The sequence below is a fragment of the Oncorhynchus masou genome, chromosome 8, assembly GCF_036934945.1.
Source record: "Oncorhynchus masou masou isolate Uvic2021 chromosome 8, UVic_Omas_1.1, whole genome shotgun sequence".
Classification (NCBI taxonomy): Eukaryota; Metazoa; Chordata; class Actinopteri; order Salmoniformes; family Salmonidae; genus Oncorhynchus; species Oncorhynchus masou.
Genome location: NC_088219.1, coordinates 13,634,578 through 13,706,666, shown reverse-complemented (window position 1 = coordinate 13,706,666; position 72,089 = coordinate 13,634,578). Strand labels below are relative to the sequence as shown.

At 42.0% G+C, this 72,089-nt stretch overlaps 2 protein-coding genes and 1 pseudogene across 2 annotated transcripts; 1 reads left to right on the top strand and 2 right to left on the bottom strand.

Annotated features, from left to right (window-relative positions):
• Positions 1-17,730: 17,730 nt before the first annotated feature.
• Positions 17,731-19,107, bottom strand: LOC135543865 (liver-expressed antimicrobial peptide 2-like). Its single transcript, XM_064971187.1, has 3 exons — positions 18,893-19,107; positions 18,619-18,785; positions 17,731-18,517 (listed from the first exon to the last, which is right to left on the bottom strand). The coding sequence occupies exons 1-3, from the start codon at positions 18,959-18,961 to the stop codon at positions 18,478-18,480; spliced, it is 276 nt and encodes a 91-aa protein (XP_064827259.1). The 5' UTR covers positions 18,962-19,107; the 3' UTR covers positions 17,731-18,477.
• Positions 19,108-38,684: 19,577 nt separating this feature from the next.
• Positions 38,685-48,393, top strand: LOC135544130 (H(+)/Cl(-) exchange transporter 5-like; annotated as a pseudogene).
• Positions 48,394-50,155: 1,762 nt separating this feature from the next.
• On the bottom strand, positions 50,156-64,070 carry LOC135544129 (tumor necrosis factor ligand superfamily member 10-like). The gene is made up of 5 exons (XM_064971530.1): positions 63,663-64,070; positions 61,079-61,228; positions 57,886-57,922; positions 57,690-57,782; positions 50,156-53,289 (listed from the first exon to the last, which is right to left on the bottom strand). The coding sequence occupies exons 1-5, from the start codon at positions 63,840-63,842 to the stop codon at positions 52,826-52,828; spliced, it is 924 nt and encodes a 307-aa protein (XP_064827602.1). The 5' UTR covers positions 63,843-64,070; the 3' UTR covers positions 50,156-52,825.
• Between the last annotated feature and the right edge of the window lie 8,019 nt (positions 64,071-72,089).

Sequence of the window (72,089 nt, the reverse complement as noted above, 5' to 3'; positions counted from 1 at the left end):
ACTCACAGTCATGTTGACTGAGCCTTGAGCCAGTCATCAGTCACTCTGATCAGATATGGTTATGTAATTGGCTAATACCCTGACTACACTGCTCACATCGCATGCGCGAGCGTTGCAAAATACATTTTGAAATCTATGTTATTCAATTATTGCACCCACACTGCTCACGCCCATCTGCGTTGCCAAGGGATAACAGGCTGACCACACTGCTCGCGCCCATCTGCGTTGCCAAGGGATAACAGGCTGACCACACTGCTCGCGCCCATCTGCGTTGCCAAGGGATAACAGGCTGACCACACTGCTCGCGCCCATCTGCGTTGCCAAGGGATAACAGGCTGACCACACTACTCGCGCCCATCTGCGTTGCCAAGGGATAACAGGCTGACCACACTGCTCGCGCCCATCTGCGTTGCCAAGGGATAACAGGCTGACCACACTGCTCGCGCCCATCTGCGTTGCCAAGGGATAACAGGCTGACCACACTGCTCGCGCCCATCTGCGTTGCCAAGGGATAACAGGCTGACCTCACTGCTCGCGCCCATCTGCGTTGCCAAGGGATAACAGGCTGACCACACTGCTCGCGCCCATCTGCGTTGCCAAGGGATAACAGGCTGACCTCACTGCTCGCGCCCATCTGCGTTGCCAAGGGATAACAGGCTGACCACACTGCTCGCGCCCATCTGCGTTGCCAAGGGATAACAGGCTGACCTCACTGCTCGTGCCCATCTGCCTTGCCCAGGGGTAACAAGCTGACCACACTGCTCGCGCCCATCTGCGTTGCCAAGGGATAACAGGCTGACCACACTGCTCGCGCCCATCTGCGTTGCCAAGGGATAACAGGCTGACCACACTGCTCGCGCCCATCTGCGTTGCCAAGGGATAACAGGCTGACCACACTGCTCGCGCCCATCTGCGTTGCCAAGGGATAACAGGCTGACCACACAGCTCGCGTCCATCTACGTTGCCAAGGGATAACAGGCTGACCACACAGCTCGTGTCCATCTGCGTTGCCAAGGGATAACAGGCTGACCACACAGCTCGCGTCCATCTACGTTGCCAAGGGATAACAGGCTGACCACACTGCTCGCGCCCATCTGCGTTGCCAAGGGATAACAGGCTGACCTCACTGCTCGCGCCCATCTGCGTTGCCAAGGGATAACAGGCTGACCACACAGCTCGCGCCCATCTGCGTTGCCAAGGGATAACAGGCTGACCACACTGCTCGCGCCCATCTGCGTTGCCAAGGGATAACAGGCTGACCACACTACTCGCGCCCATCTGCGTTGCCAAGGGATAACAGGCTGACCACACAGCTCGCGCCCATCTGCGTTGCCAAGGGATAACAGGCTGACCACACTGCTCGCGCCCATCTGCGTTGCCAAGGGATAACAGGCTGACCTCACTGCTCGTGCCCATCTGCGTTGCCAAGGGATAACAGGCTGACCACACTGCTCACGCCCATCTGCGTTTGTCCTCGTCTTGTCGTGTCCCGTATATATATATATATATTTACAACTTTTTTCGTACATTTTTTTATTTAAATTTTCCATAAACTCATCCTCAAAACACTCTCCTACAACCCGCCTCACCAATTTATATTTATAAAAAAGTATAAAAAAGTATTATTTACCTCATGTCTGAAATCATCCAAGAAGCTAGCCAGAAACTCCAAACTCCAAGAAGCTAGCCAGAAACTAGCCAGAAGCTAGCGAGAAACTAGCCAGAAGCTAGCCAGGAGCTAGCCAGGAGCTAATCCAGAAGCTAATCACAAGCTGGGTCAGGAGCTGGCCGGAAACTGGCCAGAAGCTAGCCAGGAGCTAGCCAGAAGCTAATCCAGAAACTAATCGGAAGCTAGTTGGAGTTTTCGTCGATTCCGGAGCGAGCATCGGTTGTTCCGGAGCTAGCCAGCTGAGGAGTTCCATCAATCGCTCCTGGGCTGCGGTCACCTGTACGGACCCGTTTTGCTGCCTGCGCGGAGCCCCGCCGGGCCTTCACGGCTGAACTGCCGACGTTGTCTACCCGAGGGATTTATCCGTCTGGTTCCTCCGTCGCGACGTTGCCTGGGCGCCCATCTGCGGCCTGCTAGCCATTAGCTGTCTTATCGGCTGCTATCTGAATAGATAATCGGACAATTTATTTATTTATTTTTATTGTTATTGTTATTTTTTTCTTCTTCTGGGCCTCTAGCTATATCTATTATTTTTATTTTTGTTGTTGTTGTGTGATTTGGATTGGTCCCCTCTACCACACGGAACCCCACTAATCTACTGACGGAGCGCAAGAGGTGGCTAATAACAGACGTCCATCCTATGCTAGCTTGCTATCGATGGCCTGGCTGGCTGTCTGGATCGCCGTGACCCCCAACCAACCTCTCCACTCTGGACCCTTTTGATCACTCGACTAAGCATGCCTCTCAATGTCAATATACCTTGTCCATTGCTGTTCTGGTTAGTGTTTATTGGCTTATTTCACTGTAGAGCCTCTAGTCCTGCTCACCATACCTTATCCAACCTATTAGTTCCACCACCCACACATGCAATGACATCTCCTGGTTTCAATGATGTTAGAGAGACAATATCTAGAGACAATATCTCTCTCTTCATCACTCAATACCTAGGTTTACCTCCACTGTATTCACATCCTACCATACCTTTGTCTGTACATTATACCTTGATGCTATTTTATCGCCCCCAGAAACCTTCTTTTACTCTCTGTTCCAGACGTTCTAGACGACCAATTCTTATTGCTTTCAGCCGCACCCTTATTCTACTCCTCCTCTGTTCCTCTGGCGATGTAGAGGTGAATCCAGGCCCTACAGTGCCTTGCTCCACTCCTATTCCCCAGGCGCTCTCTTTTGACGACTTCTGTAACCGTAATAGCCTTGGTTTTATGCATGTTAACATTAGAAGCCTCCTCCCTAAGTTTGTTCTATTCACTGCTTTAGCACACTCTGCCAACCCGGATGTTCTAGCTGTGTCTGAATCCTGGCTTAGGAAGACTACCAAAAATTCTGAAATTTTAATTCCAAACTACAACCTTTTCAGACAAGATAGAACTGCCAAAGGGGGCGGTGTTGCAATCTACTGCAAAGATAGCCTGCAGAGTTCTGTCCTACTATCCAGGTCTGTACCCAAACAATTTGAACTTCTACTTTTAAAAATCCACCTCTCTAAAAACAAGTCTCTCACCATTGCAGTCTGCTATAGACCACCCTCTGCCCCCAGTTGTGCTCTGGACACCATATGTGAACTGATTGCCCCCCATCTATCTTCAGAGCTCGTGCTGCTAGGCGACCTAAACTGGAACATGCTTAACACCCCAGCCATCCTACAATCTAAACTTGATGCCCTCAATCTCACACAAATTATCAATGAACCTACCAGGTACCTCCCCAAAGCCTTAAACACGGGCACCCTCATAGATATCATCCTAACCAACTTGCCCTCTAAATACACCTCTGCTGTCTTCAACCAAGATCTCAGCGATCACTGCCTCATTGCCTGCATCCGTAATGGGTCAGCGGTCAAACGACCCCCACTCATCACTGTAAAACGCTCCCTGAAACACTTCAGCGAGCAGGCCTTTCTAATCGACCTGGCCGGGGTATCCTGGAAGGATATTGATCTCATCCCGTCAGTAGAGGATGCCTGGATATTTTTTTTAAATGCCTTCCTAACCATCTTAAATAAACATGCCCCATTCAAGAAATTTAGAACCAGGAACAGATATAGCCCTTGGTTCTCCCCAGACCTGACTGCCCTTAACCAACACAAAAACATCCTATGGCATTCTGCATTAGCATCGAACAGCCCCCATGATATGCAGCTGTTCAGGGAAGCTAGAAACCATTATACACATGCAGTTAGAAAAGCCAAGGCTAGCTTTTTCAAGCAGAAATTTGCTTCCTGCAACACTAACTCAAAAAAGTTCTGGGACATTGTAAAGTCCATGGAGAATAAGAACACCTCCTCCCAGCTGCCCACTGCACTGAAGATAGGAAATACTGTCACCACTGATAAATCCACCATAATTGAGAATTTCAATAAGCATTTTTCTACGGCTGGCCATGCTTTCCACCTGGCTACTCCTAACCCGGTCAACAGCACTGCACCCCCACAGCAACTCGCCCAAGCCTTCCCCATTTCTCCTTCTCCCAAATCCGTTCAGCTGATGTTCAATCACCAAATCTGGACCCCTACAAATCAGCCTTGGTTTCTTTGTTTGCCTTTACCTCCCTTATCTCACTCAACTACATTCTATATAGACTTGTTTATATTGTATTATTGACTGTATGTTTGTTTTGCTCACGGTAACTCTGTGTCGTTGTATGTGTCGAACTGCTTTGCTTTATCTTGGGGTTCAATTGTAAATGGAACTTGTTCTCAACTTCTCTGGTTAAATACATGAAATAAAAATAAATAAATAAATAAATAAAAAGAGACAGGAACAATCACCCACAAATCCAACACCAAACAGGCTACCATTCTGGTTCCCAATCAGAAACAATTCTTTGGACACTGCCTCTGATTGAGAACCATATCCAGGCAAACATAGAAATAGACAAACAGACATCTAACATAGAATGCCTCCAGATCACACCCTGACCAAACAAAACATAAAACTAAATATACAAAGCAAACTATGGTCAACATCACTACTCAATGTGACAATCAGTTTATGCTGAGGTGTCTGGTTAAGAGATGTAAACTGAGATCAGTTCCATGACTGGGGGTGATCAAATAAGAGATGTACAATGTGAGTTAAATTTATGTTGGGGGTTAGACAGGCTTTAAGAGATGTACAAAGAACAGTTTATCATGGTGCCAAACAGGCTTTAAAACTGACAACATGAGATCAAATGACAGATACTGGTGGACGAGAACTCATCAGGAAGCAAAGGGTGGAGAGCGATGTCATTGGAGAGGACCCTCTCATCAGGAAAAAGGGTGGAGAGGACCCTCTCATCAGGAAACACAAGGGTGGAGAGGACCCTCTCATCAGGAAACACAAGGGTGGAGAGGACCCTCTCATCAGGAAACATAAGGGTGCAGAGGACCCTCTCATCAGGAAACATAAGGGTGGAAGGAGCCCCTCATCAGGACCCACAAGGGTGGAGAGGACCTCTCATCAGGAAACACAAGGGTGGAGAGGACCCTCTCATCAGGAAACAAAGGGTGGAGAGAACCAAATCCATCTGGCTCCATGTCATCTACAAGACCCTGCATCAGGAAACAAAGGGTCCCCCTCTCATCAGGAAACACAAGGGTGGAGAGGACCCTCTCATCAGGAAACAAAGGGTGGAGAGAACCCTCTCATCAGGAAGCAAAGGGTAGGACCCTCACCCCCAAAACCAATTCTTTTTTGGAGAGGACCCTCTCCTTCAGGAAACACAAGACTGGAGAGGAACCTCTCATCAGGAAACATAAGGGTGGAAGGACCCGCTCCTCAGGAAACACAAGGGTGGAGAGGACCCTCTCCTCAGGAAGCAAAGGGTGGAGAGGACCCTCTCCTCAGGAAACACAAGGGTGGAGAGGACCCTCTCCTAGCCCACCAAACAAGGACCTCTTTCCTACAGGTATTTAATTTATTTATTTTGCTCCTTTGGACCCTCATCATTTTAAACACAAGGGTTTGGACCCTTCTTCCATTGGAGAACCCTCTCCTCAGGAAACACAAGGGTGGAGAGGACCCTCTCATCAGGAAACCTTTGTTTGGAGAGAACCTCTCATTATCTCAAACCTCATTTGCTCACATCAGTATAAACAAAGGGTGGAGAGGACCCTCTCATCAGGAAACACAAGGGTGGAGAGGACCCTCTCATCAGGAAACAAAGGGTGAACCCTCTCATCAGGAAGCAAAGGGTGGAGAGAACCCTCTCATCAGGAAACAAAGGGTGGAGAGAACCCTCTCATCAGGAAGCAAAGGGTGGAGAGGACCCTCTCATCAGGAAACACAAGGGTGGAGAGGACCCTCTCATCAGGAAACACAAGGGTGGAGAGGACCCTCTCATCAGGAAACAAAGGGTGGAGAGAACCCTCTCATCAGGAAGCAAAGGTGGAGAGAACCCTCTCATCAGGAAACAAAGGGTGGAGAGAACCCTCTCATCAGGAAGCAAAGGGTGGAGAGAACCCTCTCCTCAGGAAACACAAGGGTGGAAGAACCCCTCATCAGGAAACAAAGGGTGGATGAGTTCCTCTCATCAGGAAACAAAGGGTGGAAGGACCCTCTCCTCAGCTGAGGGTGGAGAGGACCCTCTCCTCAGGAAACACAAGGGTGGAAAGGACAAACTAGACAGGAAAACAAGGGTGGAGAGGACCCTCTCCTCAGGAAACACAAGGGTGGAGAGGACCCTCTCCTCAGGAAACACAAGGGTGGAAGGATATCCTCAGGAAACACAAGGGTGGAGAGGACCCTCTCATCAGGAAACACAAGGGTGGAGAGGACCCTCTCATCAGGAAACACAAGGGTGGAGAGGACCCTCTCTTCAGGAAACACAAGGGTGGAGAGGACCCTCTCCTCAGGAAACACAAGGGTGGAGAGGACCCTCTCCTCAGGAAACACAAGGGTGGAGAGGACCCTCTCCTAAGAGATGAAACATGGGTGGAGAGGACCCTCTCCTCAGGAAACATAAGGGTGGAGAGGACCCTCTCCTCAGGAAACACAAGGGTGGAGAGGACCCTCTCCTCAGGAAACACAAGGGTGGAGAGGACCCTCTCCTCAGGAAACACAAGGGTGGAGAGGACCCTCTCCTCAGGAAACATAAGGGTGGAGAGGACCCTCTCCTCAGGAAACACAAGGGTGGAGAGGACCCTCTCCTCAGGAAACACAAGGGTGGAGAGGACCCTCTCCTCAGGAAACACAAGGGTGGAGAGGACCCTCTCCTCAGGAAACACAAGGGTGGAGAGGACCCTCTCATCAGGAAACACAAGGGTGGAGAGGACCCTCTCATCAGGAAACACAAGGGTGGAGAGGACCCTCTCTTCAGGAAACACAAGGGTGGAGAGGACCCTCTCCTCAGGAAACACAAGGGTGGAGAGGACCCTCTCCTCAGGAAACACAAGGGTGGAGAGGACCCTCTCCTCAGGAAACATAAGGGTGGAGAGGACCCTCTCCTCAGGAAACATAAGGGTGGAGAGGACCCTCTCCTCAGGAAACACAAGGGTGGAGAGGACCCTCTCCTCAGGAAACACAAGGGTGGAGAGGACCCTCTCCTCAGGAAACACAAGGGTGGAGAGGACCCTCTCCTCAGGAAACATAAGGGTGGAGAGGACCCTCTCCTCAGGAAACACAAGGGTGGCCTGGCAAGGGATTAAATCCATGGCTAGTGCCTCCCACATAGGCAAGGGAAAAACAGTGCTGATTTTGGGGGATACGAGGGCCAGAACATGGCTAATGAACTGAATGTTTTCTTCTCAAGATTTGAATCAGACAACTTCGTGTCAGAAGTAAAACAAATGGAAACATCATTACAAATGTTTGAGGGAGTTGTTGTTCAACAGTCTGATGTTCTTAAGTTGTTCAGGGGATGTAACACATACAAAAGCCCAGGTCCAGACAAAATAAGTGGACATGTGTTAAAGCACTGTGCAGAACAACTGGCTGGTGTTTTTACAGACATTTTCCAATCCTCACTCAACCAGCAACACGTGCCAGTATTGTGGAAAAACTCAATAATTATACCAATTCCTAAAGCATCTAATCCCTCTGTGCTGAATGACTATCGCCCTGTCGCTTTGACATCCTTAGTTATGAAATGCTTTTGAGAAACTTGTGAAAAGTCATATTCTCAGTGTCACCCAAAAGCTCCTCGGCCCATTTCAGTTTGCCTATCAGCCTAGCAGAGGAGTTGATGATGCCATTCTGACCCTCCTTAACATGGTCTATAGACATCTAGAGGGGGTAGTCTCCTTAACATGGTCTATAGACATCTAGAGGGGGTAGTCTCCTTAACATGGTCTATAGACATCTAGAGGGTGTAGTCTCCTTAACATGGTCTATAGACATCTAGAGGGTGTAGTCTCCTTAACATGGTCTATAGACATCTAGAGGGTGTAGTCTCCTAACATGGTCTATAGACATCTAGAGGGGTAGTCTCCTTAACATGGTCTATAGACATCTAGAGGGTGTAGTCTCCTTAACATGGTCTATAGACATCTAGAGGGTGTAGTCTCCTCAACATGGTCTATAGACATCTAGAGGGTGTAGTCTCCTTAACATGGTCTATAGACATCTAGAGGGTGTAGTCTCCTCAACATGGTCTATAGACATCTAGAGGGTGTAGTCTCCTTAACATGGTCTATAGACATTGAGAGGGCGTAGTCTCCTTAACATGGTCTATAGACATCTAGAGGGTGTAGTCTCCTTAACATGGTCTATAGACATCTAGAGGGGGTAGTCTCCTTAACATGGTCTATAGACATCTAGAGGGTGTAGTCTCCTTAACATGGTCTATAGACATCGAGAGGGTGTAGTCTCCTTAACATGGTCTATAGACATCTAGAGGGTGTAGTCTCCTTAACATGGTCTATAGACATCTAGAGGGTGTAGTCTCCTTAACATGGTCTATAGACATCTAGAGGGTGTAGTCTCCTTAACATGGTCTATAGACATCTAGAGGGTGTAGTCTCCTTAACATGGTCTATAGACATCTAGAGGGGGTATTAACATGGTCTATAGACATCTAGAGGGTGTAGTCTCCTTAACATGGTCTATAGACATCTAGAGGGTGTAGTCTCCTCAACATGGTCTATAGACATCTAGAGGGTGTAGTCTCCTCAACATGGTCTATAGACATCTAGAGGGTGTAGTCTCCTTAACATGGTCTATAGACATCTAGAGGGTGTAGTCTCCTTAACATGGTCTATAGACATCGAGGGTGTAGTCTCCTCAACATGGTCTATAGACATCTAGAGGGTGTAGTCTCCTTAACATGGTCTATAGACATCTAGAGGGTGTAGTCTCCTTAACATGGTCTATAGACATCTAGGGTGTAGTCTCCTTAACATGGTCTATAGACATCTAGAGGGTGTAGTCTCCTTAACATGGTCTATAGACATCTAGAGGGTGTAGTCTCCTTAACATGGTCTATAGACATCTAAGGGTGTAGTCTCCTCAACATGGTCTATAGACATCTAGAGGGTGTAGTCTCCTCAACATGGTCTATAGACATCTAGAGGGTGTAGTCTCCTCAACATGGTCTATAGACATCTAGAGGGTGTAGTCTCCTTAACATGGTCTATAGACATCTAGAGGGTGTAGTCTCCTTAACATGGTCTATAGACATCTAGAGGGTGTAGTCTCCTTAACATGGTCTATAGACATCTAGAGGGTGTAGTCTCCTCAACATGGTCTATAGACATCTAGAGCCAAATCCCATGTCAGGGTTCTGTTTGTTGACTTTTCTTCTGCCTTCAACACAATCCAGCCTTACATTCTGGCACAGAGACTCATTCGGGTCTTAGATGGGGGGCTGGTTTTGTGGCTGTTGGACTTCCTGAGCCAACGCTCACAGCGAGTCAAAATAGGTCCCCATGTGTCTGATATACGCAATACCAACACAGGCTCTCCTCAGGGATGTGTTTTGTCCCCACTTCTGTACATCTTGTACACTAATAGTTGTACTAGTTCCCATACTGACAGACACCTCGTTAAGTTCGCTGATGACACTGCCTTGATCAGCCTGTTGCATGATGACGAGGAACATCATGGCCCGGTCCTAGATGACTTTGTAGAGTGGTGTGAGGAATCACACTTGGTCCTCAATACCAACAAGACCAAAGAGATGTGCATAGACTTCAGGAAGCATACAACACCAACCTCTGCAACATCTATCAGAGGTCAGAATTTAGAAATCCTAGAGGAATATAAATATCTGGGTGTTTTTCGGACAATAAGCTTCAGTGGAGTAAATGTACAGACCTGATCTACAAAAAGAGGCAACAGAGACTGTACTTTCTAAAGTAGTTGGGTTATTTTAATATAGACTGTACTATACTGACTCTGTTTTACAAATCCTTTATTGAGAGTATTTTAACTTTTTGTATTGTTTGTTTGTTTGGCAATGCCACTGTCAGCCAGAGAAACATGCTGAGAAGGATTATTACCACAGCAAGCAAGGTACTTGGAGTCAAACAGACAGGCCTGGATGAGATCTTTAAGGTCAGGGCCCTCCGTAAGGCTCACAAAATAATTTTAGACCCAAGCCACCCCCTGTACCTGGACTTTGAATTACTCCCCTCTGTGTGCAGGTATAGGGCACCCCTCAGCAGGAAAAATAGAATGAGACAATAATTTGTGCCAGGTATGATATCCCTCCTAAATAGCTTGGGCGAATGTTCCCATTGACCCCATAAAGCCAGCAGGCTAGTCATTTCTTCTTCTTTTTAAATTTATTATTATTTTTTTTTTAAATGTTTTTCTTATTTCTTACTATTCTTATTTTAATTGGTGCGTAACTGTTATGAAAGTTGTTTTGTCAATCGTGTTGTGTATTTAAACGCCACTTTGAATGTGTACATGATACTGCAACAGAATTTCCCCATGGGGTCAATAAAGTCAGTAAGTTATTCAATTATTGCGCGCGTCAACGAGCGTCTGCGTTGCCAAGGGCTAAAATAAAATTGCGCTGCAAGTCCTGCCTCTCCCATCTCCTCATTGTTTTATAGAAGCAGGTACCCACGTGCCATCTCCTCATTGGTTATACCCACCTTGGTGATTGAAAGACAAACTGTGTTGTCGGTCATCGTGGTAATACTATGAAAGTTTAAATGCCAGTCATCATATAAGTTCAAAGATGAAAAAGCCTGGAAGGAGGAGAAATGACTAGAAACGATTCGGTTGGCGGTTTTATGTGTGGATTAAATTGTCAGAGTAGAGGACCTTGTGCATTTCAGGTAAAATAACAACTCAATGTTTATATCCCAGGACAAATTAGCTAGCAACAGCAAGGACAAATTAGCTACCAAGTGCAAGCTAACTAGATAAATTGCCATACATTTTTAATGCTTTTCAACCTGTCCCAAATTAATGTCATTGGTTCAGAGTTTGTGTTGATATTTTAACCTGCGTGTCGTGATCGCGTTTTGTGTAGGGTAACAAAATATGTGTGCGTGTGTGTGCGTGTGTGTGTGTGTGTTGACAATGTGCGTGTTTGTGTGCTAATTGTGTGTGTTCGTGAAACACTTTGTGCAGCTAAACTGTGTGTGCATTTTGCACCAAAACAGTTTTCTGAACAGGCTTTTTTAGATAGTTAGGACAATAAGCAGTGTCCATTTTGTCAACCCTTGAATCTTGTCCATTCCCAGTGCACCTCTCCAGGTGTTGTTAGAGAGACACATTGCTGCAGCATTCCATTTTTTTATACCTCTATTTAACTAAGCAAGTCAGTTAGTTAAGAACAAATTCTTATTTTCAATGACAGCCTAGGAACAGTGGGTTATCTGCCTGTTCACATGTTAAAACAACATATCCTAAAAACAATCAGGGCACTCACACAACTGCTGTCCAGGAGTTTCACCCCATAGGCTAAATTGTTATGATCAGCTATTTCATGTTTGTATACATTTTTTACATGCTGTTCATAGCAAAAAAATAAAATACTTCTGCATTGCTCACTGTGTAAACACATTGCAAATAGGTTCAGCATAACTCCTACTGATAAAGTTGGGAAGCTGAAATTCAGAGCTTAAATGGCCAAATTGAATAGTCACAGAAATCAGGACTTGCCAATGCAACAGCATGTTTTACAAATGGTGGGACTACCATACTACCATAAAATTCCATCGCAGGCCTCCATGGTAGGCTACACACCAGTAAGCACAGACCGACACCAACGTCTTTTGGATGTCCTTTTTTGGTGTTTTACGAAACAGTAGTCCTACCACGTGGATGGGCATTCCTAAAATGTCATTTCAGGCGACACTGTAGGCTGTACCCCAGTGAGCACGGACTGAGGCTGACGCCTGTTGGCTGTATTTTTGTTCCTGTTCGGATGTCTTTTTTTGGTTCAGATTTTGTCCGGTCTGGACCAGCCTTGATTTGGTCCAAATATAGACATCTATCAAGGACGTCTTTAAAGTCTTAACTTTAAAGTCTGGAAAACATGTATTTTAGACATCTTTTCAACATCATTTTGCTTACTGGGATGGCAATTGTGGCAGAAAGGCCAGGACCAGCACTGCACTCAGCTGTGATTATCCAATTCACTGTCCCTTTATCCATACAAGATGTGGTGTGGAAATAATAAACATGAATACAATGGCATGCAGACTAAGACAAGGCACATTCATTTAACAATAACATACCATGATATACAGCTCCTCATCTGTTATAATAATCCAATGACTGAAACCAAAATACGGGTAGAAAGCAACATCAGACTAGCCAGTTAAACAATGACAGGCAAAAATGTAGCTATTAATGTTAGATAGCTAGCATAAAAAAATAGATACATAATGCTTTAATAATTACGCAAATATTCTTAAACTATTGACAACTGACAGTGAAATATGGGGAAACAAATACCGTATTTACAGTTCTGATATTTACACACAGTGATGAATAAATTCATTAGAAAGGAAAATGTCCAAAAACCGAGATTTGTGTTCACAGCAGGTGGCAAGCTGCACTTGGTAAAGAATTGATAGCTGTGATGTCATCAGTGAATTATTTTTCTTCTTCTATGATGGGGTTTAAAGGCAGTTGGCATCCAATGTTAATGGTGTGTTGTGGCCACCAGCTGGACAGGGTATTGAACTAGAAAATAAAAATCAACTGCGGAAAAACGGCATATCAAAAGTTAGACGTCAACAAACAAAACCCATCTTAATTAAGCAATTAACTTCCCATCATGCTTAGGGTCATGCATAACAATGCTGCGCAGGCAATTATTTTGTCTACCATGGCTATGCCCCCATAGGAAGACCATGCCCACATCCACAGAATACGAGTGGTCACTGAATGGTTTGATGAGCATGAAAACGATGTAGGCCATATACCATGGCCATATCAGTCACCAGATCTCAACCCAATGGAACAATTATGGGAGATTCTGGAGCACAGCTCTTTCCACCACCATCAACAAAACACCAAATTATGGAATTTCTTGTGGAAGAATGGTGTCGCATCCCTCCAGTAGGGTTCCAGACACTAGTAGAATATATGCCACGGTGCTTTGAAGCTGTTCTGCCTTGTAGTGGCCCCAACGCCCCATTAAGACACGTTATGTTAGTCCTTACTTTATTTTGGCAGTTACCTGTACATGTTTACACACATTATCACCCATGGAAAAGAGCGTCTGCTAAATGACTTCAATGTCAATGTTGACTGATGCAAGAAATGTGACAGAAGGGAGGTGCTGATATTAGCATTGAGTGTTTAAATTTCAACATAAGCAGTGCACTTTAAAAATAAGACAAGAATCAACAATATTTGCCTTTCCAAAAAATGTCATTGTTTTTGGTATTAAGCAGGGCTAGACTAATCATAAATGGACATTAGATATTGGATACACAGCATGTCAAAGGTTGCCAGCCTATTGTCATGAATAGGCCCACAGTGCACTCACCAGTTGACGGAGTATAGTTTCCGTAACCATCTGTGTGTTATTGTGAGTTTCACCCCAGAGCACAGAGGGCAGAGTGAGTGACTGCAGGTTTTTGCTCCTCCCTTGGACTTGATTGATGAAATAAGGCCACTGATTAGTAAGGAACTCCCCACAAATGGTTGTATAGGTCTTAACTGAAAGGAAAAAACAAAAACCCTGCAGACTCTAGGCCAGGGCTGCACAACCCTTTTCCTGGAGATCTACTGTCCTGCAGGTTCAGTCCAACCCTAATTTAGCAGTTCTGATTCAGCTAGTTAATGTCTTGTTGAGCAGCTAATTAGTAGAATCAAGTGTGTTAAATTAGGGTTGGACTGAAAACCCACAGGACAGTAGATCTCCAGGAAGAGGGTTAGACTGAAAACCCACAGGACGGTAGATCTCCAGGAAGAGGGTTGGACTGAAAACCCACAGGACGGTAGATCTCCAGGAAGAGGGTTGAACTGAAAACCCACAGGACGGTAGATCTCCAGGAAGAGGGTTGGACTGAAAACCCACAGGACGGTAGATCTCCAGGAAGAGGGTTGGACTGAAAACCCACAGGACGGTAGATCTCCAGGAAGAGGGTTGAACTGAAAACCCACAGGACGGTAGATCTCCAGGAAGAGGGTTGGGCAGCCCTGCTCTAGGCCCTCAGTGGAATGAGTTTGACACCCCTGCCCCAGAGACTCTACTACTCCTCGTGACGTTGATGGTTTTGTTTGAATTTCAGCCCTCAAACCTCGCTGACATTCTCTCCAATGTTTATTTGAAATTTGAACATTTTCAGGATGAAATCTCTTGAGATGCTGTTCTGACCTTAGTTCTGTTGTTATGTCATTGGTCCTCCTCTTTTTCTCCCAACGACAAACGCTACAGATGCACCATCTCGTTTTCAGAAGTGTCCAATTGAAGAAAAAAAACACTGCTTCGTAACAATAATAATATGGAACCTACTGTCTAATAATAATAATAATGATAATAATACATAAATAAAACCCGATATTAACACCATAGAAAGTTGTGTACAACTACTAATAGACCTACAACTAATAAAAACTACTGTTACAACTACTAATACAACTTCATATAAACTACTTCTACAACTACTAATGCAACTAATAACAACTACTGCTACAACTACTAATACAACTAATATAAACTACTTCTACAACTACTAATGCAACTAATATAAACTACTGCTACAACTACTAATGCAACTAATATAAACTACTGCTACAACTACTAAAGCAACTAATAAAAAATACTGCTACAACTACTAATGCAACTAATATAAAATACTGCTACAACTACTAATACAACTAATATAAACTACTGCTACAACTACTAATGCAACTAATATGAACTACTTCTACAACTACTAATGCAACTAATATAAACTACTTCTACAACTACTAATGCAACTAATAAAAAATACTGCTACAACTACTAATGCAACTAATAAAAAATACTGCTACAACTACTAATGCAACTAATATAAACTACTGCTACAACTACTAATACAACTAATATAAACTACTGCTACAACTACCAATGCTACTAATATAAACTACTTCTACAACTACTAATGCAACTAATATAAACTACTTCTACAACTACTAATGCAACTAATATAAACTACTTCTACAACTACTAATGCAACTAATAAAAAATACTGCTACAACTACTAATGCAACTAATAAAAAATACTGCTACAACTACTAATGCAACTAATATAAACTACTGCTACAACTACTAATACAACTAATATAAGCTACTTCTACAACTACTAATGCAACTAATATAAACTACTTCTACAACTACTAATGCAACTAATATAAACTACTGCTACAACTACTAATGCAACTAATATAAACTTATTCTACAACTACTAATGCAACTAATATAAACTACTGCTACAACTACTAATGCAACTAATATAAACTACTGCTACAACTACTAATACAACTAATATAAACTACTTCTACAATGACTAATGCAACTAATATAAACTACTTCTACAACTACTAATACAACTAATATAAACTACTTCTACAACTACTAATGCAACTAATATAAACTACTGCTACAACTACTAATGCAACTAATAAAAAATACTGCTACAACTACTAATGCAACTAATATAAACTACTTCTACAATGACTAATACAACTAATATGAACTACTTCTACAACTGCTAATGCAACTAATATAAACTACTTCTACAACTACTAATGCAACTAATATAAACTACTTCTACAACTACTAATGCAACTAATATAAACTACTTCTACAACTACTAATGCAACTAATATAAACTACTGCTACAACTACTAATGCAACTAATATAAAATACTGCTACAACTACTAATGCAACTAATATAAACTACTGCTACAACTACTAATACAACTAATATGAACTACTTCTACAACTACTAATGCAACTAATATAAACTACTTCTACAACTACTAATGCAACTAATATAAACTACTTCTACAACTACTAATGCAACTAATATAAACTACTTCTACAACTACTAATGCAACTAATATAAACTACTTCTACAACTACTAATGCAACTAATATAAACTACTGCTACAACTACTAATGCAACTAATATAAACTACTGCTACAACTACTAATACAACTAATATAAACTACTTCTACAATGACTAATGCAACTAATATAAACTACTTCTACAACTACTAATGCAACTAATATAAACTACTTCTACAACTACTAATGCAACTAATATAAACTACTGCTACAACTACTAATGCAACTAATAAAAAATACTGCTACAACTACTAATGCAACTAATATAAACTACTTCTACAACTACTAATGCAACTAATATAAACTACTGCTACAACTACTAATACAACTAATATAAACTACTGCTACAACTACTAATACAACTAATATAAACTACTGCTACAACTACTAATGCAACTAATATAAACTTATTCTACAACTACTAATGCAACTAATATAAACTACTGCTACAACTACTAATGCAACTAATATAAACTACTTCTACAACTACTAATGCAACTAATATAAACTACTGCTACAACTACTAATGCAACTAATAAAAAATACTGCTACAACTACTAATGCAACTAATATAAACTACTTCTACAACTACTAATGCAACTAATATAAACTACTTCTACAACTACTAATGCAACTAATATAAACTACTTCTACAACTACTAATACAACTAATATAAACTACTTCTACAATGACTAATGCAACTAATATAAACTACTTCTACAACTACTAATGCAACTAATATAAACTACTGCTACAACTACTAATGCAACTAATATAAAATACTGCTACAACTACTAATGCAACTAATATAAACTACTGCTACAACTACTAATACAAATAATACAACTTAGTACCATAGGCCTACAGATTTACAAATATCTTCACAAGATGATGTTTCTATTAGTTAAAAACAAAAAAATGTTTGATCTTAACATTTGAAAAAGCCTTTTTTTAAATTCACTGTGTGATTGTAATGCCCTGATTTCTATAGGTAAATGACTAAAGTCAAGGCTTTGTACCTGAAAGATGTTACTCTAACCTCATGATGTACCTTTGGAATGTGTAATGGCTGCTGTTGTTGAAAGGAGTAGCGTGCGTTTCCTTAACCAATGTACTTGTCTGAATCGGCTTGTTAGAAATTACATCTAAATCGCAAAGTGTGATCTTGGTTGTGTTTTGTTTTGATAGATGATGTCACCACAGTCTAGTATAGGAAGCAGCAGTTTGATTACTAAGGTCTCTGAAAATGGATACAGTAAAACAATTCTTACTACAACTTGTTGTTGTTGCATCATCGGATGAGAACGTGAAAGGGAAGCAAACGTCAGGCTTTAGGAAGGTGCGTTCTGGTCACTGTGTGCTTCTCTCAGACGAGTCAGTTTGTATTTTCTGTGTGCATTAGGCCTAGCCGCAGTGTATAACTGACTACAGCATCTTCAACCGAATAGTTGTCATAAACAATCAAATAAAGTTCAATATAAAGTTATGAAGTTATTCATAAAAATTAACAAAAAGGCTACAAAACGTTGAAATATCTGTGCTGTGTCATCAGTAAGATATGAGCAGTCAATGAATAAACAAGAACATCAAAATTATCAGAAATGTACTTTTATTTTTGCAACTTTAAGTGTGTCTTCTCTTGTTAAACAATGTAAGTGTAGACAGGCACAGTACATTGATTCCTTTACAGTACGCTCTTATGCAAATATTTCACCCTTGCATTAATTTGTGCGCAAATCTTTGGTGCATTACCTTTTTCAAATACATCTGACATTTTGCCTCTTCGTTATACTATTTCTATAAAAATCACTACAAATACATTAGACATGAGTAAGCAAGAATAGTTACAGTACAGCACATGGATGAATGGTTCATATTTACTTTAGTACACACTTAACAGTGCATACTAAACATTTAAACTAACCTAAACACCGTTGTATAGGATGTCAGTCTTCATGTAGGACATTTACAGCAATGTTTAATGGTGATCATTGTGTGGACCCCAAGAAGAATAGCTGCTGCTTTCACAACAGCTAATGGGGATAAAATACAAAATAAAACGCCCTTGAGTTGTAGTATTATACAGTACATACTCATAAATGGTAAGTTAAAGTGCTTTCAAGTACATGTGAGATCAATATACACCAAGTTGATAAAACCATTCCTCTAATTTCAAAATGTTTAATCTCTGGCCTACATTAAAAAAAAACAGTTTGCAATCTGATAAATTTCACCATGTTTGGGAAGATTCTTGCCATGCTTGTTACGTAAATCAACTCCATTAAAATATTAGTCAATGTTCTCTGATTGGTGAGAAGAAACCTCTGGCTCCTCCACTTCTAGGAATGAACTGCCCCATTGAGGGCACAGTGGCCCCTTCTACACCAGGAGAGAAGTGACAGTCGATCAACATAAATGGGAAAACAAAACAATCAAATAATAGCTTGTGTATAAAGCCAAGGCAGTTAACTATATCTTACCTGCAGATTTGGGTGGAGCACTCAAAATGGTCTCGGCAGTAGGCCCCAGTGGGCTTGGTACCCATGAACCTCCACAGAGGGGTCATGCGGGTTCTCCGTTCCAGTAGCTTGGTTCCCTGCTGCAGACTCAGCCTTGAATCATGGCTTCCAATTGGACTAGCACACACCTGCCATACAAAGTGTATATGTCAACAACATTTAGCATTACAGTTTCACTACTGGTTAAAGATGGTTAACAACACTATTCCAAAGAAAATGATAAAAAGTGCTTTACCTGATGCATAAGAATCAGAGCCACCAGACACACACCTTGCGTTGCTTTGCTGTGGTTTTGACCGTGCATGGTGAGATATACTCTGGAAAATTCGGTGAAAGGTGCTGGATGGCAGGCAGCTAGGTGTCTGTTTCTAACGTTATTTTGGAGAACTCCGCTTATATACCATCCCTCTCTCTCGCTCTCGCTCTCTCACTCTCTCACTCTCTCACTCTCTCACTCTCTCTCTATCGCTCCCTCTCACACACACGCACACACGCTCACACACAGACATATATACACTCACACACACATACACACATGCCATGTCAAATATTTGACAATGGTAAAGATAAGATCTCCACTGTGGACCAGTAACTCTCTGATTGTAAACTGTCCTAGCACTGGGAGCTATGGCCAGAATGACATCAACTCTGCTGATATCTTGGGCACCTCTAGGAAACTCCTTCTGTTGATAATGACAAGTCCATAACCTCATTAGAGCGCACATAGAAAAAAATGCATGAACGTTACACGTGTGACAGCACTCGGTACCGAAGTAAACAAAAGATTACATTTGGCGTCTACGTGTTACCTTTGTACAGACAAATGATTTATGTTATGCATACTTCTTCCAATTCTTACCTTTTGACATTTATGCCAACATGTGTTGTGAGGGTAATGATGATGAAACCAAGTCGCTTTGAATAATCATTCAATCAGTCAAATGTTTTTATTCAAAGAAACATGTCTTACAAAGAGTCAACAGTCAAGCCCGGTCTGGAGGCATGCATGGTTTATTTTCAAATATGATTATTTTATTGTACCTTTATTATTACAAGGAACACAGACTGAGACCAATGTCTCTTTTACAGCTGGGCCCTGCGTATACATGTTTACACATACAGTTTAGGTACAATGATTAAGAAACTACACAAGACAAACAGATAACACAAAAAAATACAGCAACAGATTACATTTACACTACAGGTTATTCCCCTAACAGCACAAGAACTTGCATTACCCAAAGCAGTTACAAGCAATACAAAAATAAAATGCTATTCCATATAATTGTCAACATACAGTTATAGCACCATATTAAGGTGTGGGATGTTCACTGTATTACAAGGAACAACTAGAAGGTCAATTTCGCTCCAGCAGCTAGCATAATCTGTCCATTCACAATTCACCTGTGGGAATGAAACTGGGGGGCGAAGGTTCACCTTCCAACAGGACAACGACCCTAAGCACACAGCCAAGACAATGCAGCGGTGGCTTCAGGACAAGCCTCTGAATGTCCTTGAGTGGCCCAGCCAGAGCCCGGACTTGAAACCGATCAAACAAAGGTGCTTCAGCAAAGTACTGAGTAAAGGGTCTGAATATTTATGTGAATGTGATATTTACGTTTTTTTTCTTCTAAAAACTTGATTTTGCTCTGCCATTATGGCGTATTGTGTGTAGATTGATGGGGACAAAAAACTATTGAATCCATTTTAGAATAATGCTGTAACGTAACAAAATGTGGAAAAAGTGAAGGAGTCTGAATAATTTCCTGAATGCACTGTAAATGTTTGGGCAGGAGAAGCTGGGTCACATGCCGCTGATTAACATTGCGCACCGCACAGGTCCTCTCTGCAACGGATCCCGGTGTATGATTGTACAAATCTAAAGTTTTGAAGTTAAAGAGCAAATTCTTCTCCTTGCAGCAGAATTGGAGGCTCTGACCTGTGTTGAGAAAACTATCAGCATCTACCCAGATCTGAGCGCCGAGCTGCTGAAACAGAGGGCGACCTACAACGAGGTGAGATCCCAGCAACGCAAGCTAACCCTGAGATGCGGCTTCATACACCCGGCAAAGCTCATCTTGAACTTCCAGAATACAACACAGGTTTTCCACTGCCAATGAGGCTTCTTTGAGAAACACATCAAGCCCAACACACAAGGGGAGGAGCCGACAGATCTAGGCTAACCCCAATTTGACTGGCTCAATATTCAGGTATGCTATCCATGAAAAATCACGAAGCCTATGGCTGTGATGCTGCTCTCAGCACAAGACAATGATGAGGACAACCCTTCAATGGGGTAAAAGGAACACAGTTATTACTATTATTGAACACTGGACTTTGTTATTATTATACTGCCTATGGTCCATGAAATTTAGACAATGATGACACCACGAATTCATGAACAATGGACACTTATGTTGAAGTGTCATACAGACTGGGGCTGCTTCCTCGTGAGGATACAATGCATTGCACCTCTATATGGCCGAAATATGGCAATATAAATTGGAAGCTATTCCCCTACAATTTTCTATTATACTACTGTTTAGGATAGATGGGCAGTCTCATATGGGCTATCACATAATCAAATGTTCTTTTTTAATAATGTATGGCGGTCCCCCTCTGTTATAGGACATGGCCTACAGGTCATTGTGAATTATTGTGAAGATTATAGACTGCATTTGTTGCACATACCCTCTTCTTATTTATTGTATTTAGTAATAGAGCACCTAAAAGCTTAATACAAATGTATGGTACATTTATGTTTAAGGAATTGAAACTATATTGCTGATAACAATGAAAGGTTTAAAAAGGACACACATAGAATAGAGAACCATTTGTACAAACTGTCTGCTATTTCATCAGCCCCAAACAAAACTAAAGGTGTAAAGGCAAAGACCAAGAAGGCAGAATCACTTTCCTTAAATGTACAGTGCTTTCAAAAATGTATTCTACAGTGTTTGTGTTACAGCCTGAATTCAGAATTGATTAAAAACAATGTCTCACCATCTACACACAATACTCCCATAATGACAGAGTGAAAACGTGTTTTTAGACATTTTTGCTAATGTATTGGAAGTTAAATACAAAAATATCTCAATACATGTTAGAATCATATCTTTGGCAGTGATTACAGCTGTGAGTCTTTCTGGGTAAGTCTCTAAGAGCTTTGCACACCTGGATTGTACAATATTTGCACATTATTATTTTTTTATTCTTCAAGCTGTCAAATTGGTTGTTGATCATTGCTAGACAGCCATTTTCAAGTCTTGCCATGGATTTTCAAGGCAAAAGTCAAAACTAACTAGGCTACTCAGGAACATTCAATGGGATCTTGGTAAGCCACTCCAGTGTATATTTGGCCTTGTGTTTTTGGTTATTGTGCTGCTGAAAAGTGAATTTCTCTCCCGGTGTCTGTTGGAAAGCAGACTGTACTAATTTTGCATCTATGATCTTGCCTGTGATTAGTTCTATTCTGTTGATTTTTATTATAAAAAAAACATAGTCCTTGCTAATGACAAGCATACCCATAACATGATGCAGCCACCACCATGCTTGAAAATATGAAGAGTGGTACTCAGTGATGTGTTGTGTTGAATTTGCCCCAAACATAATGCTTTGTAATTCTTTGTCACATTTTTGCAGTTTTACTTTAGTGCCTCATTGCAAACAGGATGCATGTTTTGGAATATTTGTATTATGTCTAGGCTTCCTTAGTTTTCTCTGTAATTTAGACTAGTATTGTGGAGTAACTACAATGTTGTTGATCCATCTTCAGTTTTCTCCTATCACAGCCATTAAACTCTGTAACTGTTTTAATGTCACCATTGGCCTCATGGTGAATTCCCTGAGTTGTTTCCTTTCTCTCCGGCAACTGAGTTAGGAAGGACACCTGTATCTTTGTAGTGACTGGGTGTATTGATACACCATCCAAAGTGTAATTACTAACTTCACCATGCTCAAAGGGTTATTCAATGTCTGCTTTATTTAAAAAAAATGTATCCATCTACAAATTGGTGCCCTTCTTTGCGAGGCATGGGAAAACTTCCTTGGTCTTTGTGGTTGAATCTGTGTTTGAAATTCACTGCAGAACTGAGTGACCTTACAGATAATGGTATGTGTGGGGAGATGAGATGAGGTAGTCATTCAAAAATCATGTTAAACACTATTTTGTCCATGCAACTTGATACCATGATACTAACTGACACAGGACACTTCAGCTTGTCATTTCTTATTCATTTGTTAAAAATTCCCCAAAACATAATTTCACTTTGACATTATATGGGTGTAGGCCAGTTACACAATATCCAGATTCAATACATTTTACATTCAGGCTTTAACACAACAAAATGTGGAAAGATTCAAGGGATGTGAATACTTTATGAAGGTATTGTGTGTATATACAGGGCCTTTGGAAAGTATTCAGACTGTTGACGTTTTCCACATTTTGTTACGTTACAGCCTTGTTCTAAAATGGATTCAATTGTTTTTTGTCCTAATCAATGACAAAGCGAAAACAGGTTTTTAGAAATTGTTGCAAATTTCTTAAAAAAAATAAAAATGGAAATACCTTATTTACTTAAGTATTCAGATGCTTTTCTATGAGTCCCAAAATTGAGTCAGGTGCATCCTGTTTCTTTGATCATCCTTGAGATGTTGCTACAACTGGATTGGAGTCCACCTGTGGTAATTTAAATTGATTGGACATGATTTGGAAAGGCACACACCTGTCCCACAGTTGACAGTGCATGTCAGAGCAAAAACCAAGCTATGAGGTTTAAGAAATTGTCCGTAGAGCGCCGAGACAGGTTTGTGTCAAGGCACAGACTAGGAATCACTGGCCACTTTAAGGAATGGAACACTAGTCACTTTAATAATATTTACATATCTGGCGTTACTCATCTCATATGTATATACTGTATTCTATACTATTCTACAGTATCTTGGTCACTTAATGTTTACATATCTGGCATTACTCATCTCATATATATACTGTATTCTATACTATACTACCGTATCTTAGTCCGTTTTGTTCTGACATCGCTCGTCCATGTGTATATAGTCTTCATACATTCCTACTTAGATTTGTGTGTATTGGGTATGTGTTGTGTAATTTGTTAGATATTACTGCACTGCCGGCGCTAGAAGCACAAGCATTTCACTATACCCGCAATAACATCTGCTAATCACGTGTATGTGACCAATACAATTTGATGGGGAGGGTTTTTTGTTTGGTTGCCGGGAAGGGGTTTGGGGGAATGAGATTGGAGGTTGGGTGGAGGCCCACTTTTTTATTTATTTTTTACTTCAACTCCGTATGTTATTTTCCTTTTCAGTGGCAGCCCACAGGTATATGTTTTATGAACTTATACATTGAAATTAATATTGTACTTGTAACCCCCCCCCCAAAAAATGACTAAACAAATAAAACATTATGATGTTCTCAGTGTCTGGACAAAATGTTCCTCTCTTTCATACATTTTAACCAGACACTAGTCATTAAAACAAGCTCCCACAAGGGGACTAACACACATTATTTTACATGATATATTACAGAGTTTTAGAGCTTCCATACTCTGTGGATATTGAACCTTCAAAATTCTGTTTGTTATTCATAAAAAAATATTATTATCCTGGTCTTTGTTCTGCATTGGTGGGATAGTTTTGAAATGCATAGCTTCCTGTTACATTGAGTGAGATAGTTGGAGATCACTTAACTGTCACGTGTCCATTATATGACAGCATGATCAAAAATTAGGTGTGGATTACACATAAACACTGAGCTTGAAGTTTGCCCTCTGTGGATGATCTTTGGTGAGTTCTTTGCTCTGTATGCAACATCACACCCAAGTCATCTCACGGTCAGTATTTCGAAATAGTTCTCTCCCCAATTCTTATCTAACTAACCTGGAGAGTTTGCTATCTTCTATTCCAATATTGATTGGGTAAACTTTCACTGTAAATGTCTTAATTTTCACTGTAAATTACTCAATTTTCAGATGATGCAAGCCAGAGCAACAATCTTTTGGATCCTTTCAGTTTCATGTGGATAGCAGGGCAGAGTGACCATTCAGATGCTAAAGAAGTAGTCTAGTTGTCTGTTGAGCTCAGGTGTGTCAAACTCATTTCACGGAGGGCCGAGTTTGTGCAGGTTTTTTTTTTTTCTTTCAATTAAAACCTAGATAACCAGGTGAGGGAAGTTCCTTACTAATTAGTGACCTTAATTCATCCATCAAGTATAAGGGTGGAGCAAAAACCTGCAGACACTCTGCCCTCCGTGGAATGAGTTTGACACGTGGTATAGTTGCATGCTAGCTGCTCCTGTAGACTTCCAGTCATTACATTAACACTAGTTAGCGATGGCTCCAGAAAAGACCTTCAACTTCCTTCATATTGCACACAGTTAATCCGCCTCTGGTGAGTAGAAGAAAAAAGGGCTTCATTGGCAAAATCTTGAACTATCCCTTTAAAGGTTGATCCAACCGACAGCATAGCAGTCGGGGCCTCTGTCGTCTCTATGGGACCATGGGTGGTGACCTTTGCTAGCACTTCACTGTTTGTTTGCAAGTCTTGGCTGTCTGACATCAAATTGCAAGATAAAGACAGAAACCATTGAGTCTGACAAAGTGCACTGAAAAGTACATGCACATTGAGCCCTCACTTAAGCCAGGCCACGTGCCATGAGGGTATTTAGCACACCAGAATGGCCCAAAGATATTTACAGTGTGATTTATTTTTGGGATCTTCCTGAAATAAAGGGTAATTTTGGGGAAGGATGTTTGGCATACCTTACAAATCTGTATCCAAAACGATTATTTCAAAATAACTAATAACATTTGGGAAATTTGTGACATTTTGACCCATGCCTTCTTTAAAACCCATAAGAGTCTAAGCCAGGGGTTACTACTAAGATATATGAAATTGTTTTAATGTCATACCAAGGATAATTTTAAGATGCCTTGAAGTAACAAAAAAATATATAGTCAGTAGCTATCAGTAAAGTCTGTGCTTGAAGGGGGGGTCAAGTGTTGATCCGATTATAATTCTAATTATTTTTTTGTTGGGGGGGTTAAGGTGAGGGATTATTTAAGACACTCTTTGAAGAGGTAGGGATTCCTTGGTGTCCACATCACTACAGAGCCTTTCAAAAGTATTCATCCCCCTTGGCGTTGTTTCCTATTTTGTTGCATTACAACCTGCAATTTAAATGGATTTTTATTTGGATTTCATGTAATGGACATACACAAAATAGTCAAATTTGGTGAAGTGAAATGAAAAAAATAACATGTTTCAAAATAAATAAATAAATGTTAAACGGAAAAGTGGTGCGTGCATATGTATTTACCCCCTTTGCTATAAAGCCCCTAAAGAAGATCTGGTGCAACCAATTACCTTCAGAAGTCACGTAATTTGTTAAATACAGTCCACCTGAGTGTCACATGATCTCAGTATATATACTGTTCTGAAAGACCCCAGAGTCTGCAACACCACCAAGCAAGCGGCACCATGAAGACCAAGGAGCTCTCCAAACAGGTCAGGGACAAAGTTGTGGAGAAGTACAGATCAGGCTTGGGTTATAAAAAAATATCTGAAACTTTGAACATCCCACAGAGCACCATTAAATCCATTATTAAAAAATAGAAAGAATTAGGACCTCCCTGTGGCGCAGTGGTCTAAGGCTGTGCCACCAGAGATCCTGGGTTCAAGCCCAGGCTCTGTCGCAGCTGGCCGCGACCGGGAAGCCCATGGGGCGGTGCACAATTGGCCCAGCGTTGTCCGGGTTAGGGAGGGTTTGGCCGGCAGGGATATCCTTGTCTCATCGCGCACTAGTGACTTCTGTGGCGGGCCGGGCGCAGTGCACACTGACCAGGTTGCCAGATTTACGGTGTTTCCTCCAACACATTGGTGCGGTTGGCTTCCGGGTTGGATGTGTATTGCGGCCTGGTTGGGTTTTGTTTCGGAGGATGCGTGGCTCTCGACCTTCGCCTCTCCCGAGTCTGTGCGGGAGTTGCAGCAATGGGACAAGACTGTAACTACAACCAAATTGGATACCACGAAATTGGGGAGAAAAAAAGGGGTAAAAAAATGGAAAGAATACAGCACCACAACAAACCTGCCAAGAGATGACCGTCCACCAAAACTCACAGACCAGGAAAGGAGGGCATTAATCGGAGAGGCAACAAAGAGACCAAAGATAACCCCGAAGGAGCTGCAAAGCTCCACAGCGGAGATTGAAGTATCTGTCCATAGGACCACTTTATGCTGTACACTCCGAGGAGCTTGGCTTTTCTTTTTTTTTAACCTTTATTTAACTAGGCAAGTCAGTTAAGAAAAAAATCTTATTTTCAATGATGGCCTACGAACAGTGGGTTAACTGCGTTGTTCAGGGGCAGAACAACAGATCTTTACCTTGTCAGCTTGGGGATTTGATCTTGCAACCTTTCAGTTATTAGTCCAACACTCTAACCACTAGGCTACCTGCTGCCCAGCTGGGCTCAATGGAAGAGTGGCCAGAAAAAAGCCATTGCTTAAAGAAAAAATTTGCAAACACGTTTGGTGTTCGACAAAAGGCCTGTGGGAGAAGCTACTCTGGACAGAGGAGACTAAAATTGAGTTTTTATGCCATCAAAGAAAACGCTATGTCTGGCGCATACCCAACACCTCATCCCCCGAAAAAACTAAAGCATGGTGGTGGCAGCATCATACTGTGGGGATGCTTTTCATCGTCAGGGACTGGGAAACTGGTCAGAATTGAAGGAATGATGGATGGTGCTAAATACAGGGAAATTCTTGAGGGAAACCTGTTTCAGTCTTCCAGAGATTTGAGACTGGGACGGATGTTCACCTTCCAGCAGGACAATGACCCTAAGTATACTGCTAAAGCAACATCCGAGTGGTTTAAGGGGAAACATTTAAATGTCTTGGAATGGCCTAGTCAAAGCCCAGACCTCAATCCAATTGAGAATCTGTGGTGTGACTTAAAGATTGCTGTACACCAGTGGAACCCATCCAACTTGAAGGCGCTGGAGCAGTTTTGCCTTGAAGAATGGGCAAAAATCCCAGTGGCTAGATGTGCCAAGCTTATTGAGACATACCCCAAGAGACTTGCAGCTTTAATTACTGCAAAATGTGGCTCTACAAAGTATTGACTTTGGGGGGTGAATAGTTATGCATGCTCAAGCTCTGTTTTTTGTCTCATTTCTTGTTTGTTTCACAAAACATATTTTGCATCTTCAAAGTGGTAGGCATGTTGTGTAAATCAAATGATACAACCACCCCAAAAATCTATTCTAATTCCAGGTTGTAAGGCAACAGAATAGGAGAAATGCCAAGGGGTGTGAATACTTTTGTAAGCCAGTCTAAAGACATAACATGAAGTCATGAAGAGATAACGAAAGCGCCTCTTCCCCTTTAAGAGTCTGAAAAGAGTTGGCATGGGTGGGCCCTCAGATCCTCAAAGTTATTCAGCTGCACTATCCAGAGCATCTTGGTTTGCATCTTGGTTTTCCATAACAAGCTGCATCACCGCTTGTTATGGAAAATGCACAGCCCTCGAACACAGTGCTACAGAGTGTGGTGAGGATGACTCAGTACATCACTGGTGCCAAGCTCCCTGTCATCCAGGACCTCTATATCAGAGGAAGGCCCAATAAATTACCAAGGCCCAACAAATTACCATCAGCCACCCAGGTGGCGAAGCATCGGCTCTTGGACTAACAGGCTCCTTGACAGCTTCTACCTCCAAGCAACAAGCCTGGTAATTAGCAATAAGACTACTAAATAGTATATTAAATGGTTTCCTGGACTATCTGCATTGACCTTATCTTGCACTGACTCTATGCACACTCACAAGACAAGATTCAGTATATAAACACTATATAGGCCTGCACACTCATCCACACACACTATAATCACACTACAGTACGTACATACATACATACACACATACATACAGTACATACATAACAGATTCACTACATGAAACAATAGAAAGCCCCCCAAACATTTTTTTTAAAGGAAGTTTGTTCTGAAGTGTCTATCCTATCTGAGAGATACAAGAAATATCAGTAAATATATATATATATTTTTTTTACAACTATTTAACCCCTTATTTTTCGTCAGTAAACAGCCTCCATATACTTCTATATTAAACTGTTGGGACGCTACAGACAGAATATCAAATAAAATGTTACTCGTCACATGCGCCGAATACAACCGTGAAATGCTTTCTTACAAACCCTTAATCAAAAATGCAGTTCAATAAATAGAAACCTTTTGGGCTAGGTGTGCCACTAGCCTCCCACCATGACAACTTCCGGTGAAATTGCTGAGCGCAAAATTCAAAATACAAAAATCGTAAAATTAAATGTTCATGAAAATACAAGTGTCTTACATCGTTTAAAGCTTAACTTCTTGTAAATCCAACCGTGTTGTCAGATTTCAAAAATACTTTACGGTGAAAGCATACGATGTGATTATGTGAGGACAGCGCCCCACACCAAAATACTTTTCCAAACCAGCACATGCGTCACAAATCACAAATAGCGATTTAAATAAATGACATACCTTTGAAGATCTTCCTCTGTTTGCAATCCCAATGGTCCCAGCTACACAACAAATTATTGTTTGTTCGATACAGTCCTTCTTTATATCCCAAAAATGTCAGTTTAGTTGGTGCGCTTGATTCAGTACTCCACTCGTTCAACATGCATAAAAACGAATCCAAATAGTTACCGGTAAAGGTCGTCCAAACAAGTCAAACGAAGTTTCTAATTAATCCTCAGGTACGCTAAAATCTAAATAAATTATCAAATTTAAGACTGAGAATAGTATTTTTAATAGGGAAGATAAATGAAGAGCGCGCAACTCAATCACGCGCGCAACAAGAATACTTTTCTAATGGAGACACCTTGGAAAAACTACAACTATTTATTTGTTTTTCAAAAATCAAGCCTGAAACCCTTTCCAAAGGCTGACGTCTAGTGGAAGCCATAGGAACTGCAATCTGAGAGGAATTATTTTGAATATCCCATAGGCTTGCATTGAAATGGCCTGTGACCTTAAAAAAGAAAGAATTATGGATGGATTCTCCTCTGGTTTTCACCTGCCTTATCAGATCTGTTATACTCACATACATTATTTGAACAGGTTTAGAAACAGAGTGTTTTCTATCCAATGCTACCAATTATATGCATATCCTAGCTTCTGGGCCTCAGTAACAGACAGGTGACTTTGGGCACGTCAGTAATCTGGAATTCAGGATACTGCCCCCTAGCCTTAAAAAGTTAAGAAAATATTCACTAAATAAACTAAAGTGCAAATATAATAAAATCAAAAAGTAATAACGAGGTTGTATACAGGAGTTACCTTTACCGAGTCACAGGTTAGTTGGGGGGGGGGTCAATGTAAATTGTCCAGGTGGCCATTTGATTAATTGTTCAGCAGTCTTATGGCTTGGGGTTAGAAGCTGTTAAGGAGCCTTTTGGTTCTAGACTTGGTGTCGTGCAGTAGCAGAGAGAACAGTTTATGACTTGGGTGACTGGAGTCTTTGACAACTTTTTGGGCCTTCCCCTGACACCGCTTAGTATATAGGTCCTGGATGTCAGGAAGCTTGGCCCGAGTGATGTACTGGGCCATACGCACTACCCTCTTCAGTGCCTTACGGTCAAATGCCGAACAGTTGCCATACCAGGCTGTGATGCAAACGGTCAGGATGCTCTCAATGGTGCAGCTGTAGAACTTTTTGAGGATCTGTTGGCAGATCGGCTGTACCAACTTCAGACGATGCTTGTTGGGGTTGTAGAGCAAAATACAATTGTGTTCGTGAGAGTCTCATCTTTCCATAGAGTGGCCATAATACTTTGTCGGCCAAACTGTTCGGACACTACAGAACATTTTGTGAGAAGACCGATTATCGGGATGTCTCATGGTCTGACAAACACTGCTCTAGCTCTGTCACCTTTCACTGCAGATGCGGAAGTAGGCGGATGTGGTGGATCGTGACTCATCCAATGCAAAAAAACATATCTCTAGCTTAAACTGACTGATTTTTCCCTTCTGTAATAAGCAGCCAATGAGGTAATAAGCAGCCAATTCCTTTATTCATGTGTTTAATCTGATACTGTTATCTCCGGCTAAACTGTTTGTATGTACTGTATCTAAGCACTTCAGAGTTATATCAAGCTAATAAGTCACTCATAAGACAAAGTTGTAAGAGTGTGCTTAACTGTATTTTCATTTACTTTATAGTTCTCACGGAAGGTGATAATTCTGACTAAAACACTTACTGTGTGCTCTGAAATATGAGTAGTGTTTAGAATAAGAACACAAATTCTTTACATCAATCTATGGATAATTACAAAAATAAACATAAATATTTAAAAAGTACACCTTTTGCTTTTGTAATTTTAGCTTTTTTTAAAATATTTTTTTAACATATTCTTTTAAACAATATACGCTACATGTACATCACATTTCCAGAGAACATTTCTAGGGTTTTTCTTTCTAGAAGATCCAAAACATCATAAATATCTTTGGGCTATCCTGGCATGGTTTTGCCCACGAGTCCAAATCACTTGACTGTTCCTTTTTCTACTTGCCCCTGATAGGAAAAGCTCAATCAAAGGAGATCTTGTCTCAGCAGAATCAGGCATTCAACACAAAAATGAAAGATATAAACAGCAAACACATATTGTGTTCCTGCATTTTGCTGTAAATCTTCACATAATCTTTTGGTGGAGCACTGGCAGGGGAGGGATTTACTTGAAGAAAAAAATCAAATCAAATTTGATTTGTCACATGCTTCGTAAACAACAGGTGTAGACTAACAGTGAAATGATTACTTACGGGTCCTTTTCCAACAATGCAGAGTTAAATACACTGCTCAAAAAAATAAAGGGAACACTAAAATAACACATCTTAGATCTGAATGAATGAAATATTCCTACTAAATACTTTTTTCTTTACATAGTTGAATGTGCTGACAACAAAATCACACAAAAATTATCAATGGAAATCAAATGTATCAACCCATGGAGGTCTGGATTTGGAGTCACACTACAAAATTAAAGTGGAAAACCACACTACAGGCTGATCCAACTTTGATGTTATGTCCTTAAAACAAGTCAAAATGAGGCTCAGTAGTGTGTGTGGCCTCCACGTGCCTGTATGACCTCCCTACAATGCCTGGGCATGCTCCTGATGAGGTGGTGGATGGTCTCCTGAGGGATCTCCTCCCAGACCTGGACTAAAGCATCCGCCAACTCCTGGACAGCCTGTGGTGCAACGTGGTGTTGGTGGATGGAGTGAGACATGATGTTCCAGATGTGCTCAATTGGATTCAGGTCTGGGGAACGGGCGCGCCAGTCCATAGCATCAATGCCTCCTCTTGCAGGAACTGCTGACACACTCCAGCCACATGAGGTCTAGCATTGTCTTGCATTTGGAGGAACCCAGGGCCCACAGCACCAGCATATGGTCTCACAAGGGGTCTGAGGATCTCATCTTGGTACCTAATGGCTGTCAGGCTACCTCTGGCGAGCACATGGAGAGGTTTGCGGCCACTCAAAGAAATGCCACCCCACACCATGACTGACCCACCGCCAAACCGGTCATGCTGGAGGATGTTGCAGGCAGCAGAATGTTCTCCACGGCGTCTCCAGACTGTCACGTCTGTCACATGCTCAGTGTGAACCTGCTTTCATCTGTGAAGAGCACAAGGTGCCAGTGGCGAATTTGCCAATCTTGGTGTTTTCGGGCAAATGCCAAACGTCCTGCACAGTGTTGGGCTGTAAGCACAACCCCCACCTGTGGACGTCGGGCCCTCATACCACCCTCATGGAGTCTGTTTCTGACCGTTTGAGCTGACACATGCACATTTGTGGCCTTCTGGAGGTCATTTTGCAGGGCTCTGGCAGTGCTCCTCCTGCTCCTCCTTGCACAAAGGTGGAGGTAGCAGTCCTGCAGCTGGGTTGTTGCCCTCCTACGGCCTCCTCCACGTCTCCTGATGTACTGGCCTGTCTCCTGGTAGCGCCTCCATGCTCTGGACACTACGCTGACAGACACAGCAATCCTTCTTGCCACAGCTTGCATTGATGTGCCATTCTGGATGAGCTGCACTACCTGAGCCACTTGTGTGGGTTGTAGACTTCGTCTCATGCTACCACTAGAGTGAAAGCACCGCCAGCATTCAAAAGTGACCAAAACATCAGCCAGGAAGCATAGGAACTGAGAAGTGGTCTGTGGTTATCACCTGCAGACCCACTCCTTTATTGGGGGTGTCTTGCTAATTGCCTATAAGTTCCACCTGTTGTCTATCCCATTTGCACAACAGCATGTGAAATGTATTGTCAATCAGTGTTGCTTCCTAAGTGGACAGTTTGATTTCACAGAAGTGTGATTGACTTGGAGTTACATTGTGTTGTTTAAGTGTTCTCTTTATTTTTTTGAGCAGTGTATAAAGATAAGCAGCTTACAGATCATTGCACCTGTACATAGCCCATCTGTAAATAGCCCACCCAACTACCTCATCCCCATATTGTTATTCATTTTTTTTGCTCCTTTGCACCCCAGTATCTCTACTTGTACATTCATCTTCTGCACATATATCACTCCAATGCTTAATTGCTTACATTGTAATTATTTAGCCACTATAGCCTATTTAATGCCTTACTCAATCTTACTTAATTTGCACACATTGTATATAGACTTTTCTATTGCGTTATTGACTGTACATTTGTTTATTCCATCTGTAACTATGTTGTTTGTGTTGCACTGCTTTGCTTTATCTTGGCCAGGTTGCAGTTGTAAATGAGAACTTGTTCTCAACTAGCCTACCTGATTAAATAAAGGTGAAATAAATACCCCCCAAAAATGTATTTAGATATATTAGTGACACAAGGAATAAATACACATTGAATAACGAATAACAATAAAGAGTAAAAATAACATGGCTATATACATTACTGGGAGTACCAGTACCGAGTCAATGTGAACCTAGAATATGGGTTGTGTCATGCAGCTTCCACGCATTAAATAGTCATACATATTCATAATAGCCTCAGGAACCAAAACAATGTAACCAAAGGGATTGAAAACTATCCACATTGGGACTTATAAAGAGGATGTAATTCATGAACCGTGTTTTGTTTCACAAACTGGGTCCATTACATTTTGGGATGTTTTTAGGTTTATAATGCTAACAATAGGCTTTCATGTCAGGCTTGATCATACACAGTACCCCAGACCAATTCTGTAGACCAGTCTATGTCAATTGACACAGGTGGCTATCTCTCCATGTAGCTGTGAAAGTATTGAACTGGTAAAGATGAATTCACTTATCATATTGTTTTCACTTCATCCTTTGACCTCATTGGTTCAGATGAAACAGAGGTGCCAATGAGAGGTCACTAGAATACAGATGCACTGTGGACAAAGTCTGACTTGTTCTGCTAAGAAATAGGGTACACTAGGATTGTAACTCTCACCATTGTCTGTTCAGTGTTTCTCTTTGAGCAAACAAGGACTCTAAAAATAGGCTGTTGGTATTGGGGAGTCATTGAACCCTCTATGCTTTCCGGGAGTACATGTTCAAAGAAATAATGCTTGATTTCAATAGTGATACCCAAAAACCTACTGCCATTGCTGAGCTTTTTTGAGAGTGTTTTTTGATACACTGTCATCTGCATACGTGGACCCATTCCATTTATAACCCAGTTTTCAAACAGACAGTTGAAGTAGGAAGTTTACACACACCGCAGCCAAATACATTCAAACTCAGTTTCTCACAATACCTGACATATAATCAGAGTAACATGTCCCTGTCTTAGGTCAGTTAGGATCACCACTTTATTTAAAGAATGTGAAATGTCAGAATAATATAGAGAATTATTTATTTCAGCTTTTATTTCTTTCATCACATCCCCAGTGGGTCAGAAGTTCACATACACTCAATTAGTATTTGGTAGTATTGCCGTTAAATGTTTAACTTGGGTCAAATGTTTCAGGTAGCCTTCCACAGGCTTCCCACAATAAGTTGGGTGGATTTTGGCCCATTCCTCCTGACAGAGCTGGTGTAACTGAGTCAGGTTTGTAGGCCTCCTTGCTCGCACACACTTTTTCAGTTCTGCACACAAATTTTCTATAGGATTGAGGTCAGGGCTTTGTGATGGCCACTCCAATACCTTGACTTTGTTGTCCTTATGCCATTTTGTCACAACTTTGGAAGTATGCTTGGGGTCATTGTCCATTTGGAAGACCCATTTGCGGCCAAGCTTTAACTTCCTGACTGATGTCTTGAGATGTTGCTTCAATACATGCACATAATTTTCCCTGCCTCATGATGCCATCTATTTTGTGAAGTGCACCAGCCCCTTCTGCAGCAAAGCACCCCACAACATGATGCTGCCACCCCCATGCTTCATGGTTGGGATGGTGTTCTTCGGCTTGCAAGCCTCCACCTTTTCCCTCCAAACATAACGATGGTCATTATTGCCAAACTGTTCTAGTTTTGTTTCACCAAACCAGAGGACATTTCTCCAAAAAGTATGATCTTTGTCCCCATGTGCAGTTGCAAACCGTAGTCTGGCTTTTTTATGGCGGTTTTGGAGCAGTAGCTTCTTCCTTGCTGAGCAGCCTTTCAGGTTGTGTCGATATAGGACTTGTTTTACTCTGGATATACTGTAGATACTTTATCTGTTTCCTCCAGCATCTTCACAAGGTCCTTTGCTGCTGTTCTGGGATTGATTTGCACTTTTCACACCAAAGTACGTTCATCTCTAGGAGGCAGAACACGTCTCCTTCCTGAGCGGTATGACGGCTGCATGGTCCCATGGTGTTTATACTTGGGTACTATTGTCTGTACAGACGAACGTGGTACCTTCTGGTGTTTGGAAATTGCTCCCAAGGATGAACCAGCCTTGGTGGTCTAAAAAAAATTCTGAGGTCTTGGCTGATTCATTTGGTTTTTCCCATGATGTCAAGCAGAGAGACACAGAGTTTGAAGGTCGGCCTTAACATACATCCACAGGTGCACCTCCAATTGACTCAGATGATGTCAATTAGTCTACCAGAAGCTTCTAAAGCCATGACATGATTTTCTGGAATTTTCCAAGCTGTTTAAAGGCACTGTCAACTTAGTTTATGTTAACTTCTGACCCACTGGAATTGTGATACAGTGAATTATAAGTGAAATAATCTGTCTGTAAACAATTGTTGGAAACATTACTTGTATCATGCACAAAGTAGATGTCCTAACTGATTTGCCAAAACTATAGTTTGTTAACAAGAAATTTGTGGAGTAGTTGAAAAACGAGTTTTAATGACTCCAACTTAAGTGTATGTAAACTTCCGACTTAAACGGTACCTGTTTGGGGACGAGCAGTAGCATGTCATAGCCACCAGAGGGTAACCTTGTCTAATTTCGCTACACCTCTACATCTGCTGGAAACACAGATCAAATATCAATATTTTAACATCCTTTTTTTAAACATCCTCGTTTGCTACACTGATGGGTTAAACAATTACTTTAAAACTATTATCTCCATTTTGACGGGTTACCAAAGTATTAACCAGAGTCTTTGGGAAATAAAGGAATAATAATAATAATCCATCACCAATTAACTGATCAGCATTACGCAGACCAGCTGGCAAGTGTCTTCACTGACATGTTCAATCTCTTCTTGTCCCAGTCTGTAATCCCAACATGTTTCCAGCTGACCCCCATTGTCCCTGTTCCAAAGAACTCCAAGGTAACCTGCCTAAAGGACTACCACCCTGTAGTACTCACATCTGTAATTATGAAGTGCTTTAAAAAGCTAGTCTTGACACACATCAACACCATCATCCCAGACATCCTGGACCCACTCCAATTCATATACTGAGCCAACAGATCTACAGGAGACACAATCTCAGTTCCACTTCACACTGCCCTCTCCCACCTGGACAAAAGCAGAAATAACTATGTGAGAATGATGTGCATAGACTACAGCTCAGCGTTCGACATCATGGTCCCTTCCAAGATCATCCCCAAGCTCGGGAGCCTTGGACTGAACACCTCCCTCTGAATCCAAGACTTGCTGACCGGCCGGCCTCTGGTGTTGAGTGTTTAGTCCCTCGGGTGCATGCTTATTCCCCTTCTGTACACCCTGTTCAACCACGACTATGTGGCCACGCACGACTCCAACACCATCGTCAAGTTTGCTGATGACGGTGGTAGGCCTGATCACCGAAGATGATGAGATCGCCTACACGGAGGAGATCAGAGACCTGGCAGTGTGATGCCATTACAAAAACCTCTCCCTCAATGTCAGTAAGACAAAGAAGCTGATCGTGGACTATAGGAGAAAGAGAGCACAGCACGTCCCCATCCACATCGACAGGGCTGTAGACGAGTGGGGGAGGGGTTCAAGTTTGTTACATTTTAGTCATTTAGCAGACCCTCTTATCCAGAGCAACTTACAGTTAGTGCATTCATCTTAAGATGGCTAGGTGGGACAGTCACATTTCACAGGCACAGTAAGTACACTTTTCCTCAATAAAGTAGCTATCAGCAAAGTCAGAGCTAGAAGGGGGAGGGCAAGTGTTGGATGATCAGGATTTAATGTTTGTATTTTGGGTGAGGGGGATTATAAAATTAAGACACTCTTTGAAGAGGTAGGGTTTCCTTGGCGTCCACATCACTAAGGACTTAACAAGAAGTTATGAAGAGGGAACGACAGCGCCTCTTCCCCTCAAGAGGCTGAAAAGATTTGGCATGGGTAGGCCCTCGGATCCTCAAAGTTCTTCAGCTGCACCATCAAGAGCATCTTGACTAGCTGCATCACCGCTTGGTGTTGCACATGCACAGCCCTCAACCTCAAAGCGCTACAGAGGGCGGTGCGGACGACCCAGTACATCACTGGGGCTGAGCTCCCTGTCATCCAGGACCTCTATCAGGCGGTTTCAGTGGAAGGTCTGGAAAAATTACCAAAGACTTCAGCCACCCAAGCCATGGACTGTTCATTCTGATACCTTCCAGCAAACGGTACTGGATATTCGGCTTTCGCACCATCATGGTTCGAGACAGCTTCTACCTCCAAGCAACTAGCCTTCTAATTAGCCATAAGACTACTAAATTGTAAATTAAATGGTTGCCTGGGCTATTTGCATTGACCTTATCTTGCACTAACTCTATGCAGTTACGAGACTATATATAAACACTGTATAGGCCTTCACACACACTACACTGACACACAAAATCACACATAATCACACATTCATCATTGCTGCTGCTGCTACTCTGTTCTGTTCTCTTACTCTTATTAGTATCTATCTGATGCCTTGACACTTCTTCTACCTTAATTACCTCATGCCCCTGCAAATTGGTACTGGTACTCCCGCTATGTAGATTAATTGTGTATTTATTCCTCTTTCTATTACTATTTTTGCTATCAATCATAGATTCTGTCATGTCTTGTTATGTCTGTTCCTGTCCTTTCTCTTCACTCTGTCTCTCTCTGCTGGTCTTTTTAGGTTACCTTCTCTGTCTCTCATTCTTCAGCTGTTCTACATCTCCCCTAACTAGCTCATTCACTCTTTCCCACCTGTTCTCTCTTCCCCCTCTGATTAGGTCTCTATTTCTCTCTCTGTTCCTGCTACTTTCAGTGTCTGATTCTTGTTTGTGTTTTTGATGCCAGAAGCAAGCTTCGTCCCGTTTGCTTCCACCTTGTCCTATCCTGTCGGAGTCTGCCTGGCAGGTGCATCCTGCATTATGCTTTTTGTTCCATTGACTACGTTGGAAGAGGATTTATGCCATTCCTGTTTTTCATTAAAGAACTCTGTTTTCTGTTAAAACCGCTTTTGGGTCTTCACTCAAGTACATAACAGATTCTGCATTGTTGAGAGAGGCTGTATAAGCAAGCATTTGATAGTAAAAGTCGGCACTTGTTGTATTCTGCGCATGTGACAAATGAAACATTATTTGATTTGATTAGCATCTGGTTGGGGGGGGGGGGGGTCGTTACAAGGTAGTAGTGCTCTTTAATTTATTTCTTTTCCTGAAGGGGAAGATGATCATCTGGGATCAGCTCTCAATGTATGTCGCAACAGGAAGTTGTTGGCATTCGAGTCAGACAATAACAACAACATTAGCAGGACAGCAGAGTTCTCAGTCGAAGTCCATCCGACAAAGTAATAACGACTTTTATATTAATATGATGTCAGTAATATGTGCTTGCATATAAACCTCTCGGGTTTCTCTGGCTAATGTTAATCTTGCTTGCAAGTGTTATGTGAGTGTGGCTGCGCTTTGTGCTAACTTGTTAGTTAGCAAGTTAGCTAACGCGTTAGCTGCCTTGGTTGGAGTCACTATTGTCGATGTCAGTCCGTAGCTAACGTTAGCTAACCACAAAAGCCATTCAAATATAACACACATTTAAAACAGAGCTAGCTAACTTGACAATGTTTGTCCGATTTATTAGCTAACTAACGTTAGCTCACATAGCTAGGGAACATTAGTGTAGCTATCCAGTTAACGTTAGGTGGATGATTCCTTTGCTTTGAACTCTTTGCTTTTGGACCATGACCTCATTATGTGTGTGTGTTCCTTCAGTATTATCGATGGATAACACCGGATATTGCAACGATAGCTTCAATAGCTTACGAAGTAGCACAAGTGACGAAGACATGGTGGAGATAGCAGGGTCGACATTAGACTTCTCTAACACGGAGGATGTACCACCCTTGGACCGAGACTATGGTTCTGGTAAGACCAAGGCCCATGTCTTTGTTGAAGTGTATACGCGCGCGCACACACAAATCATGAATTTGTTAATGTGTGTCTTGTTTTGATAGGTGTGTTGTTTGATCAAATGTCTATTAGTTATGAGTAAACGGTAACACATTAATCTAGGCCAGCCTACATTGCTGGGATTTAATATAAGTGAGAGCAATGTCCGCTTTGCATTCCTTCCTTTGATTTGGTTTAATTTGACACCAATTGAATTTGGAATATGCAGTTATTAGGTCTAAACTATTCTGATCACATCCCAAACCTCACACTCAGTGAGGTGCTACGGTTTTTCATCAATATTTTCCAGCTATTTTATCTGTAACACATTGTTCCCTTTAGGTATGTGTTATTGATATGCAAGTAAAACCTTTGTTATTAGATAAACACTAAGGGGTAGTTTCCCAGACACTGATTAAGCCTCGTCCTAGACCAATGGATAATCTCCATTAAAAATATATATATTATTAGTCGAAGACTATGTTTAGCCTAATCTGTGTCTGGGGAAACTGCCCTTCAAGCAATGCCAGCTCTAGAATGTGTTTTCCCTCTGTCCATTGAATCTCTTCAATTCCTCACATCGCTTCTTCATCCCTTCTCCTCCAGGGGATAACCCAGGTATGGAGGAGGTAAACGGGGTTCCTAAACTGATGGACCTGCTTGATGAGCCTGTGCCTGGGGTGGGCACCTATGAGGACTTTAACACCATAGACTGGGTGCGGGAGAAGTCCAAAGACCGTGACCGGCACAGAGAGGTGACCCACATCCTATTTATCTCCTTGTCCTTTTAATTCTTAGACTTAACCCACTTCCCAACCCATAACAAAACGTGTGTCTCAAACAGGCTTCAGATCAGTATCTATGTATACTTGTCATCATTATTAGGTGTAGTAGCAACACCTGTATAAGTTACATGGCATTACTGTCTGAATCAAAAGCATCATAGTATTATAACAACAATATTTATTTCACCTGTCTGATGTGTAGATTACCAGTAAAAGCAAAGAGTCTACATGGGCGCTGGTGAACAGTGTCTGTGATGCTTTCTCTGGATGGCTGCTCATGCTGCTGATTGGACTCATGTCAGGTCAGCCTAATTGTATACAGATTGATGATGCATAAATGCTTTTTCATTTGATTCCCTCTACTAAGACCCACACAGCAATGCACCTGGGAGCCATTGGTAGTGTTAGTAAATTACCGTGTGGTCTATTCCAGGCGCGTTGGCAGGTGGGATTGACATATCAGCCCACTGGATGACAGACCTGAAGGAAGGGGTTTGTCTGAACGGGTTCTGGTTCAACCATGAACACTGCTGTTGGACCTCCAACGAGACCACCTTCCAAGAGAGGGACAAGTGTCCACAGTGGAAAAGCTGGGCTGAGCTCATCATCGGCACAACAGAGGTGTGCTAAAATATTACTACTTGACCCATTGTGTTTATTGTATGTGATTTATTCTTGTCACAGTCTGATTGTGAAATTTGTGTCTGCAGGGTCCCTTTGCGTACATTATGAACTACCTAATGTATGTGTGCTGGGCTCTGCTATTCTCCTTCCTGGCCGTGACACTGGTCAGGGCCTTCGCCCCCTATGCCTGTGGTTCTGGAATCCCAGAGGTAAGATTATTTAATTTCTTTACCCTTATTTGATATGTCTTCTTTTGAATGAGGACAAAGGACGTTGTTTATTTTCCCATGCTATTTATTTTCTCTCCCAGATCAAAACCATATTGAGTGGTTTCATCATCCGAGGGTACCTGGGGAAGTGGACCCTGGTGATTAAGACCATCACCCTGGTCCTGGCTGTGTCGTCGGGGCTCAGCCTGGGGAAGGAGGGGCCCCTGGTCCACGTGGCCTGCTGCTGTGGCAACATCCTCTGCCACCTCTTCACCAAGTACCGCAAGAATGAGGCCAAGCGCAGAGAGGTGAGAAATGGGGCCTAAAATTCACTTTTTGGTCCACCAGCCACTGGCAGGTAGATGGAAAAATATACCAGCCACTCAGATTTTTTAGATTTTATTGCATAATTACCTAAAAAACACAAGATGACCATGCTTACTGTTTCTAAAACAAGTAATGTATTCGTAAGAAGCATTGTGATATATATTGTGATCTATTGCTCAATTTCATTTCATTTTTTGTGACCTGAGTCTTTTAACCAAAATATCAGATGAGACAAAATGTTAAGCTGCCCTTTTAAAGGTGAGAGGTTACCGTGGTAACGGGGCCACTGAGTCGTGTGTCTGTGTGAGAGATTTTGGCATCTGACTTGTAGTAGACATCATATCTTCGCTAACAGTTGAAGCAGCAGACTCAAAGTAACATTGAAAACCAACTGTCCTTGTGAACTAAACAATGCTCATTTTGTAGACTTTTGCGTAAATTAGACAGACTTTTATGCCTGTGCACTTGGCATCTAAGAATGAATGTATTAGCACATTGCACAAAGCTCCCCAGACAGCAGGCAGCGTTGCTGTGCGAGGTGGGATAGAGATTGATATTTATTTGTGCTATAAGCAGCTATAAAACAAAATAGAAGAAAATAGCTACTGCAGCATTTTTTCCTACTTGACTTTTCACTATTTCTATTTGCGAATGTAATGCTCGCATTGTAGAGCCTTGCAAATTGACCTCCCGCCAGCATGGCTGGGGAAATCAACATTCTTACCCACTAATACCTAAATCTACCTGCATTTGGCGGGTGTTCATTTCATGCTGCACTGGGCTATTCACAAACATCTGAACCCTTTTTTAAATGGATCGATACAATACTGGTTAACCTTTTAACCATTATTTTAAGGAACTGGCACAAATTGCAAAAGCTAGGACCACTGATGTTGTTTTGACTCAAATCAAGCTGTATCAAGAGTGAGAACCTCAAGTCAAATTCAGCAGGAAAACCCCATTCAACTATAAATAGCCTGTGGCTGGTTTGATGATTTCAACAAACACATACCACAAGGTGATGTTTTTGCTTCTCGGCTACAGTGGGATGGTATTAATGGAAGTACAATGCCACAAACATGCGGTGACTCTGTCTCCCTTCTGTAAACATTGTGCCTGAGATTTATTTTCCAACACAGAGATATTTTGCATTGAGTCATGAATCATCGTGTTATATTAATTGTTATTTAGCCGTGTTGCTGAGCTGTGTTGTAAAGCATTAATGTACTGACACATTGATTTTAGCTGTGTTGTAAAGCATTAATGTACTGACACCGATCACCTTCTTCCTTCCTTTGCTTGGTGATTTGTGTTGCAGGTTCTGTCTGCCGCTGCAGCAGTTGGTGTGTCTGTGGCTTTTGGGGCCCCCATAGGAGGAGTGCTCTTCAGTCTGGAGGAGGTAACAAGTGCCTTAGCTTCCTCCTTCTTGTGTAAATCTATGGGCTCTATGACTGTCAAATTGAAACACTCCTAAAGGTAACTTTTGAATGTTTATAAAGTTGACTATGATCACTGTGTAACTGTCCGTCTCCTCATGGCCCTGTCAGGTGAGCTACTACTTCCCTCTGAAGACCCTGTGGCGGTCGTTCTTCGCAGCGCTGGTGGCAGCCTTCACCCTGCGCTCCATCAACCCGTTTGGCAACAGCCGCCTGGTGCTGTTCTACGTGGAGTTCCACACCCCTGGCACCTCCTGGAGCTTGTACCCTTCATCCTCCTGGGCATCTTCGGGGGCATTTGGGGCGCCTTCTTCATCCGTGCCAACATCGCGTGGTGCCGGAGGCGTAAGACCACGTGGCTGGGCCACTACCCGGTCCTGGAGGTGCTGGTTGTCACCGCGGTGACAGCGGTGGTGGCTTTCCCTAACAGCTACACCCGCACTAGCACCAGTGAGCTCATCTCTGAGCTCTTCAACGACTGTGGCCTGCTGGACTCCTCCAAGCTATGTAACTATGACAACGCCAATGTCACCAAGAGCAGCAACGAGCTGCCGGACCGCCCAGCTGGAAATGACGTTTACACGGCCATGTGGCAGCTGTCCCTGGCCCTGGTCTTTAAGATGCTCATCACCGTGGTTACCTTCGGCATGAAGGTACTGGAGAACCTCCGTCACATCTGTATGGCACATCTGTGCTTTGAGCGTTAATATAAGGATGTCATTCCTCCAGGTTCCCTCTGGTCTGTTCATACCCAGCATGGCGGTAGGGGCGATCGCAGGCAGGCTGCTAGGAATAGGCATGGAGCAGCTGGCCTACTACCACCATGACTGGGCGATCTTCAGGGGCTGGTGTTCTCCTGGTGCTGACTGCATCACCCCAGGCCTCTACGCCATGGTGGGGGCTGCTGCCTGCTTAGGTAAGGCCTCCGTAGCTACTGTATGTTGGCACCTTGCATGTTTAACAGCTTTTCCTTTTGTCTTTACTCTAGGTTCCTTTTCCTGGTTAAATGTTGTCTTGTGGTTAGAGGTCGACCGATTATGATTTTTCACCGCCGATACAGATTTATTGGAGGACCAAAAAAAGCTGATACCGATTAATAGGCTGTTTAAAAAAAAAGTTTTTTTTTTTATAGTTTTTTATATATATATTTGTAATAATGACAATTACAACAAATATTGAATGAACAATGAACACTTATTTTAACTTAATATAATAAATGAAGAAAATATATTTAGTTTAAAAAAAATAATGAAACATGCTCAGTTTAGTTTAAATAATGCAAAAACACAGTGTTGGAGAAGAAAGTAAAAGTGCCATATGTGCCATGTAAAAAAAGCTCATGTTTAAGTACCTTGCTCAGAACATATGAAAGCTGGTGGTTCAATATTCCCCGTTCTTCAATATTTCCAGTTAAGAAGTTTTAGGTTGTAGTTATTATAGGAATTATGACGCATCAACGATTTCTCTCTATACCATTTGTATTTCATATACCTTTGACTATTGGATGTTCTAACAGGCACTTTAGTATTACCAGCCTATTCTCGGGAGTTGATAGGCTTGAAGTCATAAACAGCGCTGTGAATAAAGCATTGCTAAGAGCTGCTGGCAAACACAGTAAAGTTTGAATGAGTGCTTATGAGCCTGCTGCCTACCACCACTCAGTCAGACTGCTGTATCAAATAACAAACCATAGACTTAATTATAATATAATAAACACAGAAACACAAGCCTTTGGTCATTAATATGGTCAAGTCCGGAAACTATCATTTCGAAAACAAAACGTTTATTCTTTCAGTGAAATATAGAACAGTTCCTTATTTCATCAAACAGGTGGCAACCTAAGTCTAAATATTGCTGTTACATTGCACAACCTTTAATGTTATGTCATAATTATATAAAATACTGTCAAATTAGTTCGTAACGTGCCAGACGCCTCAAACTGTTGCATATACCCTGACTCTGTGTGCAATGAACGCAAGAGAAGTGACACCATTTCCCTAATTAATATTGCCTGCAAACCTGGATTTTAAGAAAGGCGTTGATGTTTATGGTTAGGTACATTCGTGCAATGATTGTTTTTTTTTCACAATTGCGCTTTTGTTAAATCATCCCCTGTTTGGCGAAGTTGGAGGCTGTGATTCGATGATAAATTAACAGGCACCGTATTGATTATATGCAACGCAGGACACGCTAGTTAACCTAGTAATATCATCAATCATGTGTAGTTAACTTAAATTAACATATTCACTAGTTAGGTTTAATGCTAGCTAGCAACTTACCTTGGCTCCTTGTTGCACTCGCGTAACAGGTGGTCAGCCTGCCACACAGTTTCCTCGTGGAATGCAATGTAATCGGCCTCCAAAAATGCCGATTACCGATTTGTTATGAAAACTTGAAATCGGCCCCAATTAATCGGCCATGCCGATTAATCGGTCAACCTCTACTTGTGGGTATGCCTAATGTTTTCTGCCTCCACCCCTCTCTCTGTGCCACCCACTCCCTCCCCACTGGCTTTGTGCCCACAGGTGGGGTGACCCGTATGACTGTGTCCCTGGTGGTCATCATGTTCGAGCTGACCGGAGGGCTGGAGTACATCGTGCCCCTGATGGCTGCGGCCATGACCAGTAAGTGGGTGGCGGACGCCATCGGGCGCGAGGGGATCTACGAGGCTCACATCCGCCTCAACGGTTACCCCTTCCTGGAGGCCAAGGAGGAGTTCAGTCATAAGACCCTGGCCATGGACGTGATGCGGCCGCGTCGCAGTGACCCGCCGCTCTCCGTACTGACCCAGGACGGCATGACGGTAGAGGACGTGGAGACCATGATCACTGACACCACCTACAGCGGCTTCCCCGTGGTGGTCTCCCATGAGTCCCAACGCCTAGTGGGATTCGTGCTGCGAAGGGACCTCACCATCTCCATAGGTAGGGATGACAGATCATCATCATGCTGAGGTGCTGGCTTTTGACCCACATGCTCTGTCACCTTTGTCAAAACAATGTCATGTATTCTTAATAATAATACATTATATTTAAAGTGGGGCAAAAAAAAGTATTTAGTCAGCCACCAATTGTGCAAGTTCTCCCACTTAAGAAGATAAGAGAGGCCTGTAATTTTCATCATAGGTACACTTCAACTATGACAGACAAAATGAGGAAAAAAAATCCAGAAAATCACATTGTAGGATTTTTTATTTGCAAATTATGGTGGAAAATAAGTATTTGGTCACCTACAAACAAGCAAGATTTCTGGCTCTCACAAACCTGTAACTTCTTCTTTAAGAAGCTCCTCTGTCCTCCACTCGTTACCTGTATTAATGGCACCTGTTTGAACTTGTTATCAGTATAAAAGACACCTGTCCACAACCTCAAACAGTCACACTCCCAAGACCAAAGAGCTGTCAAAGGACACCAGAAACAAAATTGTAGACCTGCACCAGGCTGGGAAGACTGAATCTGCAATAGGTAAGCATCTTGGTTTGAAGAAATCAACTGTGGGAGCAATTATTAGGAAATGGAAGACATACAAGACCACTGATAATCTCCCTCGATCTGGGGCTCCACGCAAGATCTCACCCCGTGGGGTCAAAATGATCACAAGAACGGTGAGCAAAAATCCCAGAACCACACGGGGGCCCTAGTGAATAACCTGTAGAGAGCTGGGACCTAAGTAACAAAGCCTACCATCAGTAACACACTACGCCGCCAGGGACTCAAATCCTGCAGTACCAGACGTGTCCCCCTGCTTAAGCCAGTACATGTCCAGGCCCGTCTGAAGTTTGCTGGAGAGCATTTGGATGATCCAGAAGAAGATTGGGAGAATGTCATATGGTCAGATGAAACCAAAATATAACTTTTTGGCAAAAACTCAACTCGTCGTGTTTGGAGGACAAAGAACACCATACCTACTGTGAAGCATGGGGGTGGAAACATCATGCTTTGGGGCTATTTTTCTGCAAAGGGACCAGGACGACTGATCCGTGTAAAGGAAAGAATGAATGGGGCCATGTATCGTGAGATTTTGAGTGAAAACCTCCTTCCATCAGCAAGGGCATTGAAGATGAAACGTGGCTGGGTCTTTCAGCATGACAATGATCCCAAACACACCGCCCGGGCAACGAAGGAGTGGCTTCGTAAGAAGCATTTCAAGGTCCTGGAGTGGCCTAGCTAGTCTCCAGATCTCAACCTCATAGAAAATCTTTGGAGGGAGTTGAAAGTTCCCAGCAACAGCCCCAAAACATCACTGCTCTAGAGGAGATCTGCATGGAGGAATGGGTCAAAATACCAGCAACAGTGTGTGAAAACCTTGTGAAGACTTACAGAAAACGTTTGACCTCTGTCATTGCCAACAAAGGGTATATAACAAAGTATTGAGAAACTTTTGTTATTGACCAAATACTTATTTTCCACCATCGTTTGCAAATAAATTCATTAAAAATCCTAGAATGTGATTTTCTGGATTTTTTTTCTCATTTTGTCTGTCATAGTTGAAGTGTACCTATGATCAAAATTACAGGCCTCTCTTATCTTTTTAAGTGGGAGAACTTGCACAATTGGTGGCTGACTAAATACTTTTTGCCCCACTGTATATAGCTCTTTTGAAGGACCCAAAGTTGCTTCTTATTTGGTCTTATCCCACTGACAGCCCTCAGTAACCCCTCCCTCTCCTCTCAGATAATGCCAGACAGCGTCAGGATGGGATAGTGAGCACATCGAGGGTCTTCTTTACAGAGTACACGCCCCCTCAGCCCCCCAACAGCCCCCCTCCTCTGAAGCTCAGAGGCATCATGGACCTTAGTCCCTTCACCGTCACAGACCACACCGCCATGGACATTGTGGTGGACATCTTCAGGAAGCTGGGCCTGCGCCAGTGCCTTATCACACACAATGGGTAACACACCTGCTACTGAGAACTAGCTATGTAATTAGTGACCTCTACTTACATCTATAGTGGACTGATTTCATAAGTAGAAATAGAGCAGCCCCCCCCCCAAGACAGACACAAAAAATTACTTGAAATTGATAACATGTTTTATTAAAAAATGCCACTGAATTGTACATTTTTCTTTTTTATATCCTTTTTGTTTTGTTGTATTATGGTAAGAAGTCCAGACCTCTTTGACATTTTGTCCCTCTTTTTTTTACAGCCGCTTGCTGGGTATTATCACAAAGAAGGACATTCTGAAGCACGTGGCTCAGATAGCCAACCGGGACCCAGACTCGATCCTCTTCAACTGATGGTATAGTACCAGCTGCAGCACCGTGGGCCAGACATCACTGTGGAGCCACTGCTTTCGCCCAGGCCTCTCTACACTGCACTATGTTCATGTCTAGTGGACTCCTCCCTGCTATGACAACTGGCCACTCCATTAGAACTCTAGTGGATTCCTCCCTGCTATGACAACTGGCCACTCCATTAGAACTCTAGTGGATTCCTCCCTGCTATGACAACTGGCCACTCCATTAGAACTCTAGTGGATTCCTCCCTGCTATGACAACTGGCCACTCCATTAGAACTCTAGTGGATTCCTCCCTGCTATGACAACTGGCTACTCTATTAGAACTCTAGTGGATTCCTCCCTGCTATGACAACTGGCCACATTAGAACCATTAGAACTAGAACTCCAGTGGATCTATGACAACTGGCCCCTCCATTAGAACTCTGGATGACAACTGGCCACTCCATTAGAACTCTAGTGGATTCCTTCCTGCTATGACAACTGGCCACTCCATTACAACTGGAGAGGTAGAGGATTCGTTGTTCTTCAATCCTGGCTTTCCAGGATTGGCCCAAAAGATGAGTTGGATTTAGAAAAGATGTATGACTTCTTAAATGAGCGTCAGTAACTGGGAGAATATTTTTTCTTGGCTCTGTTGGCAGGAGTGGTCTTCCTTTTCAGTTGACAGATGAGAGCAGGCATGCTGGGTAGGGCATGTGTCTCTGGAGAGACCAAGGATTGTAAATGAGCAGAGACCAAGTCTGGAGTCTGAGATATAAACCACACCACTGCCAAGACATACTCTACCCTCCCTCCTCTACATAGACATCTTAACCCATACAATCACTAAGCTAGGAGTGAAAATGATCAGCTTCTACCTATCAAAGTATCATGAAGATATGCACCGTTTAAATTGATGTCTGCCTGAAATATTTGTCATTAATGAGCACTTGCATATGGCTGTCAAGACTAAATGTATTTTCTCTGGTGTTTCTTTCCTTGGAAATGTCATATTCCTCATTGTTTTTTCATGTAATTGGTTGTGGTTTAACACCGACCTGGAGATGATGTCCTCTTCGTACAGGGACACTGTAAGGCAGCATGGATTTCTTATTCACCAGGATAAAATAAGCTCCGTAAATAACCCTCCTCTGAAACCTGCATGCTCTGGTTCTCTTTGACCACAGGGAGGCGCTACTGTGCACCACCCAGCTGTGGTTACAGTCACATTACTATACTTTTTTTACCAGGTCATCAGTAACAAACACTCAAAAGATGAATTGTATTACTCATTTAGAATATGCATCTCTATATATTTCTGGTTTGTAATGACCTTTTCTGTGAATATTACATATTGTATAGGTTTATGGATCACTTTATCCAGCACACTCTAGAATCCTCAGTGATGAACAGCCTAACAGGCAGTCTGAGTATGAGGTCAAAGAGAAGAGTAGTGTTGGATGGGATGATTAAGGGAGAGGACTCCAGTGTGTCACATCTCTTTTCATCCTCCAGCTATTATCTCTCCTCTCGCAATGTCTATGGATCTGCATGGCCAGGGCAGGGGATCTAGAGACAGGACTGGCCTGTCAACAGTCTAGTAAAGAACTCTGGATCTCTTCTCCCTTTTACCTCATGCTCTTGCTGTCTCACGACACCCTCATGCTCTTACCCTCCCTACAACATCAAAGTCCACACTAAGAATTAGCAATTGAAATGTAGCATATACTGTCTCTTATACATGAACAAAGCCAAGGAACCTCAAATCTCACTTTTATCTAGAGCAGATACCCTTGGAGGTTGATGGTGGACATTCTTAAACTAGATGCATGTATTCCTGTCAATCATGTCTTATCCTTTAAGGACAAGTGTGACTTCAACCAAGTTCAACCATTTTTGTGTTGTATACCGTAGTTCATTACATCAGTAAAAGGTTTGACTTTGGGGTCTCAAAGGTAAACACATTATCACTTAAAAAGCACTCCATTTCAAAATAACATGCTTATCAGTTGTTTTTGGAGATGTAGCTACAGTAATCGTATTTAACATCATCAAACCATGTCTATTTTTATTTCTGCAAACTGCAATGGGTTTGTATCACTACCGTCTTAAGTAAACATGCAACTGAGATTCAAAAATATTGAAATATCAATTTATTCCCTGTCATTTCATATTTGCCTTGAATTAAAACAACATTGACTTTCACATGAGTAAATTTGTGCTCATTGTGCCCAGTTACTCACCAATAAGTACGTTTGGAGTCATTCTCACTCCAACATCATGAACCCATTGAATCCCTCCCTGAGGATCTAACCATTATGACTCAATGCTGTGGGCTGAGGGCTGTGTGTGGGTGGCCTGTCATGCCTTTCAGTAGAAAGTGACAGGAAGATGTCTAGACAGTAAATGTTTATAGTTTCAAACAATAGTCAAATACACAGTCAAAGAGTCACTCTTTTTAGACATTGCAAACAGTTTTACATCAAACCCAAACAAACCAATAACACATTGTCCATTAGGATGTGGCCCTGAAGAGTGCTTAACAGGAAGTTCAAAATTGGCTCTGACAATACTTAATATTTTTTGCATTTTTTTTCCACAGGAATGTTGCCTGTAAAAATAAAACGGGCAATGTTTTTTAAAACCCAATTCATACAATCTCATTTTTACCACATTCTTGCCGAGATAGGCCTTTTTTTAAATCGCCTGTCCACATGCTGGCAAATTCAGGGGTGGGAGTAGATGTGGGTGGGCATCCTATAGTATTTTAATAAATCCATTGAATATAGACTACACCGTCACAAAGAAATCCATTATTAATTCGTTTTTAGGCAAATCCTAAAAAACACAAGACTAATAAAATGTATTTTCAAAAGAATAGAATGGCATATATTGGGTTTAATTATGTGACTGGTCTGTGCAGTCTATGGGCTAGATGGCTACGCCATGCACATGAAATCCATAGTTATTTTGTTCGTTACACAGACAAGACACATGTAGGCTACCCTGATCACAATCAACATACATATTTTATAGTAGGCTAAGAATTTAATGAAATACAACAGAATAAAATACAAATAATATTTTTGCCACACAACGTATGGAACCGCTGTAATGACACAAATGATATTTTGAAAACAGACCAAGGCAATTTCATGCTTTAAAAAAAAATCCATGTTTCAGCTCTTACCATCACTCAGCTTTGTTAGGGAGCAGATTTAAGGTCTTACATTGAGAGAAACTTGGCGAACATTACAACAGTCTTAATTGTAGAGGCTTTGTCACCAACATGGTCTCGGAGTATTTTGTATTATTCTGTATTTAGCATGATATGTTATGTTTCATATGGTGTGTTAATTAGTGGAATGTCCATCATCCATTTCATTTCGTATGACATTATGGCAATTTTTTGTTGCGGTTAACGTTAGCTAGGTGGCTAGTTGGCTACCGCTAATTTTAGGTAGTTGGCTAACATTCGCTCGAGGGGTTAAAGTTAGTTAGTTAGGTTAGGGTTAGGGGAAGGTTAGCTCAACGGGTTAGGGTTAGAGTTCGCCAACATGCTAAGTAGTTGCAACAACAACAAAAAGTAAGTAGTTGCTAATTAGCTAAAATGCTAAAGTTGTCAGTGATGAGATTCAAACAAGCAACCTTTGGGTTGCTAGATGTTTGCGTTATACTTATTATTATAGTATTATTAGCTAGTCGTCTACAGTAGTACTAAGTTACTGTCCAGTGCTGAATCTCTGTCCCACTGGGAACACACTGGTTGAATCAAACAGACGTAAAGTTGATGCATATGTCCAGTGGAGTATGACTGAGTACTAGTACTGATATCTGGTTAACTGCAGTAATCAGTAATACCTCCACCCACAGAAAACAATCAAAAGTTGTTGCTGAAAAAAAGCAGTTCATTGCTATTTTATTTACCTAGGCACGTCAGTTAAGAACAAATTCTTATTTACAATGATGGACTACTTGTAAAGCCTCCCCAGCCAAACCCTCCCCTAACTCGGACGACGCTGGGCCAATTGTGCACCGCCCTATGCTAAACGGAATAAATAGTAGAATTCTCAGTATGATGAAGGAATCCCAAGAGGGCCATTACCAAAATCCCTTCGAGCCTTACCGACGCCCATTAAATAAGGTTTTGTACAAATTGGAAGATTATGCCAGGATCAAGAAGAACTTTCACCATTCCTTGTTTTTACCCCTTGAGCCCATTGTTTGTTAATTATCCATAATTAGCTATAGTTAGAGTTTGTATTCTCAATAGGTACATTCAACACTAAAATAACACCCTGGTGCTAGAGTGCTTGTTTAAATCAAAAACAAATGTTCAAATTTAAATCAAATTTTGTGTAAGTTACAGGTCAGATCAGTCTTGGAAATCCCAGACTTAGGGCAACATGTACATTGTGGGAAGCAACCGGTATGTCTAGAGAGATCAGGGCTGAAGAGTGGTTTCATATGGACACCAGAGCTATAGTTATCGTTGGTAGTTGGTAGTGCCGCATGCCATACTGTATATCGAAGAATTCACACATTCCTTAGTCTTATGCATTTCCACTATCCCTCTTAGTTCTGAAGATTCTTATTCGTGATTGTGCTACAGTACCAAAGCGGGATGCCAATTAGTCCGCACCACTCTTATTCAAATATATAGTTCTAATGTAGCCATCTGTGAGCCAGTTTTATTAATGGCCTGTGCACCAGCAAGCTATGTCAGAACCATGGGGATTTGTAGTCTATGTACAGTACATGTTTAGTATCCTCTTGTGTGAGAGCTTTTCCCTCCTTAACCTCCACGCTCATGGGTCAAATCGAAATGCCCCAAAATAGCTGGATGAGTCCTCTGCGTGCACGGCTGTAGGCGACGACACAGAAACAAAGATCTCATCCCCGGCCCTCAGCTCAAACAGGCCTCCCTGGTAGACAGAGTGGAGGGCATACTCAGTGTCAGGCGCCCAGCACTTGGTGCCCACCCCCTTCAGCAACTGAAGGGGCTTGGTGTATGACGTCTTCTTGTAGACACACTGGACCAGCTGGTAGCTGGAGGAGCCCCCATGGTGGTTACCCCCCTCGTGGGTGAGGGAGGGATAGCGGAAGTACACCTGGGCATACAAGTAATAACGTCCGGACCGGGGTATACGTAGGCGTCCATGAGACAGGGTCATGTTGTGGAGATGGGAGCCGAAACTCTGGTTGCCCCAGGACCGAACCGGGTGGCGGCAGGACTGATGCAGGTCTTTCTGAGGGGCCAGGGATATAGGGCCTATAAGGAGGACAAAGGAAGATATTTCAATACATTTACATTTAAGTCATTTACAGACAGACAATTCAAAGCATTACTACTGTAGACTCAAAGGTGAGTCGGCCTATACAGTGGCTTGCGAAAGTATTCACACCCCTTGGCATTTCTCCTATTTTGTTGCCTTACAACCTGGAATTAAAATAGATTTTTTTTTTGGGGGGGGGGTTGTATCATTTTATTTACACAACATGCCTACCACTTTGAAGATGCAAAAACAATAAGACAAAGAAACTGAAAACTTGAGCGTACATACAGTGCCTTGCGAAAGTATTCGGCCCCCTTGAACTTTGCGAACTTTTGCCACATTTCAGGCTTTAAACATAAAGATATATAAAACTGTATTTTTTGGTGAAGAATCAACAACAAGTGGGACACAATCATGAAGTGGAACGACATTTATTGGATATTTCAAACTTTTTTAACAAATCAAAAACTGAAAAATTGGGCGTGCAAAATTATTCCGCCCCCTTAAGTTAATACTTTGTAGCGCCACCTTTTGCTGCGATTACAGCTGTAAGTCGCTTGGGGTATGTCTCTATCAGTTTTGCACATCGAGAGACTGACATTTTTTCCCATTCCTCGCAAAACAGCTCGAGCTCAGTGAGGTTGGATGGAGAGCATTTGTGAACAGCAGTTTTCAGTTCTTTCCACAGATTCTCGATTGGATTCAGGTCTGGACTTTGACTTGGCCATTCTAACACCTGGATATGTTTATTTTTGAACCATTCCATTGTAGATTTTGCTTTATGTTTTGGATCATTGTCTTGTTGGAAGACAAATCTCCGTCCCAGTCTCAGGTCTTTTGCAGACTCCATCAGGTTTTCTTCCAGAATGGTCCTGTATTTGGCTCCATCCATCTTCCCATCAATTTTAACCATCTTCCCTGTCCCTGCTGAAGAAAAGCAGGCCCAAACCATGATGCTGCCACCACCATGTTTGACAGTGGGGATGGTGTGTTCAGGGTGATGAGCTGTGTTGCTTTTATGCCAAACATAACGTTTTGCATTGTTGCCAAAAAGTTCAATTTTGGTTTCATCTGACCAGAGCACCTTCTTCCACATGTTTGGTGTGTCTCCCAGGTGGCTTGTGGCAAACTTTAAAGGACACTTTTTATGGATATCTTTAAGAAATGGCTTTCTTCTTGCCACTCTTCCATAAAGGCCAGATTTGTGCAATATACGACTGATTGTTGTCCTATGGACAGAGTCTCCCACCTCAGCTGTAGATCTCTGCAGTTCATCCAGAGTGATCATGGGCCTCTTGGCTGCATCTCTGATCAGTCTTCTCCTTGTATGAGCTGAAAGTTTAGAGGGACGGCCAGGTCTTGGTAGATTTGCAGTCTGATACTCCTTCCATTTCAATATTATCGCTTGCACAGTGCTCCTTGGGATGTTTAAAGCTTGGGAAATCTTTTTGTACCCAAATCCGGCTTTAAACTTCTTCACAACAGTATCTCGGACCTGCCTGGTGTGTTCCTTGATCTTCATGATGCTCTCTGCGCTTTTAACGGACCTCTGAGACTATCACAGTGCAGGTGCATTTATACGGAGACTTGATTACACACAGGTGGATTGTATTTATCATCATTAGTCATTTAGGTCAACATTGGATCATTCAGAGATCCTCACTGAACTTCTGGAGAGAGTTTGCTGCACTGAAAGTAAAGGGGCTGAATAATTTTGCACGCCCAATTTTTCAGTTTTTGATTTGTTAAAAAAGTTTGAAATATCCAATAAATGTCGTTCCACTTCATGATTGTGTCCCACTTGTTGTTGATTCTTCACAAAAAATACAGTTTTATATCTTTATGTTTGAAGCCTGAAATGTGCCAAAGGTCGCAAAGTTCAAGGGGGCCGAATACTTTCGCAAGGCACTGTAACTACTATGTAGAGCCACCCTTTGCAGCAATTACAGCTGCAAGTCTCTTGGGGTATGTCTCTATAAGCTTGACACATCTAGCCACTGGGATTTTTGCCCATTCATCAAGGCAAAACTACTCCAGCTCCTTCAAGTTGGATGGGTTTTGCTGGTGTACTGCAATCTTTAAGTCATACCACAGATTCTCAATTGGATTGATGTCTGGGCTTTGACTAGGCCATTCCAAGACATTTAAATGTTTCCCCTTAAACCACTCAAATGTTGCTTTAGCAGTATTCTTAGGGTCATTGTCCTGCTGGAAGGTTAACCTCTATCCCAGTCTCAAATCTTTGGAAGACTGAAACAGGTTTCCCTCAACAATTGTTCTGTATTTAACGCCATTCCTTCAATTTTGACCAGTTTCCCAGTCCCTGCCGATGAAAAACATCCCCACAGTATGATGCTGCCACCACCATGCTTCACTGTGGGGATTGTGTTCTCAGAGTGATGAGGGATGTTGGGTTTGCGACAGACATAGCGTTTTCCTTGATGGCTAAAAAGCTCAATTTTAGTCTCATCTGACCAGAGTACCTTCTTCCATATGCTTGGGGATTTTTTTCTTTAACAATGGCTTTTTTTCTGGCCACTCTTCCGTAAAGCCCAGCTCTGTGGAGTGTACGGCTTAAAGTGGTCGTATGGACAGATACTCCAATCTTCGCTGTGGAGCTTTACAGCTCCTTCAGGGTTATCTTTGGTATCTTTGTTGTCTCTCTGATTAATGCCCTCTTTGCTTGGTCCATGAGTTTTGGTGGGCGGCCCTCTCTTGGCAGGTTTGTTGTGGTACCATATTCTTTCCATTTTTTAATAATGGATTTAATGGTGCTCCATGGGATATTCAAAGTTTCTGATATTTTTTATAACCTAATTCTGATCTGTACTTCTCCACAACTTTGTCCCTGACCTGTTTGGAGAGCTCCTTGGTCTTTGTGGTGCTGCTTGCTTGGTGGTGCCCTTTGCTTAGTGGTGTCGCAGACTCTGGAGCCTTACAGAACAGGTGTATATACACTGGGATCATGTGACAGATCACTTAGATTGCACACCGGTGGAATTTAACTCATTATGTGACTTCTGAAGGTAATTGGTTGCACCAGATCTTATTTAGGGACTTGATAGCAAAGGGGTGAATAGATATGCACGCACCACTTTTCTGTTTTATTTTTATTTGTTTGTTTTTTAAACAAGTAATTTTTTTCACTTCACCAATTTGGACTATTGTGTGTATGTCCAGTACATGAAATTCACATAAAAATCCATTTAAATTACAGGTTGTAAAGCAAAAAAATAGGAAAAACGCCAAGGGGGATGAATACTTTTGCAAGGCACTGTAGGTAATTGGATTCCTTTAACAAGGGTTTCTTTAACTTTGGCGAAATTTGTGCAGTAGGGAAACAGCATTAAGGTGGATTCGATAGGAGAATGAGAAAGCGGCAAGCGAAAATTCAGTCAAGAAACAAATAAATATCGCTGTTCTGACGTATTTGTTTATGAGGACGACATTACTGAGTTCATGTGGATACATGATTTCTGGTGATCTGAATATGAAAACAGTGCCCTGTATGTGAAGTCTGAGGTTTATGTGAAATCATGACATAGTTAGAGATGAGCGATGCCACGCCATTATTTGCTCAGATGGTCTTTGAAGATGTTCAGGTTCGGTTCCAGGCATAAGCGGTCGCTTCGGACCCCCGGATGTTAAAAAAAATATATTTTAAAGAAATTAGTCAGGGTCTCAACTTACAATTGAGAGTAAGAATAGTAGAATACACAATGTGTAATTTTTTACAATTTGGATGTGCATCAGCAGTTTTTCTCTTGTTATGTCAGTCACTGACAGTCCTCAATTGGCCATGTCAGCTAACAATGTTAGACTGGTAGTTACTCTAGCCAGCTATCAAAACCTGTAGTAATCGGACAGATACCGACCGGGCCCACATTGATTTTCGAAGTCATTCTCACACATTAATCATATTAACATGGCATAAGTCATTAAAGAATGTGTAGAATTGCAGGAAATGTACTATAAAATTGTAAGGTTTTCTTTCCGATCCATGGCAAAATGTGTAGAATTGCAGAAAACGTACTTAAAACTTCAATATTTTCTCTACGTTCCATGGAAAAATGTGTAGATTTGCATGAAATTAAATAAAACTTAAATATTTTACTATACCGTCGAGAGGGGTACCACCAAAATATTTGCCGTGAGTTGGGGTGCGACCCAATCAAATTGCTTAGGGCCCCCAAAAGGATAGAGCTGGCCCTGCAGATGTTTGATATTAGTACAGTGTTATTAAAGCTATACTGTTGAAATTGACTGACATTCTGCAATTTTATCCCAGCATAAAAACATTGGATTACATTAGATAAAACCAAATCAAAACAACTCTGACAAAAGTGAATGTCCCACCAAAAGAACAAGAAAGCACAAACATACTAGTCTCCCATACCCTGTAAGCTACTGTCTCGGAGTGTGAGGTGAGCAGAGGGCTTCTGATGCCCTGCAGAACTGACGGGCTTGGTTCTGGGCTGGGCACTGGGCTCTGAAAAGGAGCATAGCAGTGAGAGAACAGTAGCACCAGGAGTGGATATTAGATAGATAAGATATGCTATAGTGATGATGATGACTGATGGATGGATGATTACCTGGAACGGCGTGTTTTGAAATAATGTTTTCTGTCACCTGAAAGACAAAGCCCCTTTTAAAGATGTGGCATAGAGCTCAATAGAGAACACACAGCATAGGATTGAGTATAATACAGCCTATGACATGCAGTGCAGCATTCCTCTTGAGCAATCCAATTCTTTGTAATTCCAATTTCATGCTGAACACAATTTTTTTTTTTTTACAAGCTCGTTCGACAAAGTCGAGAGGGTACACATTTTATTGGGACCTGGACACATCCCAGTAAATTATCTCACTCCCTCGATTTCATGGAAAAACACAAGGAGGCGACAGACCAGATGTGCGACTGCCTCAATTGGTTTTTCAACTGAAATAATGAAAAACAGCTGTGCTCTTTGAAGATGAATCATCATGCACTCTCAAATGCTACTCCCACCCACCCCTTGATCAGGATCTACACTACCGTTCAAAAGTTTGGGGTGACTTAGTAATGTCCTTGTTTTCCATGAAAACATACATGAAATGAGTCGCAAAATGAATAAGAAATATAGTCAAGACGTTGACAAGGTTATAAATAATGATTTTCAATTGAAATAATAATTGTGTCCTTCAAACTTTGCTTCGTCAAAGAAACCTCGATTTGCAGAAATTACAGCCCTGCAGACCTTTGGCATTCTAGTTGTCAATTTGTTGAGGTAATCTGAAGAGATTTCACCCCATACTTCCTGAAGCACCTCCCACAAGTTGGATTGGCTTGATGGGCACCTCTTACGTACCATACGGTGAAGCTGCTCCCACAACAGCTCAATAGGGTTGAGATCCGGTGACTGTGCTGGCCACTCCATTATAGACAGAATACCAGCTGACTGCTTCTTCCCTAAATAGTTATTGCATAGTTTGGAGCTGTGCTCTGGGTCATTGTCCTGTTGTTGGAGGAAATTGGCTCCTATTAAGGGCCGTCCACAGGGTATAGCATGGCATTGCAAAACAGAGTGTACAAACCGTGTACAAATCTCCCACTTTACCACCATCAAAGCACCCCCAGACCATCACATTGCCTCCACCATGCTTGACAGATGACGTCAAGCACTCCTCCAGCATCTTTACATTTTTTCTGCGTCTAACGAATGTTCTTCTTTCTGATCCGAACACCTCAAACTTACATTAGTCTGTCCATAACACTTTTTTCCAATCTCACTCTGTCCAGTGTCTGTGTTCTTTTGCCCATCTTAATCTTTTATTTTTATTGGCCAGTCTGAGATATGGAGTTTTCTTTGCAACTCCGCCTAGAAGGCCAGCATCCCGGAATCGACCATTCACTGTTGACGTTGAGACCGGTGTTTTGCGGGTACTATTTAATAAAGCTGCTAGTTGAAGACTTGTGAGGCATCTGTTTCTCAAACTAGGCAATCAAATGTACTTGTCCTATTGCTCAGTTGTGCACCGGGGCCTCCCACTCCTCTTTCTATTCTGGTTAGAGCCAGTTTGCTCTGTTCTGTGAAGGGAGTAGTACACAGCATTGTACGAGATCTTCAGTTTCTTGGCAATTTCTCACATGGAATAGCCTTCATTTCTCAGAACAAGAATAGACTGACGAGTTTCAGAAGAAAGTTCTTTGTTTCTGGCCATTTTGAGCCTGTAATCGGACCCAGTGCTGATGCTCCAGATACTCAGCTAGTCCTAAAGAAGGCCAGTTTTATTGCTTCTTTAATCAGAACATCAGTTTTCAGCTGTGCTAACATAATTGCAAAAGTATTTTCTAAATGATCAATTAGCCTTTTAAAATTATGAAGTTGGATTAGCTAACACAACGTGCCATCGGAACACAGGAGTGATGGTTGCTGATAATGGACCTCTGTACACCTATGTAGATATTCCATAAAATAATCTGCCGTTTCCAGCTACAATAGTCATTTACAACATTACCAATGTCTACACTGTATTTCTGATCAATTTGATGTTATTTTAATGGACAATTTTTAAAATTTTCTTTCAAAAACACGGACATTTCTAAGTGACCCCAAACTTTTGAACGGTAGCTTCCTGCCATCCAGGACCTATATAATAGGCAGTGTCAGAGGAAAGCCCATAAAATTGTCAGAGACTCCAGTCACCTAAGTTATAGACTGTTTTCTCTGCTACCGCACGGCAAGCGGTACCGGAGCGCCAAGTCTAGGTCTAAAAGGCTCCTCAACAGCTTCTACCCCCAAGCCATAAGACTGCTGAACAATTAATACAATTGTTCAGTAATAAGCCTCATTATTGTTATTCTTATTGTGTTACTTTTTATTTTACTCTACTTGGTAAATATTTTCTTAACTCTTCTTGAACTGCACTGTTGGTGAAGGGCTTGTAAGTAAGCATTTCTTGGTAAAGTCTACAATTGGTGTATTCGGCACGTGTGACAAATAAAGTTTGATTTGATTCGATGTATTTGACGTGTGACAGAAAGAGACCATGACGGATGATTCTTACAGCTTTATCTAATTAGTGAAGAATTTGTTCTTAACTTACTTGCCTAGAAAGGTTAAATAAATAAAACATTTTTTTGTGTGTTTTTTTTTTCCATAAGAGTAAACTAGAGAATTGAGTATGATGCAATGTGGACCATTGGAAGAGGAAAGCTGGAGAGGAGCTTTGTCTGATATTTGGGTTTAAGCTGGGGTTAGACCTCCATTAACAACCATGCATCAGAGAGGAAGCTGATGTACGTAAGGTTCTGAAGTATTCCATCACTGGACTAAGCTCTGAGATCAGAAATGTCAACACAGCATGTTACGAGTATGGCAAAAGTGAATGCTATTATAACTCTCTCCCTTGTTAGGAATTCCATCACCATGTGTATGTAGTACTTCTACAAACATTGTCGGTATTTCAATAGTTTGTAATGAACAAATGTTCATGTAAAAAACTATGACTGTGTAACTGAGACATTGACAGTTAAGCTCCTGCAGCCCTCCCACTCAAACACATTATGGATGACGGAGTGGGTGTTCCCCTCCTCATCCAAGAATTGGATTACCCACTGGGCACACTGGTTGAATCAATGTTTCCTCGTCATTTCAATGGAATTACGCTGAACCAATGTGGAACAGACGTTGAATTGATGTCTGTGCCCAGTGGGCGGGCTTTAACGGCAACTCAGATCAATTCAAACCTGTCGTAGAACAAAGACATACATCATGGCAGCATCAAACAGCAGGTGGTACCCACCTTGGTGACATAGGCCCTTATTCCCTGGGCCAGTTTGATGCAGGGCTCCCCAAACAGTTGAACCAGAGACTCCGGTATCTCCTGGTCTTTCTCCAGGGCATTAAGGAGCCCCAGGCAACGTAACTCCTCAGCCACCCCTTGACTCCTCACCTGCACAGAACAACCCACACAGGACAGGGATAAGTAGGTATCTTTGTCTGTATCTATATTAGAGGACAAGGATGCAACTACTTTGTTTTGGGTTTACCCTATAAAAAATATAGACCAAGTATCGCCATAACATCTGCGATGTAATTCTTTTAAATATTATTGTTCTATTTTCAAAGGATTAACTAACAGGCTTGATGGCACAGACCAGAAATAGTGTGCTGCTTTTCATAAATACTATATATATATATATAAAAAAATACTATATATTATATATACTATATAAATACTATATATACTATATATAAATACTTCCTGACTGATGTCTTGTTGCTTCAATACATCCACATAATGTTCCTTCTCATGATGCCATCTATTTTGTGAAGTGCACCAGTTCCTCCTGCAGCAAAACACCCCGACATCATGATGCTGCCACCCCCACAACATGATGCTGCCACCCCCACAACATGATGCTGCCACCCTCACATCATGATGCTGCCACCGCTGTGCTTCACGGTTGGGATGGTGTTCTTTCACTTACAAGCCTCCCTCTTTTTCCTCCAAACATTATGATGATCATTATGGCCAAACAGTTCCATTTTTGTTTCATCAGACCAGAGGACATTTCTCCAAAAAGTACGATCGTTGTCCCCATGTGCAGTTGCAAACCGTAGTCTGTTTTTTTTAATGACAGGTTTGGAGCAGTGGCTTCTTCCTTGCTGAGTGGGCCTTTCAGGTTATGTCAATATAGGACTCGTTTTACTGTGTTTAAAAAAAAAATGTACCAGTTTCCTCCGGCATCTTCACGGGGTCCTTTGCTGTTGTTCTGGGATTGATTTGCACTTTTCACACCAAAGTACGTTCATCTCTAGGAGACAGAACGCGTCTCCTTCCTGAGCGGTATGACGGCTGCGTGGTCCCATGGTGTTTATACTTGCGTACTATTGTTTGTACAGATGAACGTGGTGCCTTCAGGCATTCGGAAATTGCTCCCAAGGATGAACCAGACATCCACAGGTACAGCTCCAATTGACTCAAATGATGTCAATTAGCCTATCAGAAGCTTCTAAAGCCATGACATCATTTTCTGGAATTTTACAAGCTGTTTGAAGGCACAGTCACCTTAGTGTATGTTGTGTATGTAAACTTCTGACCCACTGGAATTGTGATACAGTGTTGAAATAAGTGAAAGTGATAAGTGAAATAATCTTTCTGTAAACAATTGTTGGGAAAATGATCCGTGTCATGCACAAAGTAATGTCCTAAACGACTTGCCAAAACGATAGTTTGTTAACAAGAAATTTGTGGAGTGGTTGAAAAACGAGTTTTAATGACTCCAACCTAAGTGTATGTAAACTTCCGACTTCCACTGTATTGACGTGTGCTGTGCTGTTAGTCACACTGCTGCAGTTGTACGTTTTCCAACACGATAACAACAAATGGCAAACATTCCCAGAAACCTGTTTTTGTTTTGATAAGTAATGCAGTACAAGACCAGTCATGTACATGATTTGATTGCTCTGCTTGGGTGAAAGAGATACAACACCTTTCCATGCCCCCATTGCCAACTCCTCAGAACTTAGCTGACTCTAAACTTGGCAGCTTTTGTAACTTTGTACAATACTTAATGCATTGTTAGTCAGGCCTTATGATAAAGTTTGACATAGCATTGAGTTGCAGTGAACTACAAATTCCTTTCCTCTCAACTAGTATTTGCCTGGTAACTACCAGTTTCATAAACTTTAATTGTTACTTCCAATGTAGGTGTTTTTTTCCCTGGGGGATGTGGTTCATTTGGGTTTGTTTCTTCCACCCCAGACTCATAATAGTGACTCACTGGCTCTTTGTCTGTGCTGCTAACAGGCTCTGCCATCATTGTAACAATCCAATGCCAGAATTACAGAAAGAGGAGAATTTGACCCATGTAATTAGTACACTGATTAGACCTGACAGCTCCAGACTACATTGATTATTACAGTCATATTAAACAACATCCAATTACAACGTCTTCAGTTTCCACTTTTAATCAGCAGGTATCATACAGTCTAAATGGGAAAGTGGACTGTCTTTATAAGTACGCATTATAGTTCTGATTAGGAGGTGAAGATGAATGTAGCCTACTGTATGTGTATTTATTATCTGTAGCTAGAATACTGCTTTTTAGAGTATTTGTAACATGTTTATATAGGGTAGTTAGTTCATATACTCTTAATGATTAGATACGTGTTATTTTATTGGCAGACTGATTTGCATCACCTCAAGAAGACTCTATAGGCAACTACATACTTAATAAATGTGTTTATGCATGTTCTCTGAATGTGTTGGCATAACTTTCCTGACTGGAGAAGCAACTGTGAGCTGAAAAAAAGAGAGCCTAAACAGAAGTTTTCTGGTTGTCGTGCGAACATCAGCTGTTTTGTCAAAGAAAACGCCTTACCTGAGCAACTGACATGTTCAAGAAGACGAGGAGTCCAGTTGTCGAAGCTACTTGCAGTACAACCACGACAATAACGATCATTGGGATCCATAACTTTGACTTGACGTCTCGTCGGCTGTTTGATGCGGCCATGATATTTCTTTGTTCAACGACAGGTCTCAATTGATCTCGAATTGCCATAAAATACAATTGGTGGATGAGGGGGGCCACCAACTCCGTCACCCATAACACTGTCAATATTTTCTCTGTTGAGTGGGAGGGCTGCAAGGGCTAAACTGTCCAAATTCAACATCGCCCACGTGTCATTGTTGCCGAACACAAAGGCTTTTTTTCCCCTGAGCGTTTTTATACTAATCTCCCGTGGGAAGATTCTGTAGCCTATAGCCTGCTACAAGTACTCGGTTTTCTAATTTGAACAGTCAACCCCACTATTTTAATTGGCTCTAATGCTATATGTTTGGATCTGCTTTTTGCAAACAGGTAGGCTAAGTTTGACATGGTTGGTTTATTGATGCTTGATTTATGTTCATCTAAAATGTAGCCTGTTTTTGTGGTCCTACGTGTTCAGTAGGATATTGATATTGAGCTTTATTTGTAACACTCAATGGCTCACATTCCCTCAGATAGAGTGAGAAGAAGACATTTTGTCTGTCCACAAGTCAAACTGGCAGTCCCCAATTTCCTCACTGGTCCAGTAGACTCTAGCTGCAGACCTCATCATTCAGGACCCTCATCTCTCAGGCTCCTCTCTATACTGCCACCTACTGGAGACCTCATCTCTCAGGCCCTTCCCCTAATCGCTCAAGCCCCTCTGATGAACCGCCTCGGGAAAACGAACCCCTATTTCATTTGGCTTCTGAATGCTTATCATTTCATTGGCTCCTGACTACTTCCTCATTCTACGGGTCACAGTAGCAGCCATTTTTTTAAACTTCATTTTGATTTGTCTACCTGAATAGAAATAGCCTATTGTTGCTGCTTTATATGATTATTTATGTATTTTAGTTCATGGAATTCTGCTTGTGTCACTATCCCAATTTGTTGAATTTACTTGTTTATTTCATTCTATTTGGGAGACAATGAATTTAAACATTTTGCATTATTGAAATATTATGAATTATGTTGGATGATGAAAATAATCCTGTCTGACAGAGAGTTCAGTCCTATGTCAATCCTGGAAGATGAAGATGGGTTCTAGATTACTCCTGCTGGGAATGATATCTTTAAGCCTACCTTTCTCTCAAGACAGTAGGTTCTATGTCAACATTTCTGACTGACTGCCGAAAGAATCTCTCCTCTCATGCACATGACATGGTTCTGGTCGTAGAGGCTGGTGCGTAGCATAATTTGGAAATATGAAAAGGCTGGCAGCTCCCCTCACCCAGTTCATATTGGACATAGACGGCTCAGATTGTATTACACTGTGCATCCATAGGCCTACCTCTGCAGGGTTTTAACCTGTCACAAGCAGTGGCTCAATTAAACTCAACCAGGATATTTCTCCAAGACTAACGCTTCGATGTAGCAAGCGCAAAAGAGTGGGTATTCAGCCCTGTTTCCCAGCGCAGCCCACGGTTTGTCCAAGGAAGAAGCAGAGTCTGTTTGGATACGAGATAGAGGATGAGCATGTGACTGACTCAGCAGAAATTCAGATTGTGGATTCTGCTATCTAGTCCATCAACAAGCGCTTTACCCAGTTTGAGGAGCACAGAAGTGTTTTCAGCATCCTGTGCATCCCTACCATCAAAGGCATGGACATTGCGATGCTTACCAGGGACTGCGCAAAGCTGGAAATGGCTTCCAAATGTAACAGTACAGCTTCCGTCCATCTCCTCACCCCTACCTGGGCTCGAACCAGGGACCCTCTGCACACAGCCAACAGTCACCCACAAAGCATCGTTACCCATCACTCCACAAAAGCCGCAGTCCTTGTGGCCCTTGCAGAGACTGCTTCAAGGTTTCACAGCAAGTGACGTCACCAATTTAAACGCTATCAGCTCGCACCACCGCTAACTAGCTAGCCATTTCACATCGGTTACACAAGGACATCGACACAAAATACTTCTGAGATTAGCTCAAAGCCTTGAGCAGGACACTGGGCAGTGAGACTGAACCAATTGACACATTGGAGCACATCTCCAGAAACCAGATTGCCTCCTTGTACCCCAATTCTTTTGTTGCCCTGAGAGTTTGCCTCAGACACCCTGTGATAGTGGCAAGTGGAGAGCGCCCCTTTTCCAAACTCAAACTAATCAAAAACTGCCTGCACTCTACTATACTCTAAAAATAAAGGTTCCTGGAGTATCCTTAAGGGGTTCTTCAAATTGAAACTGTGGGGGAACCCCTATAAGTTATTTTTCAAAGAACCGCTTTTAATTAAGGATCCAGACCTTTTTTACTCCAATTTTTATGATGGTACAAAAAAAAACAATTCCTTTATATTATCTTTTACCAGATCTCATGTGTTATATTCTCCTACATTAATTTCGCATTTGTACAAAGTGACAAAAAACACATTAGATCTGGTAAAAGATAATATAAAGGAATTTTTTTGTTGTACTATCATTTTTGAAATGCAAGAGAAAGACCATAATGTATTATACCAGTCCAGGCAAAATTTAGATTTTGGCCACCAGATGGCAGCAGTATATGTGCAACGTTTTAGACTGATCCAATGAACCATTGCGTTTATGTTCAAAATGTTGTATCAAGACTGCCCAAATGTGCCTAATTGGTTTATTAATAACTTTTCAAGTTCATAACTTTGCACTCTCCTCAAACAATAGCATTGTATTTTTTTTAACAAGAATTTAAGCTTTCTGTCAATATCAGATATGTCTATGTTCTGGGAAGTGTTCTTGTTACTTACAACCTCATGCTAACCACATTAGCCTACATTAGCTCAACTGTCCCACAGGGGGACCCACCGATCCTGTGGAGGTTTTAAGAACCCCTTTTAATGGTTCCTTGAAGAAGCTTTTGAATAACCTTTTGGGGTTAATTTTTGAATTAACCCCCCTTCCCCATTATTATTATTAATAATAATAATAATAATAATATGCATAACAATAACAACATATTTTAGTTGTCAGTGTTTATGATTTTAGTGGCAAAACATAATTTTAAAAATCTAATATGAGTTAAACTCCCAGCAGAGCCCCAAGTACAAGGGGTATATCCTCTGGCATATTGATGTTCTCCGTATCCAGAGTCAGAATGATTTTGCAGGGCACGGTGATCGAACAGGTTTCCTGTTATATTCATCAGAGGTGTCGGAGGGTAAAGTCTGTGAATTCAAAAAAATAGTAATTATACAGATGATTAACACAACATGCACCCAACAGTATTCATACCTTGGTTTTTGTGGTAAATGTGAATTTAAAAAACTGTTTTGATAATGGTTTTCATACACACACATTGTCCATAATGTAGAGGCCTATAGGATATTCATTGAAGAGTTAAGGGAGGATGGTAAATGTGAAAAATAAAAAATGTGCAAGAAATCCTGGTTCAGTCTGCTTTCCACCAGACACTGAGAGATGACTTCACCTTTCAACAGGACACTAACCTAAAACACAAGGCCAAATCTACACTTGAGTTGCTTCCCAAGAAGACAGTGAATGTTCCTGAGCGGCCGAGTTACAGTTTTGACTTAAATCCACTTGAAAATCTATGCCAAGACCTGAATATTTTATTAGCAATGATCAACAACCAATTGGACAGAGCTTGAAGAATTTTGAAATGAATAATGGGCAAATGTTGCACAATCCTGGTGTGGAGTTCTTAAAGACTTACCCAGAAAGGTAAGTAATTGCGGCCAAAGCTGCTTCCAAAAAAAAGTATTGACTCAGGGGTGTGAATACTTATGTAAATGAGATATTTCTGTATGTCATTTTTAATAAATGTGATACATTTCTTAAAACATGTTTTCAATTTGTCATCATGGGGTATTGTGTGTAGATGGGAGAGAAAAATAAATATTGAATTCATTTTGAATTCAGGCTGTAACACAAACAAAAAGTGGAATAATTTAAGGGGTATGAATACATTCTGAAGGCACTGTGTGTGTATATATGTGTGTATATTTCAGGCTTATAAAGATATAAAACTGTATGAAGAATCAACAACAATATCATATGGAACGACATTTATGGATATTTCAAACTTTTTACAAATACATGCTAAGGTAACATGTATCTGGCATGATGCCAAACAATATAGCTAATTGTTACTCATATGGTAATTGGCAGGCAAAGTACAGGAAGCAGCTCTTTCAGTTGTTGAGTTTGAATAGGGTCCAGTATGCAGCTTGAAGGTTTAGAGGCCATGATTATTTTCATCAATGGGTCAAGAGATATAATCTCAGCAAAATAAGAAACTTCCTCTCACTGTCAACTGCGTTTATTTTCAGCAAACTTAACATGTGTAAATATTTGTGAAAACATAACAAGATTCAACAACTGAGACATAAACTGAACAAGTTCCACCGACATGTGACTAACAGAAATGAAATAATGTGTGTGACGTCTGCTCCCGCTCTTTCCTCCCCCTGGCGCTTGAAGGTGCCAGGCTACCCAGCATCACGCACACCTGCCTTCCCTTGTCACACGCATCACCTTTATTGGACTCACCTGGGCTCACTTATAATCTGTTAATTTCCTCCCCTATATTTGTCAGTTCCCTGCTCTGTTCCCCTTTTACTCCCCTTACCTGCTTCGTTTCTCCAGCGTCATCTCATGTGACATTGTGTCCCTGAACAAAGGGAGGGGGGGCAACATCAACAGTAACAGTCAGTATCTGGTGTGGCCACCAGCTGCAGTGCTGCAGTGCATCTCCTCATGGACTGCAACAGATTTGCCAGTTCTTGCTGTGAGATGTTAACACACTCTTCCACCAACACACCTGCAAGTTCCTGGACATTTCTGGGGGGAATGGCCTTAGCCCTCACCCTCCAATCCAACAGGTCCCAGACGTGCTCAATGGGATTGAGATCTGGGCTCTTTGCTGGACATGGCAGAACACTAACATTCCTGTCTTGCAGGAAATCCGCACAGAACAAGCAGTATGGCTGGTGGCATTGTCCTGCTGGAGGGTCATGTCAGGATGAGCCTGCTGGAAGGGTACCACATGAGGGAGGAGGATGTCTTCCCTGTAACGCACATTCTTGAGATTGCCTGCAATGACAACAAGCTCAGTCCGATGATGCTGTGACACACCGCCCCAGACCATGACGGACCGTCCACCTCCAATTCGATCCCGCTCCAGAATAGAGGCCTCCATGTAACGCTCATTCCTTCGACGATAAACGCAAATCCAACCATCACCCCTGGTGGGACAAAACCAGAACTCGTCAGTGAAGAGCACTTTGCCAGTCTTGTCTGGTCCAGCGACGGTAGGTTTGTACCCATAGGCGACATTGTTACCGGTGATGTCTGGTGAGGACCTGCCTTACAACAGGCCTACAAGTCCTCAGTCCAGCCTCTCTCAGCCTATTGCGGACAGTCTCAGCCTATTGCGGACATCTAGGGTATTACGCAAGGTTAAATTGAGTTAGGTGGTTAACTGATTTTTGTACTCTGACGGGTAGGTGGAGGGAGTCTGGAACGGCTTCTAGGAATCTTTGGGTTGTCCGAGAATTTATAGCACGGCTTTTGATGAACCTTGGTTGGGGTCTGAGCAGATTATTTGTTGCGATTGCAAACGTAATAAAATGGTGGTCCGATAGTCCAGGATTGTGAGGAAAAACATTAAGATCCACAACATTTATTCCACAGGACAAAACTAGGTCCAGAGTATGACTCTGGCAGTGATTAGGTCCGGATGTTGGACATGTTGGACAAAACCCACTGAGTCGATGATGGCTCCGAAAGCCTTTTGGAGTGGATCTGTGGACTTTTCCATGTGAGTATTAAAGTCACCAAAAATGGGAATATTATCTGCCATGACTACAAGGTCCGATAGGAATTCAGGGAACTCAGTGAGGAGCTAGAGGTGTTAGAGCCCTGTCTATGTTGGTAGATAAGATGAGAGCACCCCTCCAGCTAGGATGGAGTCCGTCACTCCTCAGCAGGCCAGGCTTGGTCCTGTTTGTGGGTGAGTCCCATAGTGGGTGAGTCCCACTATGCTACCCTGGGGCGGCAGGGTAGCCTAGTGGTTAGAGCGTTGGACTAGTAACCAGAAGGTTGCAAGTTCAAATCCCTGAGCTGACAAGGTACAAATATATCGTTCTGCCCCTGAACAGGCAGTTAACCTACTAGGCCATCATAGGCCATCATTGAAGGCCATCATTGAAAATAAGAATTTAAGAATTTGTTCTTGCCTGACTTGCCTTAAATAAAGGTTTTTTTTTTAAAGAGGGGTAATTATTTACAAATATTATATTTTGGGAGGGGCAGAAAACAGTTTCAACCAGCGATTAAGTTGTGAGACTCTGCTGTAGAGCTCATCACTCCCCCTAACTGGGAGGGGGCCAGAGACAATTACTCAAATGCCGACACATCTTTCTAGCTGATTTACACTCTGAAGCTACGTATGTTGCGCTTGGTGACCTCTGACTGTTTCATCTTAACATCGTTGGTGCCGACGTGGATAACGATATCCCTATACTCTCTACGCTCGCCAGTTTTAGCCTTAGCCAGCACCATCTTCAGATTAGCCTTAACGTTGGTAGCCCTGCCCCCTGGTAAACAGTGTACGATCGCTGGATGATTCATTTTAAGTCTGCGGGTAATTACTGCGGGTAATGGAGTTGTCAATGACTGGGGTGTTCAATTTGTCAGAGCTAATGGTGGGAGGCTTCGGTGTCTCAGACCCCGTAACAGGAGGAGTAGAGACCAGAGAAGACTCGGCCTCAGACTCCGACTCGCTGCTTAATGGGGAGAACCGGTTGAAAGTTTCTGCCAGCTGAATGAGCGACACCGGTTGAGCATTCCTACAGCATTTCCCTCCAGAAGCCATGAGAAGATTGTCCGGCTGCGGGGACTGTGCGAGGGGATTTATACTAGTATCTGTACTTACTGGTGGCACAGATGCTGTTTCATCCAGACAGAACCAGAAAGCAGCGTAAACAAGTTTACACGTTGTGACCGGAAATGACGGATAAATTCTGCAAATCTGTGTATGAGACCAATACACTTTGATTTCATTTACACTCACACAAGCTGGGCAAAGAAAGCACACAGACCCTCTCTCCCTGTCAACTAATTCAACATAGGTCATACTGACCCAGACTCACTCTTAAGCGCAATAACAGGAGGCATTTACATTCACAAACATAACAGTAGGCCCTTGCATAGTAAAACAGTTTCCCACAGCAGCCCCAGGAGTGTGTTATTGAAAATAGGACTGTCCATCCATGGAGTGAGGCCATCACACAGACAGAGAGGGAAACACACAGACACATAAGAAAATGGGTGGATGGAGTTGCAAAGAAAGAACAGCCAGAGATGGACGGTATAGTGTCATGCAGTCAGTGTCAGACTGAAATCCCACACACTTCCCCAGGCTCTCTGGATTGAATAGGATGTTGCAGTAGGTCTTTTTCAGAACGTGGATGACACACCGGGCTCGGCTGTGAAAGCCCACTATTAGGTTCAACAGCAACTAACACAAAGACAGAGAGGGGTTGGCAGGTCAACAGCTTTAGGGTAGCCTGGAGTTAAGGTAGAGTTGTTGGAATGCAGAATTGCATGTATGGGAAGAATGAGCGCAGGAGTGCTGTATATAAATGTGTACAATGTGTATGTGCGTGTAAATACTGTAAGTGAATGTGTGTGTGTGTGTGTGTGTGTGTGTGTGTGTGTGTGTGTGTGTGTGTGTGTGTGTGTGTGTGTGTGTGTGTGTGTGTGTGTGTGTGTGTGTGTGTGTGCGTATGTGTGCGTATGTGTGCGTGTGTGTGCGTGTGTGTGCGTGTGTGTGAGAGACTTACAGGCAGTTGGTGGTTGAAACCATTACAATACACACTTTCTGTTGTCCTAGTTGAAGCCAAGCAGCTATCTAACACAGCTAACATAACGTTAGCTAGATAATGTTAGCTAGCTAACTCTTAGTACAAGTTAGATAGATAGATATGAAACACTAATTTCAAAGAAAAATCCACCTGAAAACTATCTTTTGGTATTTGTTTCATTAGTCCATTGTTGATATTGTCCCAAAATGTTTTAAATGTTAGCAATGAAGTTTTCAAGATATATAACTTTCAAAATACAGACATACAGCCGGTATGATGGATTTTGCATCATATGGACTAATGAAACAAACAAAGGATAGTTTGTCGGTGGAGTTTTCCTTTAAACAGAAAGTGACGTTTACTCTGGCATTGGAGAGGGGGAGAGGGGCCTGAGAGATGAGAGGAGCCTGAGAGATGAGAGGGGCCTGAGAGATGAGAGGGGCCTGAGAGATGAGAGGGGCCTGAGAGATGAGAGGGGC

Bases quoted from the DNA above. Each gene is read 5' to 3' on its own strand.
- LOC135543865 (XM_064971187.1), bottom strand. From the start codon at position 18,961: ATGCACGGTCAAAACCACAGCAAAGCAACGCAAGGTGTGTGTCTGGTG. The intron at 18,786-18,892 runs GTAAAGCACTTT...TTTGTATGGCAG, and splicing joins CTCTGATTCTTATGCATCAG to GTGTGTGCTAGTCCAATTGG. The intron at 18,518-18,618 runs GTAAGATATAGT...CTCCTGGTGTAG, and splicing joins TGCTCCACCCAAATCTGCAG to AAGGGGCCACTGTGCCCTCA.
- LOC135544129 (XM_064971530.1), bottom strand. From the start codon at position 63,842: ATGGCAATTCGAGATCAATTGAGACCTGTCGTTGAACAAAGAAATATC. The intron at 61,229-63,662 runs GTAAGGCGTTTT...TGTTCTGTGCAG, and splicing joins TGAACATGTCAGTTGCTCAG to GTGAGGAGTCAAGGGGTGGC. The intron at 57,783-57,885 runs GTAATCATCCAT...GCTCCTTTTCAG, and splicing joins TTCAAAACACGCCGTTCCAG to AGCCCAGTGCCCAGCCCAGA.